Below are 71,566 nucleotides of genomic sequence, written 5' to 3' on the forward strand. Positions count from 1 at the left end.
TATTTTGACTTTTGGTTTCTTTGTCTCATTCCTTTGAACACCATGGATCAATCTTCTTTTAGACCTTACCTCCTTCCTTCTTTACAGATTGGTTAGCAGCCTGTAAAACAACGCTTCAAATCGCGCTGCGAGGCGCCCTTGATGCGCCTCCACATAGACTTTGAATGTAAACCAGACGCGCGAAACACGTTTGGTGTGAACGCACCATTAGTTTTCCAGAGACTAGTGGGAAACACAAAAACACGCAAAAAATACAAGTTTTTGTTTTGTTTTGTGGACTGTTGTAACCGTTAAACAATCTCCCCTTCAGTTCAACCTTATAAGTGTATATACATTGTTGATGTTACCATTACAAAATAACTTGCAGTTATGTAAGCATTGGCAAAGCTTAATGTGATATTTATATTGAGGTAACTAATAAAGTAACTTGTAATGTAACTTCGTTACTTTCCAAATCATGTAATCAGTAAAGTAACTAAGTTATTTTAAGTAATCAGTAATCCAATTAAAGTTATTTTTTAAAGTAACTATGCCTCAGTTTCTTTTGACTCTGTCAAAGAAACTGGGCGAACGACCAGAAGGGATATATTGTTGTCACTGTGTAACTTCATGATCACCCAGTCAGGACGGTTAGCAAAGTTATGGTAAAAATACCAAACACTACGCATGAAAGGTTGGCAGACCGATAATAAAATAAGAAATAGGAGAAGGCAGTAGTAAAATCTGACATTTGTTTTACTACCTAGAGGGAAAAGCTCAAGTTTGGTAAGGTTCAGCTTACACACAGAAATCTGACCAAACTGGCTAAACAGATCGAGAGCAAAATGCAGCGAGACTGATGGTGTGGAAATAAAAAGTAAAAGATCGTCTGCATAAAGCGATGCCTTATGTTCCATATCATTGCTCTGAATGCTGGATATCTCCTTACTGGTACTAATTGCAATGGTGAGGGGCTCTATGGCCAGATCAAGAAGCAGGGGGCTTAGAGAGCAGCCCTGATGGCTGCCAGTTTGTAATTTAAATGGTTTTGAGGTGTGAAAATTGGTACAAACTGTAGCAGACTAGGACTGCAAAAGGAGAGTCAAAGAGACAACATCAGCCTTCTAACTTTAAAATATATGGTCGACCTTTAATGAAACCTGTTTGGCCTTTTGAAAAAACTGACGGTAGAACGATTTCCAGCCTGCGACCAAGAATTTTGGCTAAAACTTTGGCGCCTGTATTCAGGAGAGAAATAGGCCTAAATGAGGTGCAATCCATTGGATCTTTCCCCTTTTTTGCAATAAGTGTGATACAAGCTTCGTAAAATGACTGAGGGAGGGATCCTTGTTTAAAGCAATTGGTAAGGGTGGCCTAAGCTGTACAGAAAGTAAGTTTGAGAATTACTTGAAAGATTCTGATGAAAGACCATCTGAACCTGCGAGGGAGACTTCGGACATCTTGTTTTCAAATAATTTGCCTTGCCCTAGAGCCCTTCAGCAGGGTTGCTAATAGTTTATCGGACTTGTCGCTGTGGACATAAAATTTAGATTTTCTCGTTTAAAAGCAAAAATTGATGACACAGTTGAGTAATCCTTGTTGAAACTTTAAGAGAACAGTGTTAGTTATAGGGCCAAACAGTCATCGGACGCTCACAGATGAAACTGTTGGGCTTTTTTTTGTCTTCTGCTTTCCAGCTCTCTGTAGCTTTACTTTGTGGCATATGCAGTGCTGCTCCTAAAGTATGGGGAGTCCCTTTCATCCAGAAGCTTTAAGACAGAAACATGAATCTCAGAACATTTATAATATAAAAATTGTACAGCAGCTTATTGACATCAAACTGAAAACTGTCAGCATCTACATGTGAGAGTTATAGGTGTCTCTATAAATAAAAACACACTTGAAAAGAAACTAAACTTGCAGTAAATAAAAGGTGTTGTACAAACTTGGAAGAGTGGATTGGAGATCTAAATGTTTTAAAAATCAAAATTTTTAAAGGACTTTCTTGGCTCTAGTGATCTTTATTTGACTTTGAATGGACAGGAAAGTGGGTTGTGAGATAAAGGGAGGGCATGCAAAAAAGGTCAACAGGTCAGGACTCACACCTGTAATAGCTGCAAAGACTAAGTTTGTTTTTACAGTTGAATCTAAAATTATTCAACCCCAAGTGCAATACAGGGTTTTGGTACAAATGAAATTTTCTTAGATGTTTAAGAAATAAATGATACTACACAAAGCTAAAAATGTAAATAAACCTAATGAAACAAAATAATTTTACCTAAATTCAACATAAAGAACTACTTCCAAAGATGAAGTCTAAAAATTATTCATCCCTCTCAACAGAATGCTTCATGAGAGCATGTGTTTACAAATCAGGGTTTTTTTTTTCTTGATCGCTCCTGATTTAACCAATGAAGGCCTTCACCAATCCTGTTTGAGGAAGAACTTAATGTTTCATTGCATGTTACAATAATGTCCTAGTCAAAGGCATTGACATTAAGAGAGGCATAAAGGTAGCAAATGCCCTGAATGTTCATAGAGTTACAGCTGGAAGAATAAAATCCAATTTAAAGTTACAGGGACAATGGCTACGCCCCCTGGTGGCAGAAACAGAAAGCCGCCACATTCCCAGGTGGTCAAAAACCATCGACTGACTGCAAAAGACCAGCAGCAAGGCTTGGTGGCATCAGCCACAGAGGTTTCAGGTCCCACAGTGAGGACAGACTGAGGACTGAAGGTCTCCATGCCTGAACTCAATCACCTACAGAACCACTGACCCAAAGGCACAAGAAAACCCAGCTGCAGTTTGCTCATAGCTACATTAGGAAGATGAAGGTTTGTTTTCCAAAACTGGAATCTGATCAGACGTCTGAAGCTCATGCTGAAAAGAACAAGCTTGAGGAAACTCAGTAAGCTTTGACATCATTGGACGTCCAAACAGAACAAAGTACCCATTTATATCTGTTACATGCTCTCTGTGGCTTTACTTTGTGGCAAATGCCTACTGATTATTTGTTTTTATTAGTGGCACATTTGACGGTTCACTGCTGGGTGGCGGGTCACAGCCAGCCCAAGCTTTAAAGCTTTAAAGGGACCCACGATTAGTTATAACCTTATTTGGGAAATATTTATCTTAGATGTAAAAACAATACGGTAATAATATTATAGGTTATTTAGTTTTTATAAATTTTAATAAAATATTTTCATAGGAATGTCGCCATGTTGTTCACGCTGCAATGCATTCTGAGTAAATGACGTGTAATGGTCCACCAACCTGGCTCCTCCAGCCAAAAGAGTGATGACTAACGTTATTAAGCCTTTTTAATTTGAAACCGATCAGAATGTAGAAATCAGAAGAGGTGATGAAGAGAAGGACCAAACAGAGGAAGAGGACTGAGTTGGCCGTAGGAGCTTCTGCTGCCTTCAGCTTTGTAAGTGAAACAATGAATGACACGTACCTCTGGTCGGACTGTGTGATCTAAGTAAGAACTTCTATAGCTCTGTGTCCAATTAGGCAACAACAGTTTAGGGTCTGAACTTTGTTCGCTGTTGGTAGTGGTTTCACAATCAGTACCGGTGTTCTAGATCCATTAGCATTTCCAGTAGTAATAGCTCCATTAGCGCTGCTCGTCATTGACGTTTCTCCCAGCGTCTGTAGCGCTGTATCCGGTTCGGCATCAGCTGTGTTGTGTGAAGTCCGGTGCGGTGGTAACAGCCACACCGGATTTTGTTACCACCGACACCAGACCTCCATGGATCCGGTCGGATCGGTGATGTCAGTACCGCAGGCAGGAAAGCTCCTGTTAGCATCTCAAGAAGTGTCCAGCTCTGCCTGTCTCTGCACAGCATTTATTTTTAGCTCGTTAAGGTAACAATCACCTGGTACAGATGAGTGTTGTGGAGAAAAGACCAGGGTCCAGATTAGGTCCTTCGTTTTGTTCCTCTCAAACTCTCGCATTGCGCTCTAACTTTCTTTCATGTCGGAAATTGTCCAGATTCGTCTGAATTTTTATTTATTTTTTTAATCACAGCCAATAGTGACACAGTGTGGCATTATCTAAAATTACACCAGTCAAACGCAATATGATATACAACTACTGGGTAAAGTTAGCCTTCCTGCGTTTGTAGACTCCAGTACAGAATGGACCAAAACGCGTCATCAACCCATCGGTGAAAAAATGGAGACCTCCATGGGTGAAAAGATGTACATTTTTGAAGTAATTATGAGTTTTGGCCTATCACAAACAGCAATTCTTTTAGATAATAGGAAAATTGCAACATATTTAGGCCAACATGTTCAACAAGTCCTGGATGCTTTTAAAACTAGGCTGATGGCACACCTGGGGTGAATGAGTGATGCTTGGCGTGTGTTCGGAGCAGCTGCAGCAGCAACTTTTGTTGAGAAAAATAACAAACACGGTGCGGGAAGGCTCTAGACAGAAGAGAACCTTCACCTCGGGACAGATCAGCCCAGAGGGGAGCGTTGGATGTTTTGGCCAGGCTGAAGTTTGGTTTTGTTGTTGTTTTGACTTTTGGCAAAAGCCAGAATCACATTTGGTGTGTTTCTAGGAAAAGAAAAAAATTACTACATATTAAAGAAAAAAAACTATTGAACTGAGCATCTGATGGACGAAGGATCGTGTGGGCTGGACCTTCTCTACAGGATGTCAGCGGGTGACGGATCTGTGAACGGACGCTCAAGGTAAGCCTCACCACTTTGTGTGTTCCGTCAGGTGCCCGTTTTGTTTTGTTTCCCTTTTCGTTTTTGTTCATGCAATCATATGTATCTATTGTTGCAGACCTACTCCCGTAACCAGTCCAACAAAAAAGAAGCTAGGGTGAGAGTAGCGGTACATAACATATCTCACAGTCCACCAAGGTTTGGTTTTAGAAGAAGTCCTGGGAGATCTTGGAGTCGTCGTCACTCACTATATTTTACTCTTCTACAAGCTTGTGGAAAATATATTTACATTTCTACCTATGTAACATTTATAAACAATATTTTTTCTACATCTTTGTTAAAACTGTCAATATGTTGTGACAGTTTGGTATGAGCCAGATAATCTATGTAAAGATCGACCCCCTTCCACTTCCTCCCTGACATATTATTGCACTCTGAAGAAACGCAGCGCCCCCAAGAAGAGGCTGACCAGCTTCGCCACACTAGATTGTGACTGACAGCGCTAAGACCCGCCTCCAGACTCTGATTGGTTGTTTCTAGTTAGCATTCAGAGCATTGGGAGAAGGCAGAGGAGCCCAATTTTTTTCACATCTTATTAGTCTGATACCATACAGTTAGGACATGATAGCAGTTTCAACAAATATGTAAAAATATTTTCTATAAAAGTTATATACTGCAGCTTTAAATAATATTTTTAGATAACAGTTCTTACTCAAGGGTGTTCTTACGTCCATCAATCCAGACCCATCCGCCTGGTGTATGATGTAACCCTAACCAGAATCCTTTCCCAGCTTCGTGGTATTTTATTTGAAGGGTGATAAATTCCTGTGAACAGATTTTATTTTAGACCGTCATAAATCTTTTTTACTTCAGGCTACCAATCAATCAAGTTTATTTGTACAACACATTTCAGCAACAGAGCAGTTCAAAGTGCTTTACATCATAGAAACACAAATCTACAAAGTAACGCCTCCTCCTCTTTTATGTTTTCTATTGTGACTTAAAAAACTTGTAATTAGTAGACGCTGATTCATCTAGCAAGCGTGATACAGTATTGCCAAGGTATTAATCTTCCAGAGACTCCCAGATTAGTTTTAAACTTAAAGAGTAGAGGTGGCATTTTGTTTTACCTGCTCCTCCAGATCATCAATTACAACCAAATCTGAACCATATAAATTGCACCACTTTCGACCTAAATCCCAGGTCATCGAACTTATTAAGTCATCCTGAATCCAGTAGCAGTGTCCATTGTATGATGGCTCCTTTACCCTGCAATCCTCACACTTTGGTCTCACTAGACAAGGGAAAAGAGCAGAATTAAGTGAAACTTTGGTAAAATAATCTCTAAAATAAAAAACATTTCTAGAAGAAATCCATCCATCCATTTTCTAACACCCTTGTCCCTACTGGGGTCGGGAAATGCTGGTGCCTCTCCAGCTAACGTTCCGGGCGAGAGGCGGGGTCACCATGGACAGGTCGCTAGTCTGTCACAGGGCAACACAGAAACAGACAGGACACACAACCATGCTCACACACACTCACACCTAGGGAGAATTTAGAGAGACCAATTAACTTGACAGTTATGTTTTTGGACTGTGGGAGGAAGCTGGAGAACCCAGAGAGAGGCAACAGTGCTACCAACTGCGCCACTGTGCAGCCCTAGAAGAAATCCATGTGGACTTATTTAATATTTCAATCATCAAAATTATTCAAGCAAAGATTTTAAAGGTAGAGTGCAGATCAATATTGAAAGGTGATTCAATTACAATATCATTCTAGTCAGAAGTAGCATACCACAGGGTTCACTAAAAAACAAAAACAATATTCTCTGAAATGAAAACTTGGCTGTTAACCTGTTGCTAATGAATCAATTTTACTGGCTCACTTTGTGGTCAGAAAAGTGACCTTCAGCACTCTACCTGTGGTAATAATGGTCAGCTGTGTCTTGAAAACTGTTAATTTAATATTTCCAAATTAAAATTAATAATCAAGAGTTTCAAAGGTAATTTAGAAATATAATTACTATTTAGAGGGCAGAATTCTTCAACAGGAAAATTGTGAAATTTCATGACATAGTCGTAGAAGGTCTTCAGGGCCTCTCTCTCTTTGCATCGAATCTCTGACTCCTTTCTCAATACGCTCAGATTTCCTTTCTCTTCATTCAGCTCCACTTTCTCTTTGTTCAGCTCCTGTTTCATTTTGTTCAGATCCGTTTTCATTGTGTTCAGATCCGCTTTCTGTTCGTTCAGCTCCTTTGTCTCTTTGCTCAGCTGCTCTGTCTTTTTGCTCAGATTCACTGTCTCTTTGTTTAGCTCCTCTTTCTTTTTGTTTAGATCCGTTTTCACTTTGTTCAGATCCACTTTCTTTTTACTAAACTCCTGTTTCTCTTTGTCCAGCCCCGCTGTCTCTTTGCTCAGATCTACTTTCTTTTTGTTCAGCTCTTCTTTCTCTTTGACCAGCTTTGTTTTCTCTTTGCTCAGATCCACTTTCTTTTTTTTCAGCTCTTCGTTCTGTTTGTTCAGCTCCAATTTCTTTTTATTCAGATTATTTTCCTCTTTGTTCAACTCCTCTGTCTTCCTGCTCAGCTCTGCTTTCGTTTTGCTCTGGTCGTCTTTCTTTTTGTTCAGTTCATCTTTCTCTTTGTTCAGCTCATTTCTCTTATTACTCAGTTCATCATTTTCTTTGCTCAGCTCCTTTTTTTCTTTGCTCAGCTTGTCTTTGTATTTGTTCAGTTCATCATTTTTTTTGCTCAGCTCCTTTTTTTCTTTGCTCACCTCATCTTTGTATTTGTTCAGTTCATCTTTCTCTTTGTCCATTTTGTCTTTCTCTTTGCTCAGCTCCCTTTTCTGTTTGCTCAACTCGTCTTTCTCTTTGTTCAGCCCTGCTTTCTCCTTGCTCAGCTCATCTGTTGTTTTGCTCAGCTCTGCTCTCTTTTTGCTCAGATCATCTTTGATTTTGTTCAGCTCCTCATTCTCTTTGTTCATTTTCTTTGTCAGCCCCTTTTTCTCTTGGCTCAGTTCTGCTTTCAATTTTGTCAGCTCATCTTTCCTTTTGTTCAGCTTCTCTTTTTCTGTGTTCAGCTCCTTTGTGTTTTTACTTAGCTGTTCTTTCTTTTTGTTCAGCTCATCCTTCTCTTTGTTCCACTCCTTTGTCTTTTTGTTCAGATCGTTTTCCTCTTTGCTCAGCTCTATTGTTAAATTCTTCAGGTCGCCCTCCTCTTTGTTCAGTTCCTTTTTATCTTTGCTCACCTTCTTTTTGTCTTTGCTTAAATCATCTTTTTCTTTGTTTAGTTTGTCTTTCTCTTTGCTCAGTTCTTTTTTGTCTTTGCTTAGTTTTTCTTTATCTTTGCTCAGCTCACCTTTGTTTTTATTCAGCTCATCTTTCTCTTTTGTCAGCTCCTTTTTCTCTTTGCTCAGTTTCTCTTTCTCTTTTCTGAGATCCTCATTCCCTTTGCTTGGCTCGTTTGTATTTTTTCTCAGCTCCTCTTTCTCTTTACTCAACTCCTTTCTATCTTTGCTCAGCTTATCTTTCTCTTTGCTCAGCTCTTCTTTCTTTTTGCTCAGCTCCTCTTTCGCTTTGCTCAGTTCCTCTTTCTTTTTACTCACATCCTCTCTCTCTTCTTTCAGCTTCTCTGTCTTATACTTCAGCTTGTTTCTTTCTCGGCTCAGCTCCTCTTTCTGTTTGTTCACCTCCTCTTTCTCTTCGCTCAGCTCGTCTCTCTCTTTGTTAAGCTCCTCTATCTTATTGCTCAGCTTCTCTCTGTCTTGAGTAAGCCTCTCTCGGGTAAGCCTCGCTCTTACTTGGCTCAAGTGTCTGTCTCGGATCACCTCCTCAATCTTTTTCTCCATAATTTTTCGTTCCTTAATCAGCTGCTTTTTTTCTGTTGCAAGGCTTGTGATATTTTCCTGCTGAGTGGTCGTCGTGAAACTCACTATAAAAACACACAAATGTGTTATAAAGTCAGGGAAACTGTCTGTATCAGAGAGCATCAAAATTTTTCAGTTTTTCTCTCAAACCCTTAGAACATATTCTTAGGATAGGTAGTCCTACTTTCTCTCAGAGACCAAACACATGAGTATCAGGCTAACTGGCCTCACTAAATTGTCCCTAGGTATGAGGGTGCATGGATATTTGCTCTGATAGTATCTGCGTTGCCCTGTGATGGACTGGCCAACTGGCGTGGCAACAAATCCTGTCGTGTGGAACTATAACGCTCTGAGAGTGAATGGGGACGTTTGCGTGTTGCGGTGGAAAATTACCTCGGGGGCGAAGCACGTCAAAATGCATCAACACAACGAATCTAATATGATATTTAAAAAACAAGCACTTGACGGAGTTTGGCTACATCGAGGCTCACTGCAGGAAAAAAGGACATCCGGAGCGGCCAGATAGCAGGTAAAGCAGCGCAGCTACCAACACTCACCCGGATTAGCATCACGGTCAGAAAGCTAAACAAATAACCCAAAAAACAATTAAAGTCTTCGAGCTGGCGGTGTAAGACACTGGTTCTGCCTACGCGCTACTGGTAGTAATATTTCACAGACATAGCACCTCTCAACCTCCACCAGACAGTGAACTCTCACACCAAACATCTGCTTAAAGCTGCAGCATGTAACTTAAAAAAAAAAAAGGATTTTAGATATGCATTAAAATATGTCTATTATGTCTAAATTAGGTGAATGTATTGCCAGATAACATGGCATCATTTATACCTAAAGCAAAAAATTAACAGCCATTCCAGGCGATCTGCAAAGATTGGCGATTGGCTGAGATCGGACTCATGGATGATTGGTATCAGAATCTGCATCAAAAAATCCGATAGGAGCATCTCTACTAAAAAGCATAGTATTGGTCTAAAAAGTGAATACTCGACAAATTAAAGTTGTTTCTCTGGATTCTAAGTTTGTTCTAATTCCTTTTCTGGGTTGAAAGTGAGTACTTCACAGTTTCTAAGTAATAAAAGGGGAATTAAATTAAAAGAGGAAAGGACACATTAGCACACATAGTAACATTCAGACAAAACAAAGGACAAAACAAAGACATGACAAGAGTGAAGGCGGTGACATCAAGGACCATGAAACCACGTTGCTCAGTCTCATAACATTGTTGGTCGAATGCCGTGTCAATCAAAAGGGGGGGCTCTAGGCTGCCCAATAAAAGCGTCATAATGGACACCAGCAGCGTAAATCTCACCCCCGGAAAATATAATGGAAAAACGGCACATGGGTGTTCCGGTGCAGATTAAGGGGTTAAACTCCTCCACTTAAGGCAGAGACTACTCAGAGGGGTGCAGTAAACAATCATGGTCTCTGACTTAGAGGAGATTACCGTCTATCCAGCTGCTTCACACTCAGCATCAAACCACTGCAGTGCAAGGTGGGAACCACAGCCCACATCATCTACGAAATGCAAAGATAAATTCCTGCAGTTCACAAGCCAGACATCCTCCTCTCCTCAACTACACCTTTAGCTCTTCCTTAAAAACTTTAGGACTTTGACAGGTTTCAAGCTGGGCAGCAATAAGTTGAACTGATTCTTGGTAACACTTCAGTGTCCCTGACTTTTTGTCAACCCTCAGAACTCCTCCTACTGCTGAACGCTTGCATCCCAATGCTTTAAACCTTTAAATACTTGTTATAAAGGAAACTTAAAATTTATTCTGTTGAAATGAAACTCACTGTAGACGATGTTTGCAGTCAGTATGACACAAAGCAACCCCAAACACAGCAACAACAGAGAAGAGAGCCGGAGTGCTGATGATTCCACTTCTTCAGCTGAAAAAAACAACAATGGAACCAATGGGTTATTGATTAATTGATCAATAAAGTTTATTTGTACAGCACATTTCAGCCACAAGGATGTTCAAAGTGCTTTACATCATGAAAGCAGAAAGTCATCATAAATACATTGTGCTGGTCAATGTTCCAGTGATTACTGGTCAATAGTTTTAAATAGGTGGGGGAGGGTTTATCCTTGTTTTAAATGAACTCAGTGTTTCTTCATGTTTGGTTCTAGTTCTGGGGATGAAGAGCAGACCAGAACCAGAAGTTCTGAGTGGTCTGCAAGGCTGATACAACAACAAGTCATTAACGTAGCTTGGATGCCAAGCCTTTCAACCTGTCTATCAACTAACAGAAATCTTGAAAGTCGATTTTCTGAGCAACATGTTTGCCATTGTAAGGACTTCAGAACTGGGGTGATGTGCACGATCTTCGTGGTTTTAGTGAGAACACCAGCAGCAGCGTTCTGGATCAGCTGCCGCTGGAAGATTGACCTTTTAGTAAGAACTGTACAAACACTGTTGCAGTAATCAATAGGACTAACCATAAATGCATGGATGAGTTTCTCTAGAACAGGGGTCTCAAACTCCAGTCCTCGAGGGCCGCAGTCCTGCAGTTTTTAGATGTGCCACAGGTACAAAACACTGGAATGAAATGGCTTCATTACCTCCTGCTTGTGTAGATCAGTTCTCCCAGCCTTGCTAATGACCTAATTATTCTATTCAGGTGGTACAGCAGAGGCACATCTAAAAGTTGCGGGACTGCGGCCCTCAAGGACTGGAGTTTGAGACCCCTGCTCTAGAACTTGCTGCGACATTAGTCCTTTAATCCTGAAAATGTCAAGTGATAGAAGACCAACTTTGTAACTGGCTTTATGTTTCTGATGCTTCAGGTCAGAGGCCATCATTACACCCAGATTTCAGGCCTGATTTCTAGTTTCTAGCTCTCCATGGGCTGCCACCTTATCGTGGTGGAGGGGTTTGAGTGTCCCAATGATCCTAGGAGCTATGCTGTCTGGGGCTTCATGCCCCTGGTAGGGTCACCCAAGGCAGACAGGTCCTAGGTGAGGGACCAGACAAAGCGCAGCCCGAAGACCCCAATGATGAGCAAAAACATTGGACTTGGCGTTCCCTCGCCCAGACGCGGGTCACCGGGGCCCCACTCTGGAGCCAGGCCTGGAGGGGGGGCACGATGGCGAGCGCCTGGTGGCCGGGCTTTTACCCATGGGGCCCGGCCGGGCTCAGCCCGAAGAGGAAACATGGGTCCCCCCTCCCATGGGCCCACCACCCGTGAGAGAGGCCAAAGGGGTCAGGTGCATTGTGTGATGGGTGGCGGCAGAGGGAGGGGACCCTGGCGGTCCGATCCTCGGTTGCAGAAGCTGGCTCTTGGGACGTGGAATGTCACCTCTCTGGTGGGGAAGGAGCCGGAGCTAGTGTGTGAGGTCGAGAGGTTCCGGCTAGAAATAGTCGGCCTCACCTCGACACATGGCTCTGGTTCTGGAACCAGCCTCCTTGAGAGGGGCTGGACATACTTCCACTCTGGAGTTGCCCAAGGCGAGAGGCGTCGGGCAGGAGTGGGCATACTTGTTGCTCCCCATCTCGGCGCCTGTACGTTGGGGTTTACTCCGGTGAACGAGAGGGTAGCCTCCCTCCGCCTACGGGTGGGGGGACGGGTCCTGACTGTAGTTTGTGCTTACGGGCCGAACGACAGTTCAGATTACCCACCCTTTTTGGAGTCCTTAGAGGGGGTACTGGAGAGTGCTCCTCCTGGGGACTCCCTTGTTCTGCTGGGGGACTTCAACGCTCACGTGGGCAATGACAGTGAGACCTGGAGGGGCGTGGTTGGGAGGAACGGCCCCCCCGATCTGAACTCGAGCGGTGTTCTGTTGTTGGACTTCTGTGCTCGTCATGGATTGTCCATAACGAACACCATGTGTAAGCATAAGGGTGTCCATATGTGCACTTGGCACCAGGACACCCTAGGCCGCAGTTCGATGATCGACTTTGTCATTGTTTCATCGGATCTGCGGCCGTATGTCTTGGACACTCGGGTGTAGAGAGGTGCGGAGCTGTCCACTGACCACCACCTGGTGGTGAGTTGGCTCCGGTGGTGGGGGAGGAAGCCGGTCAGGCCTGGCAGGCCCAAACGTGTTGTGAGGGTCTGCTGGGAACGTCTGGCGGAATCCCCTGTGAGACGGAGCTTTAACTGCCATCTCCGGCAAAACTTCGAACACGTCCCGGGGGAGGTGGGGGACATGGAGTCTGAGTGGACCGTGTTCCGTGCCTCCATTGTCGAGGCAGCCGATCGGAGCTGTGGCCGCAAGGTTGTCGGTGCCTGTCGCGGCGGCAACCCTCGAACCCGTTGGTGGACACCTTCGGTGAGGGATGCCGTCAGGCTGAAGAAGGAGTCCTACCGGGCCTTTTTGGCCTGTGGGACTCCGGAAGCAGCTGATGGGTACCGGCAGGCGAAGCGGCATGCGGCTCGGGTGGTTGCTGAGGCAAAAACTCGGGCGTGGGAGGAGTTTGGAGAGGCCATGGAGAAAGACTTCCGTACAGCTTCGAGGCGATTCTGGTCCACCATCCGGCGTCTCAGGGGGGGGAAGCAGTACGGCACCAACACTGTTTATAGTGGGGATGGTGTGCTGCTGACCTCTACTCGGGACGTTGTGGGCCGGTGGGCAGAGTACTTCGAAGACCTCCTCAATCCCACCAACATGCCTTCCATTGAAGAAGCTGAGCCTGGGGACTCTGGGTTGGGCTCTCCAATCTCTGGGGACGAGGTAGCTGAGGTGGTTAAAAAGCTCCTCGGTGGCAAGGCTCCGGGGGTGGATGAGATCCGCCCGGAGTTCCTTAAGGCTCTGGATGCTGTAGGGTTGTGTTGGCTGACGCGACTCTGCAATATTGCATGGACATCGGGGGCAGTTCCCCTGGATTGGCAGACTGGGGTGGTGGTCCCCCTGTTCAAAAAGGGGGACTGGAGGGTGTGCTCTAATTATAGAGGGGTCACACTCTTAAGCCTCCCTGGCAAGGTCTATTCAGGGGTCCTGGAGAGGAGGGTCCGTCGGATAGTCGAACCTCGGATTCAGGAAGAGCAGTGTGGTTTTCGTCCTGGTCGTGGAACACTGGACCAGCTCTACACCCTCGGCAGGGTCCTGGAGGGTGCATGGGAGTTTGCCCAACCAGTCTACATGTGTTTTGTGGACTTGGAGAAGGCGTTCTTCAGTGTCCCTCTGGGAGTCCTGTGGGGGGTTCTCCGGGAGTATGGGGTACCGGGCCCTTTGATACGGGCTGTCAGGTCCCTGTATGACCGGTGTCAGAGTCTGGTCCGCATTACCGGCAGTAAGTCGGGCTCGTTTCTGGTGAGAGTTGGACTCCGCCAGGGCTGCCCTTTGTCACCGATTCTGTTCATCACTTTCATGGACAGAATTTCTAGGCGCAGCCAAGGTGTTGAGGGGATCCGATTTGGTGGCCTTAGGATTTCATCTCTGCTTTTTGCAGACGATGTGGTCCTTTTGGCTTCATCGGGTCGTGATCTGCAGCTCTCGCTGGAGCGGTTCGCAGCCGAGTGTGAAGCGGTCGGGATGGGGATCAGTGCCTCCAAATCCGAGCTTCGAGGCGGTCTTGAGCCGGAAAAGGGTAGAGTGCCTTCTCCGGGTCAGGGGGGTGTCCTGCCCCAAGTGGAGGAGTTCAAGTATCTCGGGATCTTGTTCACGAATGGGGGAAGAAGGGAGCGGGAGATCGACAGGCGGATTGGCGCAGAGTCTGCCGTCAAGCGGGCGCTGTACCGGTCCGTCGTGGTGAAGAGAGAGCTGAGCCAAAAAGCGAAGCTCTCGATTTACCGGTCGATCTACGTTCCCACCCTCATCTATGGTCATGAGCTTTGGGTCATGACCGAAAGAACGAGATCGCGGATACAAGCGGCCGAAATGGGTTTTCTCCGTAGGGTGGCTGGGCTCTCCCTTAGAGATAGGGTGAGAAGCTCAGTCATCCGGGAGGGACTCAGAGTACAGCCGCTGCTCCTTCATATCGAGAGGAGCCAGTTGAGGTGGCTCGGGCATCTGGTCAGGATGCCTCCTGGACGCCTCCCTGGTGAGGTGTTCCGGGCACGTCCCACCGGGAGGAGGCCCCGGGGAAGACCCAGGACACGCTGGAGGGACTATGTCTCTCGGCTGGCCTGGGAACACCTCGGGATTCCCCCGGAAGAGCTAGAAGAAGTGGCCGGGGAGAAGGACGTCTGGGTCTCCCTTCTGAAGCTGCTACCCCCGCGACCCGACCTCGGATAAGCGGAAGAAGATGGATGGATGGATGGATGGATGGATGGATGGATGGATGGATGGATGGATGGATGGATGGATGGATGGATGGATGGATGGATAGCTGTAATAACTGAAGCTGTGTGCTGACTCTAGACCAGGGATGTCAAACTCCAGTCCTAGAGGACCACTGTCCGGCAGTTTTTAGATGTGCTACATGCACAAAACACTGGAATCAAATGGCTTAGTTACCTCCTTATTGTGTAGATAAGTTCTCCAGAGACCTGCTAATAACTTAATTATTTTTAATTCAAGTGTGGTGCAGCAGAGACACATCTAAAAGTTGCAAGACAGTGCCATTCGTAAAGAACCCCTAACGGGCAGCCTCTTCACCAGGAGTTTGTATTCAGAGCAGAGAAAAACAAGATTATGGTTAGATTTCCCCAGAGGAGGTCTTGGTTTGGAGACACATGCATCCTTGACATTAGTGTAAAGCAAATACAAAATCTTGTTTTCCCAGGTGGAGTAGCTGACAAACTGGTGAAAAGTAGGCAGTATAGAAGAGAGTGAGGCATGATTAAAATTACCAGATATTGCCACAAATGCATTGGAGTGTTGTGTCTGTATCTTAGTAACCAGGGTCGGATTTAGGAGGGTGTGGGCCCCTGGGCTTGAGCCAAGGTGCGGGCCCTCCTTAATCCTGGCTATACAGTTGTACATTAACACACACACATATATGTATATATATATCTACCTGATATCCTTCCCTTCGGGTGGTCGGCACTTGGCCATGACTTACTTGTGGAACCGATCCACCAACCTAATCTACCTACGAGGTCACAAAAATCCGCCACTTTCCACCACGAGAGGGCTGATGGACAGTCCCGCCCATCAGGTCATCTCCACATGCAAGTTTTACAATAGTCACCCCAATGTTGCCAACTTAGTGACTTTTTTCGCTATATTTTGCACACACACACAAAATAAAACCAGCAAGTCACGTTTTTTATAGATCGGTGATCGGCCAGAAGATTGCAATCGGAGCACAGTTGCTTTCTTTTTAAAGATGCAATCTGTCTGTAGAACGGTTGATTGCTGTAATCATGGTAGAGACCACTATTAAGCAAAATATATTTAGTAGTTATTAAAGAAATACTTGAACATCTTGAATATGTCTTCATGTTCAACAGAACATTCCTAAGGAAGAAAAACTGTTCTGCACGATCAATGTTCAATGTTCTCTAGTCATCTTCTATGTACTGTATTTATCCTTTTTCATTTCTATCTTTATACGTCTCCCTCCCTCTTTCAATTTTTACCAACTGTATCTCTCTCTTTAATTATCAGATTCATTTCCTTACCAAGCTCAGATTGTCAGGGTATTTCCCCTCTGACAGCCAAACCTGGTCAAAACTTTTATTTGGTGATGAATGTATTTAGCTGCGTATCAGAGAAGGGCAGGACACACTTGCATGTATTTTGAAGGTACTGAGATTTCTGCACTAATTATCTTGCTGGAGTTGAGTAAATTACTCAATTTGCAATCCAAGAAAGAACATTTTAATAGTTTAGATTGTCATAGCAAAACAGCAACAAATCAACACGTCACTAGCACAGTATTAGACTGCCTAATAGTCCGTACATAAGGAGTGCTCGTTCCGTTCACGGCATACGCACAAACGTCTTGGGTGCGTCGGTCGGCTTGACACAGTGTGGGGCGCAGTCCTGTGGAAGCCAGGTCAGAGGTTCTGACTGACCACATCAGGAAGTATCGTACCTGACAGAGGTCTACCCCTGGGAGCAGTCTCTGGGGTCAGCTGGTCCATGTCTGAGGAAGACCAGCGCCTGACGGAGGAGGACCAGACTGAGGCACGCACTCCGATGCAGACTGTGGCCTGGGGTACCGCCCCCTACCCCTAGACTTATTTTATGAACAAATAAATCAAAAAGGCTGAAAATGTCTTTTTGGTGTTGTATCCCCACCATGATTTTGTTGAGGTCTTCCAAACCGGGCCGTTACACAATGTTAAAAACATGATTTTGGATTATTTAGAATAATAAATTAAACATCACTAATTTTAGACCACACTACAAATTGTGTTTATTTCTCCTTTATTGCACATCTGCAATCTTGCTATTCTCCATTTTATTGTTTTTAATCATGTAAAGGACTTTGAATTGTTGCTGAAATGTTCTATACAACTAAACTTGGCTTGCAGAGAGATTTCTCAGATGAGACAAGAAATTTAAACCTTCAGGTTTGCATGTGACATAAAAACAACTCCTGATAAAACCCATGTTAAGAAACTGTAACTTTCTACAGAGGGAATAAAAATGTATGAAATGCTTTTGGGTAGTATTGTTAGTTTTTAATCCTTATAAAATATATACTTACTATTAAGAGGACGTTTGCCATTGTTGACATTGACTGTAGAAGAGTCTTCATCCCTGTTGTTCTCCATCCTTTACAGGAAAAATAAAGATTTAGATATTATAAAATGTCCAACAGCTGATTGAGCGATTTCAGCTGTAGCTCATGGAAAGCAGGCGGGTTCTTCTTCCTCTTTTTAAAAGTCGTCAGGATGTGATGCAGCATCTCTATCGCTGCTCTGTGGGTTATTTCCTTACTCAAACAGTTTTGGAAAACAAGTCTGCTTCTGTAACAAACCTTTCATGCCAAGAAGCGAGCTCTCACTCTGTCTCATAAACATTTCTGCAATTCTCTTGTCCTTGGTTATAAAATATATCTATTCATTCCATAAGGATTTACAATCTGATGCATATAATATGTTTTATAATCTTTGCTCTTGTAAAAGATATATTAATAAATCGACCACAGTTATTCATTTGGTGACCAGACCAGCTGTAAAACATTAACTTTGTCCTGACAGCATATAAAGAGAAAAAGAAATGACTAAGTGATCATTGGTATAAAGAAGAACAAATATTTCAGTGTTGGAAAATACATAAAAAGACACAACAAAGCCTAAACCTTTCAGTTAAAAATAACTGACTGTTTCTTCCCACTCTGCATGGTGTTGGTACTTGTTACGGCCCTGGGCCTTAATGGCTGGGTTGCAGGTGTCTTGTTGTCTGTCTTTGTGCTCCTCCCCTTTACAGGTGCTGCTGATTTTATTCATTTGGAGCACAGAACATTTAAACCTGGCTGTCTCCACCTTCTGGGTCGCCTTTGGCGTCCACTCTGCCTTGATGCTTGCGGTGTTTTGTTGCCAGGCCTCAGCTCCCCTCCTTTTGCACATTTGAGTTTGTCTTTGTTTTTGCACTTCAACAACTCCATATGCACTCATACACCACATCCAAGCATTTGCATTACACCACTGATACTGACATCCTTAATCCATTGTTTGTGGTAATAAATATTCCTTTTTATGCACTTTAACCACTGCATGGTCTCCCGTTTTTGTTATGACCTTGAGCCAGTCGTAACAGTATTGTTCACTGATTTTTCTAAAAGCATTTATTTTCTCCTTTAAAAAAGAAGAACTACTGTATGTCTGCTGTGCAGACCAGCAGGCCGGTGTGTGTTAGAGTCACAGCAGCAAAACAGAAAAAGACAAATAACTTTGCACAGTTTTTTCTCCAAACAGTGAGTTGAGCAGATAATTTTAGCCAAGTGATGATTGAGTTGAACAACAGGATAATAATTTTGTTATCTATCTTCAGAGGTGAGTAGTACTAGTTACATTTACTTCAACAATTTGTAAAAGTACTTACAGTATATGAAAAGGGGAAAGCACTATATTACTGCACTGTACTAATTACATTCACTTGAGCAATATTAGGAACTTTTGGCAATCTTGAGTAGATTGATTTTGCATTAATAGAAAAAGACTTCAGAGACTGGAAACATTTGTTTCTTAGATTTCTGTAATGTATGAGCTAATGTTTATGCAAATGTGAGCATAATTACAAAGCATGTTATACATGTCACTGTTTACATCATTATTGTTTATTTTGTGTTAATGAAAATGGTTATTTTATTTGAAAGGTTACATAAATGTTTATGTGTATTTACTAATTTAAAACCTTGTTTTCTCTGCAGCATTCCTCTGTTGTAAAGTTATGAAGCAGCACATGGAGTAGGACGTCTGGAGGTGGGTTCAATACCCTCCACCGCCACCAGGTGTCGCCCTGCTACAGGCCCAGCGGGGTCTGTGAAAACCCGATCACTGCGGAGCAGAGCGGAGCGAGGCCGGGTAGAGTACAGCGGGACTGCCGAAGTAGAGCCAGGGGGAAAAGACGCACAAGTTGTTGACCTGCTCTGCTCATCTTCACTGTTACAGTTCGTAACTTTCGTTGTTACTGTTCACAGCAGCAGCTCTGCTATCTCAGCGTCCTCAACCAGACATTATTCTCCTCTCTGGAGTGCGTAATTACGCATTCAGGAGGCTGAGTCTAGTTCTGCTACGTCCGAGCGGATGCTTCACGTTGTGGTCTGGACGGAACCAGTGAGGCATAGACTACATCCTGCTTTGCCTTTAACCCCACAGAAATAGCCTTAAATGACAAACCCTATTGGAAACAGCAATGGGCCTCACTGGTTCCTAAATAGATGGAGAATAAATCAATCTGGGAGCTGATTGTCCGCTCTGACCGTTATTTATACAGACCGGAAGGGCGTCCATTCAGCAGGTGGACGGGGACTGAAGTTTTTCAGTGCTGCACTGGGCACAAGGGGTAAATCCACTAGCAACAGCCTTAATTTGGGGTTAATACATAAGCAACGGATTTTACTGTTGAATATTGATATAATAGTGTAACTGTTGTCAGTCATTTCTATGGCAACGGGTCTGCGTAGCGAAGCAAACACAGGGACCGAGAACAATGAACGAGTGGTTTGGAGCAAGTTCTTCAACGGTTTTTCTGCGTTATTTTCCCTTGAAGCGGCGAACTGCAATAAATTAATAATACCTACATCTCCAGGTTTCATTTTGTTAACGGAATTGTTTTGCCTCTGAAACGGCAGGTAAACGGTTGTCTTTTTGCTCTCCAGCGATGTGCGCATGCCCGAAATTAAACAATAACATGCAACGAGTTTATAGTAACGGTAGTTAGTATTTAAGCTAGCGGCATTAAATAGTCACTTCTAATACACAAAAATATCTTAAAATAGAATCTTTGTCAATAAAACACCGTCTTGAACTTACAAACACGTTAAGACACATATCTTACTTGTGCAGTTAACCCACCTGTGAAAACAGAAATCAGTCTTCAGTAATTTCTTTGCTGCAATGATGACTTCTTCTTCTTCTTCATCTTCTTCTTCTTTGATGGTTATTGGCGGTTGGCAAACCACGAAATTGGTGCATTACCGCCACCGACTGGTATGAAATGTGGAACAGAATGACACCAAAAGAATATATTTCTGTTGATTTCATTTAACAAAATATTATCTGATGAATTTTACTTTTCAAGTTATTAATAAACGAATAAATCAACTCTAGATTTTCTTTAATTCTATTTAAAAATCAAATGAACTTATCTTTTTTCATCATAATTATGACAGCGTAATATATTCTATTGTCTCATCATCCCCACTGTGTTTCCCTGAAACAAAGAGTGCTGTGTAGCCCAGTATACCCAAATCTGAGGCGACAAGTAATTGTCTCTTCTCCTCGTCCTCCATTTACTTCTCATTTCTCTAGTTTTGTATTGGATTTTATAGAAGCAACATTCATTCCTTTCTTTCTCCCATTGCTTTTGCATTTTCTACTTCATTTTCTGTTTTATTACCATTTGTATTCCTGTTTTACTAAAACAGCGCCCCGCCTCCAGGCGCCATGTGCTGTGCTGCGTTACTACGCCACCGAAAGTGAGTTGTTGTTTTTCCCAAACAAAAGAAGAAGAGAGAGCTGAGCAACTTTTTTATAGCCTGATTGTGATTTTTCTGAGATTTTAAGAAAATGTGCAGTGGGAGGAATGCTGGGATTGTGATGATGAGGACAGGTGATCGCTGCCTTACAGCGGGAGGAAAGCAGGTGGCGTTGCAGGTGAGCTAACAATGATTTTTGCTTTCCAACTACTATAAAAGTTGCAATACAGTGACATATATAGATGCGCTAATTTTAACTAAGGTGTTGCACTTAACTTATGGAGTCAGAATGGTCACATGTTGGTGCCGCACATTCATACTATATTCCAATGTGTTTTCAGATGTTGGTAAACTGCCGCCGCAAACCATCGTGGTTCTTCCTGCAGCCTCTGAGTTGTAGGATGTCTCATCAGTGTCCGTCTTCCTGACTGGCAGTTGGTGTTTAGCTTCAGGATGTCCAGAGACCTTCACCTTTCTGGAGCAGGGATCACATGAGCTCAATGTGCTGATGAAACTTTTTTTAAAAGGTTTTATTGGCTCTAGTGCCCTTTATTTGATAGTTAGAACTCAGCCCGTTGAATGTGACAGGTAGTCAATGAGAAAAAAAAAACTAAGAAAACCCCAGAAAAATTATAAACTTTTCGCACAGAGTACTTCTGGTTTAGAAGCGCATTCTAACTTTTGGTTGAAATGGCACGTTTAATTTCAGTCTGCAGTAATAACACAACAGAGAAAAATACAGAAAATGTTATGTTGTGTTAATCTATTTGTAGTCTAAATAGAAGGGCAAATAGAGAAAAATATAGGTGCAGAAGTTCATTAAACTGTGACAAGCGAAGTGCACAAATATTGCGCACGCGACTCCAGGAGCGGCGGAGGTGAGGCCAGAAAATTTGCAATTAACTCACCATGCAGTCTCAATAAATGGAGCTGGAAGACGTTACCCTTCCACGATCAGTTGGGAAAAAAATAAGTGTAACTGGCATCTGGTTTTCTAAAAGCGAATATGCGGGACTTGCACTCTTCTAGATCAATCTGCTCAGATTTTTCAATTATTCAGCTTTCTGAAACAAGGCCCAGTACATGCACATATTATACAACATCAACTTAAAAACGTATAATTAAGTAGTTACGGTTAATTAAATGACAGAGCAGAAAATAAATTAAACCTAGTGTAGTGTTTGTTGAACGGGGAAAAAATACAACTCACCTCCATATCGTAGTGCAACAAATATAACCTTTGTTTGCGCTTTGATCTCCAGTTCCTAATCCAAAGCGTTAACTTTTTATTGGGTCTGTTTTTGGTTAAAATAAACTACAGTTACTGCTTCAACGTCATTGCCCATGTTTGCTTACTCTAAATTCAGGTTTGATATCGTGGAATTTTACAGGATTTCATCTCTGGAGTTGGAATGTTTGTGAGTGAAACCACACACTCTACGATCAAACACGTTATACCTGCGATTTTTAATCAGCGAGTGTGTCATCTCTCAGGTTTAGAAAATCGGCCGACAATTCCAAAATCGTGCAGTATTAACTGGGCTTTAAAGGCATCCCATACTACAATGCTGGAGGTTTCTTGGGAGAAATTAGTAGCAAAAAAGACATGCATCTCATCCTAAATAAACTTTAGGAAAGTGAGGAAGGGACAGGGACAGAGTGAGTGGGGCGCAGTCTGAAATAACTTTGCTTTGATAGCCACAGGATCGGATCTGCAGCAGGCATTTAGTATCAGTGATAAAATAATCAATTCTTCAATAACACATGAGAAATAAGAGTACTCCCTCTGGTCCAGATTTAAAGTACAGCACACATCACACAGTCCGCATTCAGATAAAATGGTTTGGATGACCGATGCAGACTTGCTTATGACATTCATTTTAATAATGAGCGATCCAAACCTGGGTCAAGCCAACAAATCGCCCACTAAACCAGCGAGTATTTATCAAGATCAAGTAAAGAAGAAAATAGTTGTTTAAAAAATTCTCATCACCTGTATAAGGAGCATAAACATTCACCAGGGCGACCAGAATGTTGTAGCCGATAGACCTGCCAGGTTTATCAGCTGCCACATTATCAGCCTGAAATGGAATATTCTGCTTTAACCTGACAAGGTTAATGAAAACATTGTTCCTTCCAGCATGCCAGGAGATTAAAGATGTGATTTAATACACATCTTTAATGTGTATTAAATCACATTAAAGATGTGATTTAATACACATCTGTATTAAATCATTTAATGTGGGAGAAAACATTCAGATATTGTGCTTTCATTCATGACATTTGTCAAAAAATGGTGACACAGTTGAGTGTTCCTCATTGAAGCTTTAAGAGAACAGTGTCAGTTATAGGGCCAAACAGTCATCGGATGCTCACAGATGAATCTGTTCTCCACTGCATTGTTTTCTGCTCTCCAGCTCTCTTTGGCTTTTTTTTCTGGCATATGCAGTGCTGCTCCGGAAGTAGGAGGAGTCCCTTTTATCCAGAAACTTTAAGAAAGAAACATGGACCTCAGAACATTTGTAAAATAAAATTTGTATAGCAACTTATTGACATCAAACTGATAACTGTCAGCATGTGTCGTTGTCTCTATATAAATAAAGACACACTTGAAAAGAAACTAGACTTGTAGTAAATAAAAGGTGTTTTACAAACTTGGAAGATTGGATTTTAAAGCTCTAAATCAGGGGTCTCAAACTCCAGTCCTCGAGGGCCGCAGACCTACAGTTTCTAGATGTGCCACAGGCACAAAACACTGGAATAAAATGGCTTCATTAACTCCTGCTTGTGTAGATCAGTTCTCCGAGCCTTGCTAATGACCTAATTATTCTATTCAGGTGGTGCAGCAGAGGCACATCTAAAAGTTGCAGGACTGCGGCCCTCAAGGACTGGAGTTTGAGACCCCTGCTCTAAATGCTTTACCAAAAATCTAATCTTTTAAAGGATTATCTTCTATCTAGTCGTCTTTATTTGACAAGAAACTGGGTTGTGAGAAAGATGGAAGACATGCAGCAAAAGTCAACAGGTTGGGACTCAAACCTGTTATAGCTGCGTAGACTGAGGCGTCTATACATGGTCAAGCGCTTCACTCCAGCGCCACCGCCGCACCCTAAATGTCCTTGTTTCTACAGTTGAATCTAAAATTATTCAACCCCAACAGCAATTCAGGATTTTGGTAAAACTGAAATTTTCTTAGATGTTTTCAAGAAATAAATAAAAAACTTAAATCAACCTAATGAAACAAAAATATTTTATCCAAATTCAACATAAAGAACTACTTCCAGGGGCGTGCTGTGGTGGCGCAGGGGGTTAGCACGCCCCACGTTTGGAGGCCTTAGTCCTCGACGCAGACGTCGCGGGTTCGACTCCCGGTCCCGACGACCCTTACCACATGTCTTCCACCCTCCTTCCTGTCTGCCTACTGTACAAAAAATACGAGCCACTAGCGCCGCAAAAACTCTTCGGAGAAAAACAAAACAAAAAAAAGAACTACTTCCAAAGATGAAGTCTAAAAATTATTCATCCCTCTGAACAGAATGCTTCATGACAGCATGTGTTTGCAAATCAGGGGTTTTTTCTTGATCATCCCTGATTTAACCAATGAAGGCCTTCACCAATCCGGTGTGAGGAAGAACTTAATGTTTCATTGCATGTTACAATAATGGCCTAGTCAAAGGCATTGACAGAAGGTTCAGAGAAGCCCATTAATTTACTCAAACCAGGAAGGAGATACAAAAAGATAGCAAATGCCCTGAATGTTCATAGGTTTACAGCTGGAAGAATAAAACCAACTTTAAAGTTAAAGGGACAATGGCTACACCAGGAGGAGGGTCTTAACGTTGTCACTCAACCTCATTTAGATTCTGCTAAATGTGCTAATGGCAGAGAAACAACTTACTGTTACAGGAAAACTGTATCCGCTGCCATCAGTGGCTATGCTAACTAGCCTGAGCATTCACAGCAGGATCTGCTGATAGGGAAAAGCAGCAGCAGAGAGCAGCCACACTAGATTGTGACTGACAGCGCTAAGACCCGCCTCCAGGCTGTGATTGGTTGCTTCTAGTTAGCATTCAGAGCATTGGGAGAAGGCAGAGGAGCCCAATTTTTCACATCTTATCAGTCTGATACCATACAGTTAAGAGGACATGATAGCACTTTCAACAAATATGAACAAATATTTTCTATAAAAGTTACATACTGCAGCTTTAAATATGCATATCTTAGATAATAGTTCTTACTCAAGGGTGTTCTTACGTCCATCAACCCAGAACCATCCGGGTAGCGTATGATGTAACCCTATCCAGTATCCTTGGTTTTTAGAACTGTAGGGTTTGGCGTGCTTGGTGATAAATTTCTGTGAACAGATTTTATTTCAGACTGTCATAAATCTCATTAACTTCAAGATGTCAATCAATCAAGTTTATTTGAATAACACATTTCAGCAACAAGGCAGTTCAAAGTGTTATATCATAAAAATACAAAGTCATAGAACACAGTTAACAACTGAAGCGTTACATTTTGTTAAGTGCCATCGTTACAAAATGGTAATCAAAATGTTTGTTTCATTTTAATGTTTAAAAGCAACTCTAAACAGGTGGGTCTTTAGATTTAAAGGAACTCAGTGTTTCAGCCAGATTTGTGTTGCATAGAAGCTGAACGCTGCTTCCCATGTTTGGTTCTGGTTCTGGGGATGCAGAGCAGAACCAGAACCAGAACCTCAGGGTTCTGCAGGGTTGATACAACAGCAGCAGATCTTTCATGTGGTGCTAAACCGTTCAGTGATTTATAAACTAACATCAGTATTTTAAAGTCTATTCTCTGGGCTACAGGGATCCAGTGGAAGAACTGCAGAACTGGGTGATGTGCTCCATCTTCCTGGTTTTAGTCAGAACGCCAGCAGCAGCGTTCTGGATCAGCAGCAGCTGGAGGATTGACTTTTTTAGTCAAACTTGTAAAAACTGTTGCAGTAATCAGTGCGACTAACGATAAACGCATGAATGAGTTTCTCTGATGCAGAGACATTAGTCCTCTGATCCTAAAGGTGACAGAAGGTCGACTTTGTAACTGTCTTTATGTGGCTCTGAAGGTTCAGGTCTGAGTCCATCACTACTCCCAGGTTTTAGTCTGATCACTGATTTCCAGATGTAATAGCTGACGCTGTCCGTTGACTCTACATCAGTGTTTCCCAACTCTGGTCCTCAAGGCAGACTGCCCTGCATATTTTAGATGTCTCCCTGCCTTTATACTCCTGATTCAGGTGACTGCAGTTCAGCAAATGCCTGTTAATCAGCCATCAATTGAAATGAGCTGGGCTGAAGAAGGGAAACACCTAAAACATGCAGGGCAGTGTGCCTTGAGGAGCAGGTGTGGGAAACACTGCTCTAGATCGTTCCTCTTTAGATAATTTCAGTTTTGTTTCTGTTCAGCTGGAGAAAGTTTTGGCACATCCACACATTTATCTGTTCTAAGCATCTAATCAGTGATTGGATGGGTTCAGAGTCACCTGGTCACATCGTAATGTGTACAGTGATGTCAGTAACGCGTTACAAACGTCGGACCACTTTTTTTCACTAATGAGTAATCTAACGCGTTGCTATTTCAAATCCAGTAGTCAGACAACAGTTACTTATCGAAATCACTTTGCATTACTCTGCGTTACTATTTTCTTTTGTAATTTTATTTCCTCTACGCGTCTTGGGGAGTAACAGCCGTTTCTATGCGACAGTATCAGCAGAGACAAACAAACAAACAATACAGGGAACAGGGAGATGCGCATTTTGTTCCTGGAAAAACAGGAACTATTTTGAGTTTCGCTCGCCAAGTCCGATTATTATAAGCAGCTTTGGGCTTGTTTTCTTGTAAAGTCACTTGCAGATTTAATGAGTTGCGGGTTGCAGTTTTTGGGCTTGCAAATGAGCAGACATAAACCCTAGAATTTGTCTGACATCCAGTTAGTTTTAGTCAGAATCTCCCTCTCCATCATTTCCCGGATGATCCGTCCCGCTGTGTCTTTGTTAATGTCAAGTTGATATATTACCTGTCAATTATCTCGAACATGGAGACTAATCTGAACAGCGCAATAAACGTGAAAACAGCCACGAATGAACGAGTCTGTAAAATTGTGCAACTAAACGCCACTATAATTATTAATATTAAGATAAGTGTCACAAATCTATGCAGGGGGACATCTGAGTTGTGGAGCAGCAGGAGGAGCACTGACAGCAGGAGGAGCTCTGACAGCAGGAGGAGCACTGACAGCAAACACAGGGCCGTAACGCACAACCTGGACGCTGGGGCAGGGGGGTGCCTAAAATTCTATTTATAGTTTTCCAGACAATACTGGAACACACAAAACATGCACAATTTACTAAAGTTTCTGTTGTAACCATTATATCTCCCCTTCAGTTCAACCTTATAAGTGGAGTCACATTGTTGATGGTATCATTATAAAATAACTTGCAATTAAGAATTGGCAAAGATCAATGTAATTTTCACAGCTGAAAGTAACTAAAAAGTTACCTTTAATGTAACTTAGTTACTTTCCAAATCAAGTAATCAGTAATCTAACTAAGTTACTTTTTCAAAGTATCATCATTTTTGTCTCCGAAGAGTTTTTGCGGCGCTAGTGGCTCGTATATTTTGCGACAGTAGGCAGACAGGAAAGAGGAAGACATGCGGCAAAGGTCGCCGGGACCGGGAGTCGAACCTGCGACTTCCGCGTTGAGGACTAAGGCCTCCAAACGTGGAGCGTGCTAACACCCCCCCACCACAGCAGTTGTGTGTGTAGTTATGGTAGCTGATCTTATTTCCTGATATAACCTGAGCTAGTGGGAGCATAGACATGTTGAACAAGAGGAGTCCTAGGATTGAACCTTGATTCATTCCTAGAGATACTAGGAATGAATCACGCATGTGCTTCAATGAAACAAGAATGCAGACATTATTCAACAGTCACAATTGGTGCATACAAGACATAAAAGCTCATTAAAGCCAATAAAGATGTTTTCCACATATATTGGGGTTTTGCATAGAGTTAGTATCAGACTTTGTGTATGGCTTTTTACCTTAATTCCCAGGTATTTAAAATAATTAAAATGACCTAAAAATATTTTTTTTGCAATTAAAGAAATCCTTATGTATTAGGGGCAACACCTCCTCCTCTTTGGCTTTCTATTCTCACTTAAAAATGTTAATTAGGAAGTGTTGATTCAATTTATATGGGCAATTCAGTATTGTCAAGCTATTAATCTTCCAGAAACTTTCAGATTAGTTTTAAATTTCAAGAGTAGAGGTGACGTTATGTTTTACCTGCTCTTCCAGATCATCAATTACAGCCAAATATCCACTATCATACTGACACAAATCTCGAGACACGTTCCAGAAGTTCGAATTTTGATCTGTATCAGAAAACCAGTAGCAGTGTCCCCTGAAGGAAATCCAGCCTTTCCTGCAATCCAGACATTTTGGTCTCACTAGACAAAGGGAAAGAGAAGAATAAAGTGAAACTTTGGTAAAATAATCTCAAAAAGAAAAAAATACATTTCTAGAAGAAATCCATGTGGACTTACTTAATATTTCAATCATCAAAATTACTCAAGCAAAGATTTTAAAGGTAGAGTGCAGATCAATATTGGAAGGTGATTCAATTACAATATCATTCTAGTCAGAAGTAGCATACCACAGGGTTCACTAAAAAACAAAAACAATATTCTCTGAAATGAAAACTTGGCTGTTAACCTGTTGCTAATGAATCAATTTTACTGGCTCACTTTGTGGTCAGAAAAGTGACCTTCAGCACTCTACCTGTGGTAATAATGGTCAGCTGTGTCTTGAAAACTGTTCATTGAATATTTCAAAATTAAAATTAATAATCAAGAGTTTCAAAGGTAATCTAGAAATATAATTACTATGTAGAGGGCAGAATTTTTCAACTGTAAAGGACGAAAATGTCATAACAAAATTGTAGAAGATTTTCAGGGCATCTTTGTCTTTGCATCGATCCTCCATCTCCTGTTTCTGTACTCTCAGCTTCTCTTTCTCTTTGTTCAGCTTCTCTTTCTCTTTGCTCAGCATATTTTTCATTTTGTTCAGCTCCTCTTTCTCCTTGTGCAGATCCTTTGACTTTTTGCTCAGCTCCTCTGTCTTTTTGCTCAGCTCTGCTTTCTTTGTGCTCAGCTCTGCTTTCTGTCTGTTCAGCTCCTCTTTCTCTTTGTTCAAGTCCACTTTCTTTTTGTTCAGCTCCTCTTTCTCTTTGTTCAACTTTCCTTTATTTTTGTTCAGCTCATCTTTCTCTTTGTTCAGATTCAATTTCAATTTGTTCAGCTCCTCTTTCTCCTTGTTCAGCTCTAATTTATTTTTGTTCAGGTCTTTGTCCATATTCACTTTCAATTTGTTCAGCTCCTCTGTTTTCTTGGTCAGCTCTGCTGTCTTTTTGCTCAGGTCATCTTTCTCTTTGTTCAGCTCCTTTGCCATTTTGTTCAGCTCCTCTTTCTCTTTGCTCAGCTCCCCTTTCTTTTGGCTCTGCTCCACTTTCATTTTGTTTAGGTCGCCTTCCTCTTTGTTCAGTCCATCTTTCTCGTTGCTCAGCTTCTTTTTGTCTTTGCTCAGCTCGTCTTTCTCTTTGTCCAGTTTGTCTTTCTCGTTGCTCAGCTTCTTTTTGTCTTTGCTCAGCTCGTCTTTCTCTTTGTCCAGTTTTGCTTTCTCTTTGCTCAGCTCATCTTTCTCTTTGCTCAGCCCTGCTTTCTCTTTGTTCAGCTCCATTATTTTTTTGCTGAGCTCCTCTATCTTTTTGATCAACTCTTCTTTCTTTTTGCTCAACTTATCTTCTTCTTTTTTCAGCTCATCTTCCTCTTTGTTTAGCTGCTCTTTCTTTTTGATCAGCTCCTCTGTCTTTTTGCTCAGCTCATCTTTCTCTTTGTTCAGCTTATTTATTTCTTTGTTCAGCTCCTTTGTTTTCTCGCTGAGCCCCTCTTTCTTTTTGATCAGCTCCGCTTTCATTTTGTTCAGGTCTCCTTTCTGTTTGTTCAGTCTGTCTTTCTCTTTGCTCAGCTCTTCTTTGTCTTTGCTCAGCTTGTATTTTTCTTTGTTCAGTTCGTCTTTCTCTTTTCTTATTTCCTCTTTCTCTTTGCTCAGCTCGTCATTCTTTTTCTTCAGTTTGTCTTTCTCAGTGTTCAGCTCCTTCTTCTCTTTGCTCAGCTTGTCTTTCTCTTTAATAAGTCCTGCTCTCTCATCTTTTTCTTTCAGCTCCTCTTTCCTTTTGCTCAGCTCCTCTTTCTCATTGCTCAGCTCTTTTTTCTCTTTGCTTAGCTCTTCTTCCTCTTCTTTTAGCTTCTCTTTCTCTTTGCTCTGTTTCACTTGCTCTTTATTCAGCTCATCTCTCTCTTTCTTCAGCCCCTGTGTGTTACTAATCAGCTCCTCTCTGTCTTGGTTCACCTCCTCCTTCTTTTTGTTCACCTCCTCTTTCTCTTTGCTCAGCTCGTCTCTCTCTTTCTTCAGCTCCTCTGTCTGTCGGTTCAGCTCCTCTATCTTATTGCTCAGCTCCTCGCTGACTTGAGTAAGCCTCTCTCGGGTAAGCCTCTCTCTTAACAGGCTCAGGAGTCTGTCTCGGATCACCTGCTCAATTTGGTTTTTCATCATCTTTCGTTCCTCAATAAGTCGCTTTTTGTCTGTTGCAAGGATTTTGATATTTTCCATCTGATTGGCCGTCATCATACTCACTATAAACACACAAATTAATCAGAAAGTCAGTGAATCTATCTGTATCAGAGAGCATCAAAATGTTCAGTTTCTCTCTTAAACCCTTTTAGGATATCAGACCATATTCTTAGGATAGAACCAAAGGACATTTAACTGATTTTAATATTTCATTAACTCATTTATTTTTGGGGGCTGCGTGCTGGTAGCACAGTTGCCTTGCAGCAATAAGGTTTATTGATTGAGTCAGTGGGGTCCATATTTGTTGACTTTGCATATCCTCCCTGTTCATGTGTAGATTCTCTGCGGTACTCCGGCTTCTGAGAGGAAGCTGGGAGCCGACAGTCATGAGCCTGACAGCCTCATGACTGTCAGGCTCATTTGTCTCATTAAATTACCCTTAGGTATTCAGCCTTCATTAAATATGAGCCTGTTCATGAAAATAGCCATTTAATTTAGGACAAGTAATTAATAGACAATAAGTAACTAAAAAGAGAATAAATACATCTTAAAAGATCCATGACTGGTTGTAAAATTTGACTTCATTTAATAAATATTTATTTTAGATGTAAAAATACAGTAATTTTCCTGTAGGCTGTTTAGTTTCAATAAATTTTAGTGACCTCCATGGGTGAAAAATATAACAAGACATACATTTTTTAACAAATATGAGTTTTGACGCATGTTAAATGTGGGGTCATGTGATGTGCTCTGCAGGATAGATGCATGGTTGCTGGCCTCCTAATGCTAATCATGTGAAATATATCCTAACCAAGAACCTGGCAGTGGAGACTGTGTCTAAGTGTGCAGTGACACTGGAGATGTCTTCATCGCCATTCCTTTTGCATGCTCAAGAAAGAAGTCCAAAGGAAAAAGAAACAACCCAATGCTAAAGCTAAGCTAAGTAACCATGAGAATAGGGCAGCACTGGCAAACCGAGACCGGGAGTGGGACTTGTTGAGAATAAATAATTCTGGGTTTTTCTCTAATATATATATATATATATATATATATATATATATATATATATATATATATATATATATATATATACACTGCTCAAAAAAATAAAGGGAACACTTAAACAACACAATATAACTTCAAGTAAATCAAACTTCTGTGAAATCAAACTGTCCACTTAGGAAGCAACACTGATTGACAATCAATTTCACCTGCTGTTGTGCAAATGGAATAGACAACAGGTGGAAGTTATTGGCAATTAGCAAGACACACTCAATAAAGGAGTGGTTCTGCAGTTGGGACCACAGACCACTTCTCAGTACCTATGCTGTCTGGCTGATGTTTTGGTCAGCTTTGAATGTTGGTGGTGCTTTCACACTCGTGGTAGCATGAGACGGACTCCACAACCCACACAAGTGGCTCAGGTAGTGCAGCTCATCCAGGATGGCACATCAATGCGAGCTGTGGCAAGAAGGTTTGCTGTGTCTGTCAGCGTAGTGTCCAGAGGCTGGAGGCGCTACCAGGAGACAGGCCAGTACACCAGGAGACGTGGAGGAGGCCGTAGGAGGGCAACAACCCAGCAGCAGGACCGCTACCTCCGCCTTTGTGCAAGAAGGAACAGGAGGAGCACTGCCAGAGCCCTGCAAAATGACCTCCAGCAGGCCACAAATGTGCATGTGTCTGCACAAACGGTTAGAAACCGACTCCATGAGGATGGTATGAGGGCCCGACGTCCACAGATGGGGGTTGTGCTCACAGCCCAACACCGTGCAGGACGCTTGGCATTTGCCAGAGAACACCAGGATTGGCAAATTCGCCACTGGCGCCTTGTGCTCTTCACAGATGAAAGCAGGTTCACACTGAGCACATGTGACAGACGTGACAGAGTCTGGAGACGCCATGGAGAGCGGTCTGCTGCCTGCAACATCCTTCAGCATGACCGGTTTGGCAGTGGGTCAGTAATGGTGTGGGGTGGCATTTCTTTGGAGAGCCCTCCATGTGCTCACCAGAGGTAGCCTGACTGCCATTAGGTACCGAGATGAGATCCTCAGACCCCTTGTGAGACCATATGCTGGTGCGGTTGGCCCTGGGTTCCTCCTAATGCAGGACAATGCTAGACCTCATGTGGCTGGAGTGTGTCAGCAGTTCCTGCAAGATGAAGGCATTGAAGCTATGGACTGGCCAGCCCGTTCCCCAGACCTGAATCCAATTGAGCACATCTGGGACATCATGTCTCGCTCCATCCACCAACGTCACGTTGCACCTCAGACTGTCCAGGAGTTGGCAGATGCTTTAGTCCAGGTCTGGGAGGAGATCCCTCAGGAGACCATCCGCCACCTCATCAGGAGCATGCCCAGGCGTTGTAGGGAGGTCATACAGGCACGTGGAGGCCACACACAATACTGAGCCTCATTTTGACTTGTTTTAAGGACATTACATTAAAGTTGGATCAGCGTGTAGTGTTATTTCACTTTAATTTTGTGTGTGGCTCCAAATCCAGGCCTCCATTGGTTAATAAATTTGATTTCCATTGATGATTTTTGTGTGATTTTGTTGTCAGCACATTCAACTTTGTACAGAACAAAGTATTCAATGAGAATATTTCTTTCATTCAGATCTAGGATGTGTTATTTGAGTGTTCCCTTTATTTTTTTGAGCAGTGTATACACACACACAGATCACATGTGCGCAAACTAAGGCTAAAGGAAATGACATGTTAGGAGATACCCTCAAAGCTAAGGATGAAGGAAATGACACACTGGGGAACGCGTAGCTTAGACAGAGACTAACAAAGGGAAATATGTTGTTTGATGCCAATTTGCTCTGCTAGCCCATAAGGATAGCATGAACAATGGACCAACTGTATTTTAATATTAATAAATGGAATTCATGAATTCAACTCATTGACTCTTCCTCAACCTCACACATCAAGAACCTAGCTGGAGAAAGGATAATTCTCCAAACAAGATGGAGGCACTGCTGGGATGTATGAAGGTTAGTCAAACTCTTGGTCGACCCACAGAAACAAAAGGTAAATAGAAATTTTTATTTGTGTAATTGAACTTAACTAAATTGAGAGGACTGGTGTCTGAGGTGTTCTGTAAGGATACAGCGTAGTTTTATGGTGAAATAATGGATTTAATGGAATAAAAGGAAAAAGGTGCATCTGGGCTCTGCAGCCCTGTATCCGGCGAACCTGACATGGGGCCGGCAGATGTGTTCTTCCAGGGCAGAGTTGGACACTCAAAGTCATAGGGCAGCTTTAGACATCCCTCTAGTTTTATAGTTTATGGGAAGCACCAACACTGATTATTTGGGATGTGGACCCAATGAGGAGACTGATCTCTTCAGTGGAAAGGAAATGCTGGCATGCTGACCCCGAAAATCTATCTCCTATGTGCGCATAACTTCTTTCAGTGTGTGCAGTTATTTTTTCATTACTAAACATGAGTTTGCTGACCTCATGTATCTGAATCTTTTTTAACATACGCAGAAGCCATTTCTACTTTCTGCGTCTCTGCTTGCTTTTGGTGTTGAGGTGACCTCTGTGCTTGCTGCATGTTGTGCTGCTGTAAGGTTTGAATGCTTGTTGTCTGTATGTCCATGGATGTACATGGAGAGAAAGGAATACATTTGCGTGCAGCTGTGAACTTTGTGAGTTTTTGTTTATAAATTTTGTGATTAGTGTATGCGCTTGAAAATGAGGAGAAGTATGTGATTCGGAAAACACATTTTTGGTTATTTTCTAAATAAAATCAATACAAATTGGGAAACTCCACATTTATAGTTAACCAATATCTTTATGCCAAACATTAGTGTGACAAACAAAAAATTACTTAAACAGGTAAAATGAGAATCTTTAAAAATGCTGTGAATGAATGAATGTTTTTGGGTCATGTTCTTAAAAAAATGTAATTCAGATGGACTATTTGAACATTAAAGATCAACTGATGTGAAAAAATATCTTAAATCACAGAGAATAAAGTTGTATTCTTTCTTTTATGAGGTGGTTGATTGTTCAATAAACACCCCCAACCAGTTTTGGTCAGACTGAAGCAGGGGTTACATCCTGTAGCTTCTTGGAAAAGAAATGTGAGATTACTGTCTATCCAGCTCCTTCACACTCAGCATCAAACCACTCCAGTGCCTGGTGGGAGCAACCAGGCACTGGAGTGCCCCTCTATGAGCAAATATAAATAGCTCGTAGATGAGCAATTTATCTTTGCTCATCTATGAAAAGCAAAGATAAATTCCTGCAGTTCACAAGCCAGACATCCTCCTCTCCTCAACTACACCTTTAGCTCTTCCATAAAAACTTTAGGACTTTGACAGGTTTCAAGCTGGGCAGCAATAAGTTGAACTGATTCTTGGTAACACTTCAGTGTCCCTGACTTTTTGTCAACCCTCAGAACTCCTCCTACTGCTGAACGCTTGCATCCCAATGCTTTAAACCTTTAAATACTTGTTATAAATGAAGCTACTTAAAATTCATTCTGTTGAAATGAAACTCACTGTAGACAAATTTTGCAGTCAGTATGGCACAAAGCAACCCAAAACACACCAACAACAGAGAAGAGAGCCGGAGTGCTGATGATTTCATTTCTTCTTCAGCTGAAAAGACAAAACAACGGAATCAATAAGTTATTGATTAATCAATCAATGAAATTTATTTGTATAGAACATTTCAGCAACAAGGATGTTCAAAGTGCTTTAAATGATGAAAGCAGAAAGCCATCATAAATACATTGTGCTGTCAGCAATTGTGAAAGCAGAAACAGATTTTACATTTTGTCAAGTTTCATCATTAAAATCATCAAAACACATCGAATATGTTGGTCAATGTTCCAGTGATTACTGGTCACTAGAAGTTTTAAATAGGTGGGGGTTTATCCTTGTTTTAAAGGAACTCAGTGTTTCTGTTGTGTTGAAGTTTTCTGGAAGTTTGTTCCAGATTTGTGGTGCACAGAAGCTGAAAGCTGTTTCTTCATGTTTGGTTCTAATTCTGGGGATGCAGAGCAGACCAAAACCAGTCACTCTTAATATGGCTCTTTTAAATGTTCGCTCTCTCTTAAACAAATCTTTTATTTTAAATTATCTGATTTTAGATGCTAAACTTATCAGAAACGTGGTTGGACACAGAGGCACCAGCTGTGCTCACTGAGGCCCATTTTAAATTTTCTTTTTGTGATCAAAGTGGCAGGAAAGATGGTGGAACTGCTTCAATATTTAATAATTCACTGGGTGAGCAGTACCCTTCGTTTGAGAACCATGCCTTTGTTTTTAGCAACTTGCAAATACTTTGCGTTACTGTCCTCAGACCCCATGGAGTTTCTGTCTTTTATTCATACTAAATATAATAAGATTATTGTGACTGGTAATTTTAATCTACATGTTGATAGTCCATCTGACTCTTTGTCTAAACAGTTTCTAAAAACATTAAACTGTATGGATTTTATTCAGCATGTCAACCAACCCCCTCACAACAGGTGCCAACCCTTGAACTCGTCAGGACCTTTGGTCTGGCCTCTGGTGTGTCCTCTGTTGTTGACCTGGCTGTGTCTGACCATCACTGTGTTTTTTACTGTCACTGATTTGATTCAGCGAGAGACTACGAACTGTTACGAGGTGCCATCTTACCTCTGAAGTGATTGATCATTTTATTAAGGGTATTATAAAAAAATTTCTCTGTTATTTCAGCTGCTTCTTGTGATTCTATGGTCAGCCAATATTTCAACAAACTGAAATCTAACCTGGACCATGTACCTCTGTTAGTTTCAAAAAACGTTTTTAATAAACAACTATGCCCATGGAAAAATTAAGATATAAAGAAACTCAAAAGAAATTGCAGGAAAGCAAAAAGGAAATGGAGGAGAAACAAACTGACAATTGACTACCAAACTACTACTAAAATTGTTAAGGGTGGCTGGGTTTGTTCTGCAGTCTGTGGTGAACTGTAGGCAGGAGCAGGCTTAGGAACTTTTACACTTTTTAATCGGAGGGGGTGTGTGGTTGTAGGCGCTAAATACATGTTACAGGGTTTCCCACAGTGCATTATAAGCCTGGTGGGCCACCAGGCTTTCTTGTGCCCCCACCAGGCTTTCTTTTGCCCCCACCAGGCTTCCTTTTGCCCCCACCAGGCTTGGCATAGTTTTAGTTTAGTTTTTTAAATTATTGTTTTTCTTTTTTTTTTTTTACAGACTTTATAGTTGTTTAAGTATTTATCTTCCAGTCTTCCAATAATGAATAACTGCCAAGTGACATTTTCAAATTTACTGTCAACTTTAAACATTTTTTAACTCAAAAACACGACGGGTCGCTGGATGAATGACTGCACCCCAACCACCTGGTTTTCTAGGGAAAACCCTGATGTTATATTCCCTGTTTGGTCACCAGATAATGCTGTAGGCTCTTGTTGAACCTGGAAGGTGTTGAACCTGGAAGGGCAAACAAACAAGTTTTTGACCATTATGCAGGAGTCTGTCTGAATACTGTTGAAATATATTTTGAAGGTACTGAGATTTCTGCACTAATTATCTTGCTGGAGTTGAGTAAATTACTCAATTTGCAATCCAAGAAAGAACATTTTAATAGTTTAGATTGTCATAGCAAAGCAGCAACAAATCAACACGTCACTAGCACAGTATTAGACTGCCTAATAGACCGTACATAAGGAGTGCTCGTTCCGTTCACGGCATACGCACAAACGTCTTGGGTGCGTCGGTCGGCATGACACGGTGTGGGGCGCAGTCCTGTGGAAGCCAGGTCAGAGGTTCTGACTGACCACATCAGGAAGTATCGTACCTGACAGAGGTCTACCCCTGGGAGCAGTCTCTGGGGTCAGCTGGTCCATGTCTGAGGAAGACCAGCGCCTGACGGAGGAGGACCAGACTGAGGCACGCACTCCGATGCAGCCTGTGGCCTGGGGTACCGCCCCCTACCCCTAGACTTATTTTATGAACAAATGAATCAAAAAGGCTGAAAATGTCTTTTTGGTGTTGTATCCCCACCATGATTTTGTTGAGGTCTTCCAAACCGGGCCGTTACACAATGTTAAAAACATGATTTTGGATTATTTAGAATAATAAATTAAACATCACTAATTTTAGACCACACTACAAATTGTGTTTATTTCTCCTTTATTGCACATCTGCAATCTTGCTATTCTCCATTTTATTGTTTTTATCATGTAAAGGACTTTGAATTGTTGCTGAAATGTTCTATACAACTAAACTTGGCTTGCAGAGAGATTTCTCAGATGAGACAAGAAATTTAAACCTTCAGGTTTGCATGTGACATAAAAACAACTCCTGATAAAACCCATGTTAAGAAACTGTAACTTTCTACAGAGGGAATAAAAATGTATGAAATGCTTTTGGGTAGTATTGTTAGTTTTTAATCCTTATAAAATATATACTTACTATTAAGAGGATGTTTGCCATTGTTGACATTGACTGTAGAAGAGTCTTCATCCCTGTTGTTCTCCATCCTTTACAGGAAAAATAAAGATTTAGATATTATAAAATGTCCAACAGCTGATTGAGCGATTTCAGCTGTAGCTCATGGAAAGCAGGCGGGTTCTTCTTCCTCTTTTTAAAAGTCGTCAGGATGTGATGCAGCATCTCTATCGCTGCTCTGTGGGTTATTTCCTTACTCAAACAGTTTTGGGAAACAAGTCTGCTTCTGTAACAAACCTTTCATGCCAAGAAGCGAGCTCTCACTCTGTCTCATAAACATTTCTTCAATTCTCTTGTCCTTGGTTATAAAATATATCTATTCATTCCATAAGGATTTACAATCTGATGCATATAATATGTTTTATAATCTTTGCTCCTGTAAAAGATATATTAATAAATCGACCACAGTTATTCATTTGGTGACCAGACCAGCTGTAAAACATTAACTTTGTCCTGACAGCATATAAGGAGAAAAGAAATGACTAAGTGATCATTGGTATAAAGAAGAACAAATATTTCAGTGTTGGAAAATATATAAAAAGACACGACAAAGCCTAAACCTGTCAGTTAAAAATAACTGACTGGGGTGTGCTGTGGTGGCGTAGTGGTTAGCGCGACCCGTATTTGGAGGCCTTGAGTCCTCGACGCGGCCGTCGCGGGTTCGACTCCTGGACCCGACGACATTTGCCGCATGTCTTCCCCCCTCTCCTTCCCCGTTTCCTGTCAGCCTACTATCATATAAGGGACACTATAGCCCACAAAAGACCCCTGGAGGGGAAAAAAGAAAAAAACTGACTGTTTCTTCCCACTCTGCATGGTGTTGGTACTGTTCACTGATTTTTCTAAAAGCATTTATTTTCTCCTTTAAAAAAGAAGAACTACTGTATGTCTGCTGTGCAGACCAGCAGGCCGGTGTGTGTTAGAGTCACGGCAGCAAAACAGAAAAAGACAAATAACTTTGCACAGTTTTTTCTCCAAACAGTGAGTTGAGCAGATAATTTTAGCCAAGTGATGATTGAGTTGAACAACAGGATAATAATTTTGTTATCTATCTTCAGAGGTGAGTAGTACTAGTTACATTTACTTCAACAATTTGTAAAAGTACTTACAGTATATGAAAAGGGGAAAGCACTATATTACTGCACTGTACTAATTACATTCACTTGAGCAATATTAGGAACTTTTGGCAATCTTGAGTAGATTGATTTTGCATTAATAGAAAAAGACTTCAGAGACTGGAAACATTTGTTTCTTAGATTTCTGTAATGTATGAGCTAATGTTTATGCAAATGTGAGCATAATTACAAAGCATGTTATACATGTCACTGTTTACATCATTATTGTTTATTTTGTGTTAATGAAAATGGTTATTTTATTTGAAAGGTTACATAAATGTTTATGTGTATTTACTAATTTAAAACCTTGTTTTCTCTGCAGCATTCCTCTGTTGTAAAGTTATGAAGCAGCACATGGAGTAGGACGTCTGGAGGTGGGTTCAATACCCTCCACCGCCACCAGGTGTCGCCCTGCTACAGGCCCAGCGGGGTCTGTGAAAACCCGATCACTGCGGAGCAGAGCGGAGCGAGGCCGGGTAGAGTACAGCGGGACTGCCGAAGTAGAGCCAGGGGGAAAAGACGCACAAGTTGTTGACCTGCTCTGCTCATCTTCACTGTTACAGTTCGTAACTTTCGTTGTTACTGTTCACAGCAGCAGCTCTGCTATCTCAGCGTCCTCAACCAGACATTATTCTCCTCTCTGGAGTGCGTAATTACGCATTCAGGAGGCTGAGTCTAGTTCTGCTACGTCCGAGCGGATGCTTCACGTTGTGGTCTGGACGGAACCAGTGAGGCATAGACTACATCCTGCTTTGCCTTTAACCCCACAGAAATAGCCTTAAATGACAAACCCTATTGGAAACAGCAATGGGCCTCACTGGTTCCTAAATAGATGGAGAATAAATCAATCTGGGAGCTGATTGTCCGCTCTGACCGTTATTTATACAGACCGGAAGGGCGTCCATTCAGCAGGTGGACGGGGACTGAAGTTTTTCAGTGCTGCACTGGGCACAAGGGGTAAACCCACTAGCAACAGCCTTAATTTGGGGTTAATACATAAGCAACGGATTTTACTGTTGAATATTGATATAATAGTGTAACTGTTGTCAGTCATTTCTATGGCAACGGGTCTGCGTAGCGAAGCAAACACAGGGACCGAGAACAATGAACGAGTGGTTTGGAGCAGTTCTTCAACGGTTTTTCTGCGTTATTTTCCCTTGAAGCGGCGAACTGCAATAAATTAATAATACCTACATCTCCAGGTTTCATTTTGTTAACGGAATTGTTTTGCCTCTGAAACGGCAGGTAAACGGTTGTCTTTTTGCTCTCCAGCGATGTGCGCATGCCCGAAATTTCTGGACGTAAACAATAACATACAACGAGTTTATAGTAACGGTAGTTAGCATTTAGGCTAACAGGCAGTAAAAAGTCACTTCTAATACACAAAATATCTTAAAATATAATCGATGTGAATAAAACACCGTCTTGAACTTACAAACACTTCTAAAAATGAGACATATCTCTTACTTGTTCACTTAACCCACCTGTGAAAACAGATATCAGTCTTCCGTAATTTCTTTGCTGCGATGCTGACTTCTTCTTCTTCTTCTTCTTCTCTTTGACGGGGTTTTTAGAACTGTGGGCTTTTAATAATATATTGTGCATCATTTCTGATCAGGGAGAACTAAAATATAACAAAGTGTTAATGTAAATATTTATTTGTTTTAGTATCTTTGACCTGATTTATGTAATGTTTTTATTGTTGAATTATTGTACAATAAATGTATTGTTAAAAATCAAAAAAAAAATAAAAAATCTTCTTCTTCTTCTTCTTCTTCGTGTGAGAGGAGGGTGTTTGAGGAAGAGCGGAAGAAGAGCGAGTGAGCGAGTGATTGAATCTTTTCTATCTTTGTTTTTTTCTTACTGTTTTTTTTCACTGGGTGTTTGTGTTACTTGTTTATTTGTAATTTCGTGTTAGCTTCGTCACGTTTTAAGGGGTTTTTGTGGGTTCGGGTGTGGCCGTCAGGCCGGCGTCTTAGGACGCCATGGTAGTTGTTGGTGGTGGGTCTTTCTCCACGCTGACACGGAAGAACGGCATCAAGGTGGGTGCTGGTTCTCCGTGCAGCGTGGAGGAAGTTTGTTTAGCTGTGGGTGAGGTGATTGGGCACGGGAATATTAGGTCGGCGGCACGAATGAATGGAGCGGTGGTGTTGTTTGTTGAAAAGGTTGAGCAGGCTCAACAGTTGGTGGAGGCGGGCGTTTCCGTGAATGGGTTGTTTCTGCAAGTGTCGCCATTAACACTGCCAGCGACTAAAGTGACGCTGTCAAATGTGCCACCGTTCATCAGCGACGATTTCTTGGTTAAAGAGCTGTCGAGGCACGGTAAGGTGGTGTCACCATTAAGAAAAGTTCCTACGGGGTGCAAGTCACCTCTTTTAAAACACGTCGTCTCTCATAGAAGACAATTATTTATGATTTTAAATCGTAAAGACGAGGAGCTAAATCTAAGATTTCATGTTAAGGTAGATGAGTTTGATTATATGTTGTTTGCCACATCGTCTAACATGAAGTGCTTTGGTTGCGGTAAGGAGGGCCATATCGTAAAGATGTGTCCCGACAGGGCCGGGCCGGCCCCGCCGGCCTCGGCGAAGCAGCAACCCGCTGCTGCTAAGCAGGTGGGGGACCCACCTAGTGAGGCTGAAGCGGCGGAGGAACCCGCGGTGGCGAATGCGGAAGAGCCCGCTGCCGCTGCGGAGGAATCCGCTGCCAATGCGGAAGAGCCCGCTGAGGAAGAGCCTGCAGATGGTTTGGTTGAGGAGGTGTCGGTAGCGGACAGTGTGACGAGTGTGTGTGTGAGAAAGGATGGGGGCACGGTGGTGTGTGGTGAAGGGGTGAGTGGTGGTAATGGTGAAAGTGTGGATGGAGAGAATGTCGGTGTGCAGGTAGGACAGGAGGAGGAGGTGAAGGACAGAGAGGAGCATTTAGTGTGTGGGGATCAGGGAGGGATAGGTGAGGTGGAGGTAGGAGGACAGAATGAACGGAGGAACAGTGTAGAGTCGGTTTTGGGAACTGGATTGGAGGGAGAGACAGAGGAGGTGATGGAAGTGGAGGCTTCTGCCCCGGTGAAGAGGCGAAGCAAAAGGAGGAATGTGGTGGCTGCTGTACAGGCCAGCAGGCAGGTCAGCAAGCTGGCTGGAGAGAGGAGGGAGGTGTCGGACAGCAGCGACGCTGAGAGCTGGTTCTCTGACGCCAGCGAGGCGTCAATGACTCAAACAAGTAGTAAAGAACCAAGATACCCTGTCGAGTCTTACAGAACGTTTTTAAAACAAACTAAAGGGCTGAAAGGAGTAAAGATAGAAAGTTATTTTCCAGATCTGAGAATCTTTTACTCCTCTGCGAGACATCATATTAGGAACAACGAGGTATCGGGTTTTGAAAAGACGGAAATATTTAGATTAAAGAAAGCAATGTCAAAAGCGAGAAAACTTTTTTGAGTAAAAATGATGCACAGTGATTTTTTAGTATTTTTATTATTTTTTTTTTTATAGTCTTTTTGTGTGTTGGTTTTAGCTTCTTACCCAATATGGATTCTTTTAAAATCGCAACTTTGAATCTTAACGGGGCGAGGGAGGCTGAGAAGCGGGCTTTGATTTACCAAACGCTGAACCAAAAGAAAATCGATGTTATTTATTTACAGGAAACTCATAGCGATCATTTAATTGAGACGGACTGGGGCAGAGAGTGGAGGGGGGAGGTCATTTTAAGCCACGGCACCTCCCAGAGTGCAGGGGTGGGCTTCCTGTTCTCTAAGGCTTTCACCCCGAACTCCACAGAAGTAGAGCATGTCGTTCAAGGGAGGTGTCTTTTAGTTAAAGTAAAGTTTGATATTTTTAGTCTGGTTTTTATTAATATTTATGCTCCGACCACCAATGCAGAGAAAAAGCGTTTTTTTGAACAAATTGGGGAAAGGTTGGGTGATTGTGGGTCTGAGGATTATGTTTTTATAGGCGGGGATTTTAATTGTACGGAAAACGAGTTTTTAGATCGTAATCATGCAGAGCCGCATCCAGCGGCCCAACATGCTCTGCGGCAGCTGGTCTCGTCTCACGGCCTGGTGGACGTATGGAGGAGGATGCATGCAGGCTCCAGGCAGTACACATGGTCCCACATTAAGGAAAACCGAATCTCTTTAGCTCGACTTGATCGTTTTTATTGTTTTAAACACCATTTTAATGTGTTTAAAACATGCCAGATTTTACCGGTGGCTTTTACCGATCACTCTTTGCTTTTAGGTAGTGTTTTTATTAGAAACATTTTACCTAGGAGCGCTTACTGGCATTTTAACGCAGCTTTAACTTATGATCAGGGTTTTAAGGAGATTTTAGGTTATTTTTGGACTGGTTTTAGACAGAGAAAGGCTGATTTTACTTGTCTGAGACAGTGGTGGGACCATGGCAAAGTTCAAATAAAACTGCTGAGTCAGCAGCACACTCTCAATGTTACCCGTGACATTACCGGATCTATCAGAGATCTGGAGATGAACATTGTGGAATTAGAACGACTTAGTGAATCCACAGGAAATCGAGAGTATATTGAAGCTCTCAGATCAAAAAGGCTAGTTTTAGCAAACCTGCTGGAGAATAAAGTCCAAGGCGCTTTGGTCAGGTCCCGGGTCCAGAACATCACGGAGATGGATGCTCCCTCTAGCTTCTTTTTCAGCTTGGAGAGGAAGCACGGGCAGAGGAAGCAGATCCACTCTCTGCTGTCGGACACGGGGCAGCCACTGAGTGAACCAGTGCAGATCAGGAGGAGGGCTGTGGAGTTTTACCGTTCTCTGTTCCACAGCGAATATGAGGAGAACGAGGAACGTTTAGAGGAGTTCTGCTGTGAACTGCCTCAGGTCTCCGAAGAGACCAACACTGACCTGGAGCGCCCCCTGGGGATCCAGGAACTCCACACAGCCCTCCTCAGCATGCAGGGCCAGAAGTCCTCGGGCATTGACGGGCTCACGGTTGAGTTTTACAAGGCCTACTGGGATCTTCTGGCCCAAGATTTGCTCGACGTCTACAACGAGTGTCTGCACACTGGTTCACTCCCCTTGTCCTGCCGAAGGGCGGTCATCACCCTGCTGCCCAAGAAGGGGAACTTGCAGGAGATAAAGAACTGGCGCCCTGTGTCCCTCCTCTGCACCGACTATAAGATCCTCTCCAAGGCCCTGGCCACGAGGCTGGGGAAGGCTATGGAGCAGGTCATCCACCGGGATCAGACCTATTGCGTCCCCAGCAGGTCCATGGTAGATAACATCTACCTAATTCGGGATGTTTTGGAGGTCTCCGGTTCATTAGGTTTGCAAATTGGCTTGATTTCACTAGATCAAGAAAAGGCATTCGACCGCGTCGAACACGGCTTCCTCTGGGAAACCATGAGGAGGTTCGGGTTCGGCGAGGGTCTTATCGCCAAGATCCAGGCTCTGTACAGTGGCATTGAGAGTGTGCTGAAGATCAACGGTAGCCTGTGTGCTCCTTTTAGGGTGTGTAGAGGCGTTCGACAGGGCTGCGCGCTCTCGGGGATGCTCTACGCACTCTCCCTGGAACCCCTCCTCCGGAAAATACGCTCAAGTGTTTATGGTCTGGTTTTACCTGGTTTTAAAGACAATATGGTTTTATCTGCCTACGCTGACGATGTTGTTGTTTTTGTAAAAGATCAGCAAGATGTCACTGTTTTAACCAAGATCACTGAAAAGTTTTTTACTCTGTCTGCTGCGAGGGTGAACTGGGGAAAGAGTGCAGCACTGGCCGTCGGCGAGTGGTCTGCAGGGCTCCCAGTTCTCCCTCAGGGTCTTTTATGGAAAAAGGACGGTTTTAAATATCTTGGTGTGTTTTTAGGCAGTAAACATATTGTGAACAAGAACTGGGACGACATTGAGCAAAAAATAAAAAATAAACTGTCAAAATGGAAGTGGCTTCACCCACAAATGTCCTACCGGGGCAGAGTGTTGGTATTAAACAACCTTGTCGCTTCACAGATGTGGCACAAGCTCGCTGTTTTAGACCCACCGTCTGGCTTACTGGTAAAAATTCAGTCAGAGATGGTTGATTTTTTTTGGAATGGTCGACACTGGGTGCCACAGTCCGTTTTATTTTTACCGAGAGAGGAGGGGGGCCAGGGCCTTGTCCACCTGGCCAGTAGAACAGCTACCGTGCGTTTACAGTTCCTGCAAAAGTTTCTCACAAGATCTCCTGTATGGAAAGATGTGGCCAGCTGCATCCTCAGACGTGTGAATTCTATGGGGTTGGATGCTGCTCTGTTTTTAACTGATTTTAGTCTTTTAAAGTTAAAAGGGTTGCCTCAGTTTTATCAGAGTGTTTTTAAATCGTGTGCTTTTTTTAAAGTGCACAGATCAAAAACGTGTAATTCTCTGCATTGGCTTTTAGAGGAACCGTTGGTCTGTGGAGCAAAAATGGATGTCCGGGATAGCACCGTGCCGGGCCTTGCTGAGGTGCTGTCCAGGTCCGGGACGGTGACCGTGCGGCGGCTGGTGGAGGTGGCTGGACCGGACTTCAATAACATCCAGGAAGTCGGCCAGCTGCTTGGGGTTCGGTCCGCCAGACTGACACAGCGCTTCCTGGAGCTGATAAAGGGGCGGATGACGGCCGAGGAGAGGAGGCTGTTGCAGCTGTATGCCATGAAGGAGTGCCTGCCTGACTCAAAAGACATGTTCCCGGATGTGTCCCTGGTCCCAGATGTTGAGGAGGACAGTGGTCCCTTGCTGCATTTTACGGACTCGGGGGCAGACTTAAATAACAGCAGCGCAAAAGTGCTGTACAAATACTGTGTAAAGATCCTACACAAGAGAACTCTCTGCAAAAGACCCGTCAGCGTGTGGAGCGACAGACTCGGAGGACAAAAACCTCAATGGAGGACTTTATACAAGCCTCCAATCAAAAAACGGACTGGTGATCTGCAGTGGCGGATTTTGCACGGCGCTATCGCCACAAACTCGTTTTTATCGGTCATCAGTCCTGGGGTTTTAAACGAGTGTCCATTTTGCAGTTTGTCTGAGAGTGTGTTTCATGTTTTTACAGATTGTGTACGGTTAACTAGTTTTTTTAATTTTTTAATGAGCGTTTTTAGCCTTTTTGGCATGGTTTTTACCAATTCCCTTTTTATTAATGGTGTACATCACAGCCGATCCACAAGTTTTAAATCTCGTCTTTTAAATTATTTAATAGCCGAAGCCAAAATGGCTATTTATATAACTCGACGAGACAAAATGCAGGCTGGACCTCAACTCGACGCGGTGGCTCTGTGGAAGGTCAATATTAAGGCCAGGTTGAGATTAGAGTTTTGTTTCTACAGAGCCACCAGGAATCTGAGGGGTTTTTTAGAACTGTGGGGTTTTCATAATGTACTGTGCACCATTTCCGATCAGGGAGACCTAAAATATAATAAGCTGCTATTGTAACTATTTATTGGGTGTTTTAGTGTCCTTTGACCTGATCATGTAATGTTTTTATTGTTAAAATATTGTGCAATAAATGTTTTGTTAAAAATCAAAAAAAAAAAAAAAAATCTTCTTCTTCTTCTTCTTCTTCTTCTTCTTCTTCTTCTTCTTCGATGCTTATTGGCGGTTGGCAAACCACGAAATTGGTGCATTACCGCCACCGACTGGTATGAAATGTGGAACAGAATATCACTAAAAGAATATATTTCTGTTCATTCAATTTAGCGAAACATTATCTGATAACTTTTACTATTCGAGTTATTACTAAATAAGTCAATCAAACCTAGTTTAAGTTTAATTGTTTTTAAATTTTGAATCAATTGTTATTTTTCTAAGTGATGGAACATGTTCTATTGTCTCATCATCCCCACTGTTTCACTGAAACAAAGAGTGCTGTGTAGCCCAGTATCCCCAAATCTAAGGCGACAAGTAATTGTCTCTTCTCCTCGTCCTCCATTTACTTCTCATTTCTCTAGTTTTCTTTTGGATTTTATATAATATTCCTTCCTTTCTCCCATTGCATTTGCATTTTCTCCTCCATTTTAAGTTTTATTAAAAAAAATACTCTGTTTTTATAAAATGGAAATCTAAACCCACAGCTGAGTTTTTATCTGCCTCCCTTGAAGCTTCATCTGCCATTTTGTTCCCTTTGACACCATGATGATCTGGTGCCCATAAAATATCATTAGACATATCATATTCTGTAAACTGTTTCTTGAATTTCTTTTAAGACATTTGGTCTGTTTTCTGAATTGTTGTAGCTATTGCAATCTGACTAATGAACTGGAATCTGAACGATTTACTGATTCTAAATATTATTTCTTCAATTCACTGGCTGATAATATTTTGAGCATTTCTCATGTGTATCTGAAAGTTCATTAATCATTTTTCCTAACTTTGATTAAACTCTGGTAAATGAAAGCAACTCCAACACGAAGTTATAATTGATCATTTATTTATTTTGGTCTAAAAAGAAAAAAATCTCCAGAAGAAGCAGACGTTTTATTGGCATAATTGGTTAAAGTTAACAGAAGTAGTTAAACGCAGTAAAACGTGCGGAAGTCAGAAAATAATAAAGAAAAACAGAAATTTAATAAGTGAGAATACATTCTCACTGATTAAGAAAAACTGAGATATTTCGCTCTCTTAAATGAACGGTTACAAAATCCTTGACTGACATTCAGTTCCACAATCACCAGTTGGTGGCGTTAATGCACTAATTTCGTTGCCTGCCAACCGCTAATAACCGCCAAAGAAGAAGAAGAAGACGAAGTCAGCGTCGCAGCAAAACCATTACTGAAGACTCCGATTTCTGTTTTCACAGGTGGGTTAGATAGGTATCATTTTTAGAAGTGTTTTAAGTACAGGACATTGTTTTATTGATATCGATTCTATTTTGAGATATTTTTGTGCATTGGAAGTGACAGTTAACTGCCGTTAGCTTAAATGCTAACTACAACCAAGTGTTGCAAGAATGAAATGCAGGCTTTTCTGTGCATCGGACTGCAATATTCAGCGGCAAGTCGATGGAGCCATTAGGAATGAGTTGTGTCAGCCTTGGTCTTTTTGTGAGGTCTCTTTTAATGTCTTTGTTATAACTCCGTCAAGCCGAAGTGCAATAAACAACAACCAGAATGACGTTAATTGGGGCCTGCCCATAGCAATGCTTCGCAAGTCAGTACTGCTCTCCTTATGCATTGCATGGCAGGCCCCTATTGTTCTACACCTAATAGAACGCCTCTTTATTCTTTATTTTTCTTCCGTGACCGTTAATGCGGCTCGTACCGCTGGTGCCCAGCCACAAATGAGGTATCAAAACGTGCGGAAAATTCACGCCATTGGAGCTTTTACCTTTTTTGGGATTCGGGGTTACCATGGCGATATAATTAGCAAAAAACGAACACCCCCCCCCCCCCCCCCCCCCCCACCATTATAAGTCAATGAAGCGAGGACAGAAAAATCCCAAAAATACCCTATTTTTGAGGATTTTCTGTGTAGTCACGAATTCACGTAGAAATGCCATTCAAATTTCATTTTGTAGATACGTCCGTGATCTCTTCTAAAGTGAAGACGGCTCGTCGATACCAAGTACGGTTTGTCCACAGTTTGTCTCTAAGCGACCCAAAGTTTTTGATTTTTCAAAAAATTAGAGTGTAACTGACACCAACTGCCGCTCCGCTAGAGTGAGAAATGGAGTGCCATTTTGACCCCAAATCATTTTTTAACTCGCCCTCACGCCCACAAATATCGCACGATTGGTATCAAACTCGGTCCTGACATTGATACGCATGCCTGCTCCGGTAAAATGTTTTCGAAATTTATCTAGACCGTACGGTTTTCTGTCACGGTGCTTCAGAGCAAAGTCATGCGACAGGATTTTCTGTCGCTCTCTCAGGCTCTCTCCCATGTATTTCCATATATTTCTCAAAGAATTCAGGCCTCGGCACACAATTTCTTTCTCTCCTCGCTGTTAATGCTGTGAGTGAGGTAGAGATATGAATCGCGGGACTATCGGAGACGACACATAGCCCTCTCATACGCTTCAAACGGTTTTCGAATATGTATTACGGTTCCCGAACTGGAAGGAGTTGTTCCGAATGCTTTTTTTGGGTCAAACTGGCTGGCTCAAACAGAGAATTGTCTGCCCCTGCATGTCTCACTCACAGCTGACAGTTGGCAGAGAGAATTATTTACCATAGCAACGGAACTCAGGAGGCTATTGGCTGCTGGTTAGGACTACAAATACGCATCACTGTAGTTCTAACTATAGTGGAAGACTCAGTTGAAACAGATCAGGACTGAACTGGCCTTTAGAACTACTTGCTGCTATGGGCTGTATATAACTGATTTAACTCAGTTACTGTTACACATGGGATTAGTTTGGAACTTTAAAATGAAGCATACTGAAAATTTCAAAATAAAAGCCTTGAATATTTTTACATCATGTAATTGCTCTTTTGAGCATTATATAACTGATTTAATCCAATGACTGTTATACATGGGATTAGTTTGGCCCTTTGAAATGAAGCTTAACAAAAATTTCAAAATAAAAGCCTCAATATCCCCCTCAGGTTAATGCACCGCCATAGGCGATGTAATAATATTAGCATGCATTACATTTTTCTCTCAGGTTAGGGAACTGCCTTGCGCAGTAAGGCATTTCATTAGCATTAGCATTTTAGCTTAAATAAGCTATTAGCTATTTATTTTACTTATTAGCCATGTTTAGTATACTGAATGGAATAAGTGAATTATAGAAAACATCCTAGTGATGTCCCACATGCTACTGACAGCAATCACGCTAACATTAGCATTTTTGCTAATTTTAGCTGATACACTTACTTTATCATACTGAATGGTGCAAGTACATGTTAGTCAACATTCTTGTCATTGTCCTCATATGATTGCAGCTTTCTTTAGCATTGATGCTAATTTCTAGCATCAGAACGCTGGGTCTAAACCGACGGGCACACTTTGGCAGGCCCCGGTTAAATTTCTTCAGGAATTTTCTAGTTAACATTTATTGTTACACAAAGAGGGTTTCCCGTTAACTTTATCCATTCGTTGTCAATCCAATAATGTTCAACCTGAATTTAAACACCACTTCAGGCGGACAAACCCGCATAAACCACTACAATGTTCACTGCAAACTTAAGATGCACTTGATTCACTGCAAAATGATCACATGCAATCCAAACTCAAGCTCATACCAAACAGGATCAAGTTTCAGATATTTAAGATTATCAGCGACATGGGATATAAATATTCAGGGAAGTGACCCAAAAACAAACGGAGGACAAAACAAACAAAATAAATGAAAAGTTGTGAGCCCGCCCTCACAAACACTAAGGTGAGACAAACAATCCAAAACTTTGTGGACTAACAAAAAAGACAATCAAACTCTAAAGGACAGCAGGAAGCAGTGATAAAACTGTAAAAACAAAAATACAAAAATTACTAAATGCTTATTAAATCACTTTAATCAAATCAATCTAAAACACATTAAAACACTGCATACCTGCATCGCATAAACCAGCACTCTAAAGCAGCATCAGAGCCAGGGATTTAAAATGGCTCAACAGCCTGATAAAGAAGGCTGGTTCTGTTCTGAGGACGACTATGGAACCTCTGGAGATGATTATGCAAAGAAAAATGTTCATAAAACAATAAAATTATGGAGAACCCTGACAATACACAACCTCTTCGTGGGAAGAGGCTATTTTTCCCAAGACAGTCTCATGAAGAGTATCTTCAGTCAGAGACGTCTTCAGATGTGCTGTAATACAGACTGCTACAAGAGATCTTTCCATCACTACAATAACTCTTTGAAGAATCTGAATTAATATGAGTTATAACATTCAATTTCCCTTTAGGATCAATAAAGTATTTTTGAATTTGGATGTCTTTTGCAAAACCTTCCAGCACTGCCCTATTTGTCCTTTTATAGCAATGATAACTTAGTCATTTTTTTTTTCTTTCTTTTTCTATGCTGGTAGGACAAAGGTAATGTTTTACAACTGGTCTGATCACCAAATGAGTTGATTTATTAAATATTCTTGTACAAGTGCAGATACTGTAAAACATATTCATCAGCTCTTGTGGTATGAATAGATGTATATGAATTAGATTATATTTTATAACGAAGGAAAGGAGAATTGCAGAAATGTTTATGAGACAGAGTGAGAGCTCGCTTCTTGGCATGAAAGGTTTGTTACAGAAGCAGACTTGTTTTCCAAAACTGTTTGAGTAAGGAAATAACCCACAGAGCAGCGATAGAGATGCTGCATCACACCCTGACGATTTTTAAAAAGAGGAAGAAGAACCCGCCTGCTTTCCATGAGCTACAGCTGAAATCGCTCAATCAGCTGTTGGACATTTTATAATATCTAAATCTTTATTTTTCCTGTAAAGGATGGAGAACAACAGGGATGAAGACTCTTCTACAGTCAATGTCAACAATACCAAACATCCTCTTAATAGTAAGTATATATTTTATAAGGATTAAAAACTAACAATACTACCCAAAAGCATTTCATACATTTTATTCCCTCTGTAGAAAGTTACAGTTTCTTAACACGGGCTGTAACAGGAGTTGTTTTTATGTCACATGTAAACCTGAAGCCTTAATCTTTTTGTATCATCTGAGAAATCTCTGCAAGCCAATTTTAGTTGTATAGTACATTTCAGCAATGGACTAAATGAATAATGTTTAATTTATTGTTGTAAATAATTCCAAGTAAACTCAAAACAAAAATGTTTTTAACCTTGATTGTGAAGAACTCGTTGTTAAATAATTTTTCTAGTTTTCTGGAAATTTATTCCATATTAGTGAAGAATAAAAACTCGAAGCTACCTCTCCATGTGTGGTTCTGATTCCGGAGATGCAGAGTAGACTTTAACCTAAATCAATCAATCAATCAAATTATATTTGTATAACACATTTCAGCAGCAAGGCATTTCAAAGTGCTTTACATCATTACAAACACAGAAACACAGTGCAACGTAGAATCAATAATCAAAACACAGCTGTTACGACTGGCTCAAGGTCATAACAGTAACGGGAGACCATGCAGGGATTAAAGTGCATAAAAAGGAATGTTTATTAACACAAACAACAATGGATTGAGGATGTCAGTATCAGTGGTGTAATGCAAATGCTTGGATGTGGTGTATGAGTGCATATGGAATTGTTGAAGTGCAAAAACAAAGACAAACTCAAATGTGCAATAGGAGGGGAGCTGAGGCCTGGCAACAAAACACCGCAAGCATCAAGGCAGAGTGGACGCTGAAGGCGACCCAGAAGGTGGAGACAGCCCGGTTTAAATGCTCTGTGCTCCAAATGAATAAAATCAGCAGCACCTGTAAAGGGGAGGAGCACAAAGACAGACAACAAGACACCTGCAACCCAGCCATTAAGGCCCAGGGCCGTAACAACAGCATTAAGTCAAGTTCCATCAATAAATTTGTAATTGATTACGTTTCAAATACAATCCTAAACAGGTGGGTTTTTAGTTGAGATTTAAAGGAAGTCAGTGTTTCAGCTGTTTTACAGTTTTCTGGAAGTTTGTTCCAAATTTGTGGTGCATAGATGCTGAAGGCTGCTTCTCCTCGTTTGGTTCTGGTTCTGGGGATGCAGAGCAGAACCTGAGAGGTCTGGAAGGTTGATACAACAACAGCAGATCTTTAATGTATTGTGGTGCTAAGCCGTTCAGTGATTTATAAACTAACAACAGTATTTTAAAGTCTATTCTTTGAGCTACAGGGAGCCAGTGGAGGGACTTTAAAACTGGTGTTATGTGCTCTATCTTCCTGGTTTTAGTGAGAACGCGAGCAGCAGCATTCTGGATCAGCTGCAGCTGTTTGATTGATTTGTTGGACAGACCTGTGAAGACGCTGTTGCAATAATCAATACGACTGAAGATGAAGGCATGGATGAGTTTCTCTAGATCTGGCTGAGACATTAGTCCTTTAATCCTGGAAATGTTCTTCAGGTGATAGAAGGCCGACTTTGTAACTGTCTTTATGTGGCTCTGGAGGTTCAGGTCAGAGTCCATCACTACTCCCAGGTTTCGGGCTGATCGCTGGTTTTTAGTTGTAATAACTGAAGCTGTGCATTGACTCTAGATCTTTCCTCTTTAGGTCCAAAAATAATAAAGACCAGGGGCCACATGTATAAAGTGTGCATACACACTAAAATGTGCGGCACCATATTTTATTCACTAGTCAGTATGTATAAAATTAAAAGTGTCATGAAAGTTTGTGTAAATATACACAAGCTTAAATATTTAAATACTGTTTTACTGATTGCACATGTTTCTGTTGTCGCAGAATACTGCATTGTACTTGCAAGTATTCTGCATGATTTTGCCTACATTAGGTGATTTTATGGTTCTATTTTGAAAGATCACATAGCATTTATGCCTCAAACGAAATATTAACAGCCAATCCACGTGATCGGTATCGGAATTGGCAGAAAAAAATGTGATTGGAGCACCCCTAGTATATTATGATAAATGGCATGAAAGGCTTTTTAACTTTATGCATGCCGCACTTTTCAAACACTTGTGGACATGAGGTCCCGGGATATCGGCATGGAAAGAGGATAACTTTTGTTCTTCAATGCCTCAAGACTGTATTGATTGTGAAGCCTGTATGTCAAAAGCCGTACGAGGATTTCGCTCAGATTCATTATGTGTAAAAAAGACAAAATGGTGGTTTTGATTCAAAATGGTGGTTTTGATTCAAAATGGCCGACTTCCTGTGGGATTTGGGCCATGGTTCCAGGAGACTTTTAGGTTCGCCATTACAAGATACACACGTGTTCTGAATTATGTAAATCTTGGTAAAAGTATGGCTTTTACCATTGTGGCAGATTTTTTTGGGTGCTTTGGAGAAATTAGACAATACCCACCAAATATTATGATGGATTTCTGTTGGAGGTTGGACTAAGACTAATCATGGTGAGTTTGGTGCAGCTATCCTGAAATATGTTCAAGTTAGAGCCAAACTTATGTCAACGGCATGACCTCTGTCTTTGTCACACCAACTTGTAACCAACTTGTTATTTGTCAAATGACACAAGATCATATTTTTTAGGTCAAGGGCATTCGAGGGGTGCCAAAGAAAAAAAAGTGATTTCCTGCAGTACAGTGTGAACCACAGTATAACCAATAGTCACGCTTTTGGAGGTGCGTATTGAGTGTGCCATGAGAATGATATATCTTTGGGAACAAAGAATTATGCTCGATGTTCATTTACATCTCACTCATGCTGCCCGGCGTGTGGCTCTGTGTCTGCGTTGATGAAGTTCATGTATGTGGTCCCGGTTAGCCGGTGCATTAATGACCCAGTGGTTTGGGCCTGTGGTTCAGGCCATGGAGGAAATATAGTCATGCAGCAAGCTGGTTTTACTTTTTTTTTAAATTTTATTGTTGTATTGTTTCACTGCAATAACATCAAACTCCTCCATATCAAATGCTTTGTCTACTTATAGTCGGCAGAGTTGAGTCGCGCGGCCATAAAGGTTGGGCAACCAAAACAGTCTCTGTGGCGCTTATTAATTTAAAATCTTTTAATTTATCTATGCTGAAGCCATTAAGTCAAATGTAACCCCATTGATATTCTCAATAAGCAGATGTTAAATTTCTGTCTGTGGTCTGTGTTAAAATGTCAGCACTTATGGGGCTCCTAAATGCCTGGAGGGACTTAAGCACCTGCTGACTTTATTTGGATTTAACAGAAGTGCAAATACTTTATATTTATTTTAATTGTATTTTTTTGATTTGTTGTGTCTGAGACTCTATAGTTGTTGGTCTAAATAGCATTTCCCCTAACATATATAATTATCCAGTAATAATTTTACATTTCCTCTCAACTTATCTTTTAATACAAAAACACGGTGAACCGCCTCGGCGCCCCGACGACCGGGCTTAGCAAGTTTCCTGAGGGAAATCCCAGCAACCTGCATCACTCATGCCAAGTTTGATGCCAGTTGACCTTTTTTTGTGAAAGTTATAGGGTTTCGTTTGTTTTGGCGAGTAGACCATGTTCGGTTAAAGTTCAGTTTGGTTAAAGTTTGAAAAGACTTTTGTTAATTTATGAATAACTGAACTTAATGATGGAACTTGACAAAATGTAAAATCTGTTACTGGTTTCACAATTGGTCACAGCATGATGTGTTTATGACGGCTTCACGATGTAAACCACTTTTAACTTCCTCCTTGCTGAAATGTGCTGTACAAATAAACTTGATTGATTGATCAATAATGATATTGATTCCATTTTTTTCTTTCAGCTGAGGAAGTGGAAGCAACAACAGTCCAGCACTCTTTTCTGTTGTTGGTGTGTTTGGGGGTGTTAAGTGTCGTGCTGGCTGCAAAAGTCGTCTACAGTAAGTTTCATTTCAACAGAATACATTTTAAGTAGCTTCCTTTATGTCAAGTTTTTACAGGTTTAGAGACGATTTAGAGCAAACTTTCAGACTGAGGACCACTTTACACATTTAACAAACACTCATGGACCACCAAACTTGAAAATGACCCACATTTCAAGTTGACAACACAACTTGAAATGAAAATATTAGTGTCTTATTGTCATAACAATAATAGACTTATTGTTATTTTCTCTGTTCATTCTAATGAGAAGAGTGGTGTTGTTTTGTAAATGTGACTGGTCACAGCAAAACAATGAACCAGTCTACCTGTTGTGACTTGTTTATAGAGTCTGAAAGTGTGGATTCTAAGCTTTGCAATAATCTCAAACACATAGTCAAAGAAGTTGTGTGTATTAATAGCGTTTTAGAGATATTTGTAATTTAGAATCACAATAAAAGAAAAATGAACTTGAATTGCTTTGGCAGAAACAAAAATCTTTATCTGCACCATTAAGTCTAAAAATGTTCCACTAATTTCTATCAATTGTATTTATATACTGGTTTAATCTTTTTTTTCTTTTTTTTACCCCTCCAGGGGGTCTTTTGTGGGCTCTAGTGTCCCTTATATGAAAGTAGGCTGACAGGAAACGGGGAAGCAGAGGGGGAAGACATGCGGCAAATATCGTCGGGTCCAGGAGTCGAACCTGCGACGGCCGCGTCGAGGACTGAAGGCCTCCAAATATGGGTCGCGCTAACCACTACGCCACAACGGCACGCCCTGGTTTAATCATTTTTAATTAAACAAACAAACAGCTGACGTGTGAGCACAGCATTATGAGCAAACAAAGTGGTAAAAAACTAAGACTAATTGAGACTGGAGTCTTACCATTCAGCAAACAGAAAAGAGGAGGTTAACAAATAATTTAGCTCTGTATAATGTTTGCACATGTTCTCTCTAACCTACTGATTGTTTAATTTGAAAACCTGTTGGAAATAAATAAAGTGAATCTAATCAAAGAGCCATTCAAATGAATCGTATCACTCATGATCAGTACTCTCTCAGCAGGTATGATGGCACACCAGGTGAATGGCATGATGAGTGAAGATGGTGAGCGCCAATAAAAACAGGAAGCAAACTAATAACAAGACAGAACCTAAACAGGACATAACAATAAACTTAATCAAAGAGAACTAAACGGAAATGCACGAAGAACAAAATGCATTTAGGTTTGGAAAAAATAAAAAAACATTCTAATTTCTGTCCTGGATTGATAGATTGTTGGGTGTTTTTGTGGTGGTATAAAATTTAGTATTTAAATAAATCCTGTTCTGAATAAACTAAGAAACTAAACTAAATACAGAGGAATAAATCTATATGACAAGGCCTTTCGAGTAAAAATTAATACAGAGGACTATATGGCAAGAACAAACAGACACTGTTTTCAGATAAAAGGTAATGTTGAAGTGCCATGGGTTTGTTGAGACCATATTTGGTACTAAGAAGACATATATTTTACCAAACATAACAGTAAGGAACACATCACTTATTTATGTTTTTTTATTAGATTTTATTTTATATAATTATTTCTTCAATATTGTTTTTCATGTCAGTGTTAATGCCATGATGCTGTTTAGTGACTCCATGACACTTTCAATTTGACTCATTAAGATTTGATTAAGATCCAGCTTTGCTCTTAATCAGAGCAAGATGCCACAGAGCTGGTTAATCTACTATTATAGATTAATAGCGTTACTGTAAAACCATTATCTATAAATCTTTAGACAGGTCTATTAAAAAATACCATCCATGTTTCTGTCCCATATTTGTGTGGCATTAAAAGGATCTGGAACTTTTGTTTTTCTACTGAAAGCTCTGGTTTGCACAGTAAATGCCATGTGGGTGAAATTTTATAGATGATACTCTGATATCCCATTCTCCTGAAGGCAGCACAGAGCTGCACCACCAGATATAAACACTGAAGATAAGAAGAGCTACGACTGATATCGTTTCTGTTCTATCCGTGTTTTAATGTTGCAGAGCACAGTGTTTTCACAAATAGTTCAAAGTTTAAAGTGGTATTGTTGTACATCTTTTATCTGGCCATTTTGTGCAAAGTTTAGCAATTAACATCAGAAAAAGATTTTTTTTCCCACTCTGACTGCTGATAGGCCTACCGATTTTAAATTGAATGTCCATTGCATTCTTCTTACATACCTTTAAAAATTATTTCTATTCACATGGCTTTTTTGTTCGTTGGAAACAAATAATTCAGTAATCTGTTTCTCTTTTAAGGCTAAATAAAGAAACAACAATACAAATCAAGACAGCAACAATAATGATAGTAATATTAATCATAAAATAATATTCAGTGCAAGTAGCCTACATCACTGCGCTACAGCAACCTCTCTCTCCAGAACCAGCTGTCTGACAAGCATATTTTTCTTTTTATATGGGGCATGTTATATAAGAAACCCTGTAATATGTGCAGAACCTGGCAGAAATTCTGTCATAGAGCTTTTTAAAACCCATGTGTCCTGCCCAGGGAACACCGTGACCCAACTTTAGCACTTGTCCCCTTAGAGCTTGAGGCCCCACCAGTTTCTCAGATCCCGTTTTCCCACACTGAAGATGAAGTAACCCATCTGTAAGGATATAACCTTACCCATCAAGATGATTAACGATTTCTCCATCTGTGATTGAAATTGCTTGATCAAAAACACCCATCAGTGAGTCATCATGCTGTTGTAGCCTCTTGAAGTGACCCTGTGAATCCACAATGTCCCCATCAAAATCTGGCAGTCCTTGTGATGTTTGTCTAACTGTGCCTGCCATTTTATAAAGCCGTCTTTGTTGTTTGCTTTTTCTCACTTTATCTAAGCTCTCAGCAGGAATATCCTAGATAAAGAAGGGCTTAAAGACAAGTTGTTCCACATACTAGGAGCAGTAACAGCTAAAGCCCGGTCTCAACACATATGGACTCAAGGGTTTCAATCAATGGACCTTATTGCTGCAAGGCAACAGTGCCATCACAATGCAACCCCCAACAATAAACAAGTTAATCAAATATTACAGTTTACTGTCCTTTAGTTCTACCCTAAGAATACTGTCTGATATCCTTGAAAAGGACTGAGAAACTGAAAATGTTAATGCTTCTCTGATAAAGATAGTTTGAATGACTGACTAATTTGTGTGTTTTTATAGTGAGTATGATGACAACCAAGCAGCATGAAAATATCAGCAGCCTTACAACTGAAAAACATCAACTGGTAGAGCTACAAAAGGTTATGGAGAACCAGATCGAGGACCTGGACCGAGAGAGAAACGTGTTCTGGATAAAAGAAGAATTTTACGAAATCAGAAGGAAACTTAACCTACACAGACAGAAGCTGGCCAGAGACTTAGCACAGATTAGCCAAGACAGAGAGAAGCTGAACCAAGAAAGACAGGAGCTGACCCAAGACTTACAGGACCTGACTGAAGACAGAGAGAAGCTGAACCAAGACAGAGAGAAGCTGACCCGAGAGGGAGAAAAGCTGAGCCGAGACAGAGAAAAGCTGAGACAAGACACAGAGGAGCTGAGCCTAGAAGGGGAGGAGCTGAGTCGAAATAGAAAGGAGCTTAGCAAAGCAGAAGAGGAACTGAACAAAGAGAAAGAGGACCTGGCCCAAAATACAGAAAATCTGAACAAAGAGAAAGGTGTTCTGAACAAAGAGAAAGGTGTTCTGAACAGAGAGAGAGAGAAAGTGAGGCGTGATACAGAGAAAGTGAGGAAAGAAAGGGAGAAGCTGAAACGAGAGCAAGAGGACCATACGAAAATATGGGACCTGGTAAAAGATAAAAAGAAATTGGAAAAGAAGAGAGAGGAGCTGAGGGAAAGCAGAAAGGAGATGAACAACCAGACAAAGGAGCTAAGGAAAGAAAAGGAGGAGTATTACAAAGAGATACAACTACTAAGGAAAAGGAAAGAGGAGCTGAGGAAAAAGATGGAGGAGCTGAGGAAAAAGATGGGGGAGATGAGGAAAATGAAAGAGGAGCTGAGCAAACAGAAAAAGGAGCTGATAAAAGAGAACGAGGAGCTGAGGAAAAATGAAGATTGGCTGTCCAAAATGAAAGATGAGCTGATAAAAGAGAAAGAGAGGCTGAGCAAAAAGAAAGCGGAGCTGAGCAAAAAGAAAGAGGAGCTGGGCAAAGAGAAAGCGGAGCTGATCAAAAAGAAAGAGGGGCTGAGCAAAGAGAAAGAAGAGCTGGACAACATGAAAGCAGAGATTATCAAAAAGAAAGAACAGATGAACAAAAAGAAAATGAAACTGGACACAGAGAAAGAGGAGCTGAACAACCTGACAAAAGAGCTGAACAAAGAGCAAGAGAAGGTGAACACAGAGCGTGAGAAGCTGAGAGCATTGATAAATCAGGAAGTGGAACGATGCATAGAGAGAGACGCCCTGGGAACCTTCAAGACTGATCTCTGGAAGTATAGAGTCTTTCCAACTGATGAATTCTGTCCTGCATATAGTAATTATATTTCTACATGATCTCTGAAACTCTTTATTTTAATTTTTGAAATATTCTGTTATAAATTGTTTTTCAAGACACAGCTGACTATTATTATCACAAGTAGAGTGCTGAAGGTCACTTTTCACAAAGTGAGCCAGTAAAATTGACTCATTAGCAACAGGTTAACAGCCAAGTTTTGATTTCAGAGAATATTTCTGACTAAAATGATATCGTAATTTAATTACCTTCCAATATTTATCTGCACTCTACCTTTAAAAGCTTTGAGTAATTTTGACAACTGAAATATTAAACGACATAGATATATATATATATATATAAAAATTCACTTTATTCTGCTCTTTCCCCTTGTCTAGTGAAACCATCATGTCTGGATTGCAGGAATGGATGGATTTTCTTCAAGGGACACTGCTACTTTATTTCTCGTGGAGGTAAAGAACATTGGAAGACTTGGGATGAAAGTCGAGATTTCTGTCAGGATCGTGGTGCAGACTTACTTACAGTTGATAATATGGAAGAGCAGGTAAAATATAATGTCACCTCTACTCTTGATGTTTAAAGCTAATCTGCAAGTTTATGGAAGATTGAAATGTTGACAATTGGAATCACACGTACTAGATGAATCAATATCACCTCATTTTTTAAGACACAATAGAAAACATAAAAGAGGAAGAGACATTGCCTCAATACATAAGAACTTCTTAAATAAAAAAAAGAAAAGAAATACTTTTAGGTCATTTTAACTCTTTTGAATGTCTGGCAATTGAGGTAAAAGGCCATAAATGAACTCAGATACTAACTCAATCCAAAACCCCAACGTGGGTAACTTCCTTGACTTTAATGAGCTTTTATCTCTTACATTCACCAATTATGACTGTTTAATAATTGTGGGAGATTTTAACATCCATGTTGACAAGCCCAAAGACAGAGAGGCAAAAACCTGACATATTCTTGATCATTTTGCTCTAATTCAGCATGTTAAACAATCAACACACAATCTAGGACACACACTGGACGTGATTATCAGTAAGGGTGTGAATATTTCCAGTGTCTCTGTAACTGATGTCATCCTGTCTGATCATTTTGCTGTTATGTTTTAAAATTCTTTCTCCATTGACTCACTTAGTAAAACAGCCACTATCACAAAACGTTCTTTCACAGACAGCAGAAACATTTAATCAGTTATAGTTCATCTCACCTTTATGTTGTAACCATGAAGATGAGTTTGCAGATAACTTTCATTCTAAAATTTAAGACATTATTTATTGCAATGCTCCCATTAAAGTGAAGTTTGTGTGTGGCAGGACCAAGTCTTCATGGAGATATGTGCAGTTAGATCTACAAGAAAACTTTGTCGTAGGGCCGAACCTAAATCGCGTAACACTGAACTTCATGATTATAATAAAACCGACAAAGAAAGACTGCAAAGCTATCACTTCACACTAAAACATGCAAGGAAAACATTCTTTGCAGAAATCATAAACAAAAACATTAACAATGCTCTGTCATGCTGGTATTTAATCTTCTGACCCACAAGCACAGACACTCTCAGGAGACAGGTAAAACTTAAAGATTTATTACTATAATGAATAATTACTCTCTGGCTTGTCCGGAAGAACCTGAAAGGCAGGAATCAGAAACTGCGTTGAGATATGAGAGATGAGATTGGGTTCGATTTAAGAAATGTGAAATGATCTTACTTTGAGTATTAAAGGTGGCGACGCCAGAGAGAAGGGAGAGGAAGGTCTTTGTCCTGGTGTGTTGATGATGGCAGAAGTTTATTGGGCTGGACAGGAGAGACAGCAAATGCTAGGAGGTGGGATTTGTGGGAGGACAGAGAGGTAAAGCACTCAGGAGGAGGAGGATGAAGGTGAGTAAAGGCTGCCAGATGTGGAGATGATGTCCAGAATTCATGCCAGAGACGAAGTCTTGAAGAAGGTAATTTCAAAAGCTTAGATGGGGAGACAAAAGAGCACAGCAATCCTGGAAACGGAGAACATTCAGCTTGAACAGGTTCAAAAGAACAAGGAGAATTTGTGTGACTCTGAGGGCTTGGTATTCCACGGAGGATAATTCTGAGGCTTTGGAAGTCAGGCAGACAGCTCTTCTTGTACAGCAGTTGATGAAGTGCAGGTGTGCCAGAGCACATCTGCAGGTGCTCACCTCCACACCTCCTGGTGCCATCTAGTGGGTAAATAATGAACACTAGGACATAAACCACCCTCCTGACATATTCGGCGTTATTTGGCAATACAGTTGACAGGCTCACAAACTCTCCTGTGACTGTAGCACCTGAACTACAGTCAAACATGGTCTGCAATAAATTTGCCAACTTCTTAATTTTCTCTTTTTGGCAGAGGAAATTTTCCAAAAATGGAGGGTTAATCCGCACATCCCCACTAAATTCAGTACTAATGCTATGCCCAAAAAATAAATGCAGAAAAAAAACTTACTCAATTTCCACGTCTTAACTATAAAAGCTTAGAAGAAATTATAAATAAATTCAGCTCCTTTTCCAAATCTGGAACAAACTTCTGGAAAGTTGTTAAACAGCCGAAACACTGAGTTCCTTTAAATCTAAAGACCCACCTGTTTAGAGTTGCTTTTAAACATTAAAATGAAACAAACATTTTGATTACCATTTTGTAACGATGGCACTTAACAAAATGTAACGCTTCAGTTGTTAACTGTGTTCTATGACTTTGTATTTTTATGATATAACACTTTGAACTGCCTTGTTGCTGAAATGTGTTATTCAAATAAACTTGATTGATTGACATCTTGAAGTTAATGAGATTTATGACAGTCTGAAATAAAACCTGTTCACAGAAATTTATCACCAAGCACGCCCATTTTTTCTGGCATCTGAACAACGGATACTGGATAGGGTTACATCATATAGATGGCAGATGGCTCTGGATTACTGGACGGGAGAACACCCTTGAGTAAGAACTATTATCTAAGATATGCATATTTAAAGCTGCAGTATGTAACTTTTATAGAAAATATTTGTTCATATTTGTTGAAACTGCTATGATGTCCTCTTAACTGTATGGTATCAGACTGATAAGATGTGAAAAATTGGGCTCCTCTGCCTTCTCCCAATGCTCTGAATGCTAACTAGAAGCAACCAATCACAGCCTGGAGGCGGGTCTTAGCGCTGTCAGTCACAATCTAGTGTGGCTGCTCTCTGCTGCTGCTTTTCCCTATCAGCAGATCCTGCTGTGAATGCTCAGGCTAGTTAGCATAGCCACTGATGGCAGCGGATACAGTTTTCCTGTAACAGTAAGTTGTTTCTCTGCCATTAGCACATTTAGCAGAATCTAAATGAGGTTGAGTGACAACGTTAAGACCCTCCTCCTGGTGTAGCCATTGTCCCTTTAACTTTAAAGTTGGTTTTATTCTTCCAGCTGTAAACCTATGAACATTCAGGGCATTTGCTATCTTTTTGTATCTCCTTCCTGGTTTGAGTAAATTAATGGGCTTCTCTGAACCTTCTGACAATGCCTTTGACTAGGCCATTATTGTAACATGCAATGAAACATTAAGTTCTTCCTCACACTGGATTGGTGAAGGCCTTCATTGGTTAAATCAGGGATGATCAAGAAAAAAACCCCTCATTTGTAAACACATGCTGTCATGAAGCATTCTGTTCAGAGGGATGAATAATTTTTAGACTTCATCTTTGGAAGTAGTTCTTTATGTTGAATTTGGATAAAATATTTTTTTTCATTAGATTTATTTAAATGTTTTACTTCTTGAAGTGACATTTATTTCTTGAAATCATCTAAGTAAATTTCAGTTTTATCAAATTCCTAAATTGCTGTTGGTTGAATAATTTATGTGTTATTCATATAGACAACAACACATGCTGACAGATATCAGTTTGATGTCAATAAGCTGCTGTACAATTTTTATTTTACAAATGTTCTGAGGTCCATGTTTCTGTCTTAAAGCTGCTGGATAAAAGGGATTCCCCCTACTACAGGAGCAGTACTGCATATGCCAGACAGACAGCCCGAACGTAGCTGGAGAATGACTGTTGACAAAAGTCCCAAGAACAGATACATTTGTAAGCATAAAGTGGTTAACTTTGTCTATAACAGACTGGTATCTTAAGTTTCAATGAGGAATACTCAACTATTTCTTCAGTTTTTGGTAAATCTCATAAATAAAAACACAATCTCATCTGTTGGACTGTTGAAGCAATTTTTAAGATTCTTAAATTTTTTTATTTAGGCATTTATATAGGATACAAAATACAGTTGATGTTGTAAGTATTAGATTAATAAACAGAAGGGAGGAAATAATTATAAATAGAATTAAAGCTGCAAGCAGCCTCGGGCGGCCCTCGCAGCAAGCGCCGCTCCGGCCTATTGGCCACCGCGGGGGTTCCAGCCACCGCAGAAGCTCTGGCACGATTTCCGGAGCCGCAGCCAACTCCCCACCGCAGGAGCTCTGCCGCAGTTTCCAGTACCGCCGCCCGCTAGCTGCCGCAGAAGCTGTCGCGCATTTTCCACGCCCGTCCACCGGGCGATACGCGTGAATGCGTTCGGCGGCGCTCCCCGACGACTGTCAAAAAATCTGGTGCAGATCGGTCGATGCGTCGAGGAGATACGGCCGATGTATTAACTTAGGGGGCGCAGTGGAGCCAAATTACATCTCAATCCCGTTGGGCTCTTTAGAGGTGAACAAAGGTCATACATATCCAGTTTGGAGCCAATCGGATGATCCATGCTTGAATTAGAGTCAAACGTATGAATATGGCGAGGGACTGATATTCGCCATTTGGCCACGCCCACACGGTTCAGCCAGCAGCGAGCAATGACAGAGCTCATCATCCGAATCATCTTGATTAGGTCAAGAGAGCCATAAACGGAGCTTTCCAAGGAAAAAAACGGCACTTCCGGTTCCGAGGGGGCGGGGCTTAGATGACGTCATAATGTGATGACGTAGGATTGACGGGCAAGCCTCCAGGATCACTCAGGCCAAGTTTGATGCAGCTCGGTCAAAATATGTGGAATGTAGAGGCAAACGTATACGAACGGCGTTGCCGCTATAGAAAACTCTTGGCAATTTAAAGCAAGCGAGATCAACTTCCTATCTGTCATCCAACACAGAATCACCTTGATTAGGTCAAGAGAGCCTAATCAAGGTTCTCTTGATTAGAGAACCTTGAATCTCTAATGAATCCACAACACACCAACATGTCTTCTGTCTACGGAATGAACTCTGTCATTCCGTAGGGCAATGCTGCACTCTGGTGTCGAATTACTGAAATTACTGAAATAGTTTCATTATTTCAGTAATTCGACACCAGAGGGCAGCATTGCCCTACGGAATGACTAAATATCCCCTTTGTAATTGACTGTGTCATATGTCAATCACAGGGGATCTTTGAGCCTTGCTAACCCCCCTTCAACATGCTCCAAAACTCACCAATTTCATAACTTTAAATCAAACATGCCTTATGATCAGACTGACCAAGTTTGAAGTCAATCAATCGAAATCCCTAGGAGGAGTTTGATCAAATACGAAGGCTGTAAACGTCAAAATCGAGGTCAAATGAACTTCAATCTAAAATGGCCGACTTCCTGTTGGGTTTAGAGCATGGCTCCAAGAGACTTTTTTGTACGTCCTGACAAGATACACATGTGTACCAAGTTTCGTAATTCTAAGCTAAAGCATGGCTTGGGGCTGATTTTTTGAAATATTCTAGGGGGCGATATAGAGAAATTAGGCCACGCCCACCAAATTTTGTTATGAATTCCTGTTGGCGGGTCAATAAGGATCCATCCTAGTGAGTTTGGAGCAGCTCACCCCGAAACTGTGGAATTCAGAGCCAAACGAAATTCGACGGCGTTCGCAACGCCGCCACGCCCACCTGCTTCATCGCAGCCGGTCGGGGTTGGAATCCACAACACACCAACATGTCTTCTGTCTCTGGACACAGTTTCATGTTGATTAGGTCAAAGGGCTAAGATAGCGACCGTTCACAGTAAAACATGACACTTCCTGTTCTCAGGGGGCGTGGCCTACGTAAAAAAATAATTTCACCACAGGGTATTTTAGGACACCCGATGACGATCAATCCCAGAAAGTTTGGTCCCTCTATGTGTTTTTGTATAGGAAATATAAGAGTTTCGTGTTTCATGGCGAGTAGGTGAACTTTGACCCCTGGTAACCCCCCTTCAGCAAGCTCATACAGTCACCAATTTGATAACTTTAAATCAGACATGCCTTATGATCAGACTGACCGAGTTTGAAGCCGATCAATCGAAATCCCTAGGAGGAGTTCGATCAAATGCAAAGGCTGTAAACGTCAAACTCGAGGTCCAAAATGGACCTTCAATACAAAATGGCCGACTTCCTGTTGGGTTTCGACCATGGCTCTAATAGACTTTTTTGTACATCCTGACAAGATACACATATGTACCAAGTTTCGTAATTCTAGGTTAAAGCATGGCCTGGGGCTGTTCATTTAAAATACTCTAGGGGTCGCTATAGAGAAATTAGGCCACGCCCACCAAATTTTGTTATGAATTCCTGTCGGTGGGTGGATAAGGATCCATCCTAGTGAGTTTGGAGCAGCTGGGCCCGAAATTGTGGAATTCAGAGCCAAACGAAATTCGACGGCGTTCGCAACGCCGCCACGCCCACCTGCTTCATCGCAGCCGGTCGGGGTTGGAATACTCAACACACCAACATGTCTTCTGTCTCTGGACACAGTTTCATGTTGATTAGGTCAAAGGGCTAAGATAGCGACCGTTCACAGTAAAACATGACACTTCCTGTTCTCAGGGGGCGTGGCCTACTTAAAAAAATAATTTCACCACAGGGTATTTTAGGACACCCGATAACGATCAATCAATGAAAGTTTGGTCCCTCTCTGTGTTTTTGTATAGGAAATATAAGAGTTTCGTGTTTCATGGCGAGTAGGTGAAATTTGACCCCTGCTAACCCCCCTTCAACATGCTCCAAAACTCACCAATTTGATAACTTTAAATCAGACATGCCTTATGATCAGACTGACCAAGTTTGAAGCGGATCAATCAAAATCCCTAGGAGGAGTTCGATCAAATACGAAGGCTGTAAACGTCAAAATCGAGGAAAAAAATGGACTTTCAATAAAAAATGGCCGACTTCCTGTGATAGTTGGCTTATAACATTAAATGTAAGTTCTGAGTCTTTTTGTGAGCTCTACAAGTGTACCAAATTTCATGTCTGTACGATGAAGTACGTTCATACCATTGTGTCAACAGAAAATTGCTAGTTGCCGCCGTTGAGCAATTTTTTTTGCGATTTTTGCGAAAACCTTAAAATTCAAAATTTTTAATTTTTCTAGTTGCGACCGCCAAGTTTGGTGAGTTTTTGAATATGATAAAGCCCCCAAAAAGGCTCCTCTTTGGGGGGGCAGAATAATAATAATAATAATTAAAGCTGCAAGCAGCCTCGGGCGGCCCTCGCAGCAAGCGCCGCTCCGGCCTATTGGCCACCGCGGGGGTTCCGGCCACCGCAGAAGCTCTCGCACGATTTCCAGAGCCGCAGCCAACTCCCCACCGCAGAAGCTCCGCCGCAGTTTCCAGCACCGCCGCCCGCTAGCCACCGCAGAAGCTGTCGCGCATTTTCCACACCCGTCCACCAGGCGACACGCGTGAATGCGTTCGGCAGCGCTCCCCGACGACTGTCGAAAAATCTGGTGCAGATCGGTCGATGCGTCGAGGAGATACGGCCCATGTATTAACTTAGGGGGCGCAGTGGAGTCAAATTACATTTCAACCTAGTTGGGCTCTTTAGAGGTGAACAAAGGTCATGCATATCCAGTTTGGCGCCAATCGGATGATCCATGCGTGAATAAGAGCCAAACGTATGCATATGGCGAGGGACTGATATTCGCCATTTGGCCACGCCCACACGGTTCAGCCAGCAGCGAGCATTGACAGAGTTTATCATCCGAATCATCTTGATTAGGTCAAGAGAGCCATAAACAGAGCTTTGAAAGGAAAAAAACGGCACTTCCTGTTTTGAGGGGGCGGGGCTTAGATGACGTCATAATATGATGACGTACGATCGTCCGGCATCCCACCAGGAACACTCATGCCAAATTTGGTGCAGCTCGGTCAAAATATGTGGAATGTAGAGGCAAACGTATACGAACGGCGTTGCCGCCATTGAAAACTCTTGGCGCTTTAAAGCAAGCGAGACCAACTTCCTATCTGTCATCCAACACAGAATCACCTTGATTAGGTCAAGAGAGCCATAAACAGAGCTTTCCAAGGAAAAAAACGGCACTTCCGGTTCCGAGGGGGCGGGGCTTAGATGACGTCATAATGTGATGACGTAGGATTGACGGGCAAGCCTCCAGGATCACTCAAGCCAAGTTTGGTGCAACTCGGTCGAAACATGTGGAATCTAGAAGCAAACGTATGGCATCGGCGTTACAGGTCACTTCGCCACGCCGCCACGCCCAGCTGCTATCTCAAAGTCGGTCGGGGTTGGAATCCTCAACACACCAACATGTCTTCTGTGTCTGGACACAGTTTCATGTTGATTAGGTCAAAGGGCTAAGATAGCGACCGTTCACAGTAAAACATGACACTTCCTGTTCTCAGGGGGCGTGGCCTAAGTGATGTCATCATTTGACCATTGGATATTATTGGACACTCGATTATGATCAATCACTGAACGTTTGGTGTCTCTGTGAATTTTTGTGTTAGAATTACAAATTATTTAATTTTTTCCTCCATTACAACATTGAACTTTCATTCCGTAGGGCAATGCTGCCCTCTGGTGTCGAATTACTGAAATAATGAAACTATTTCAGTGGGCAGCAGAGGGCAGCATTGCCCTACAAACAACGAACATGGACTGTTTATTATGTAATTACACAGAAGATCTCTCTAATTCATTCTAAGGGGGCGGGGCTTAGATGACGTCATAATATGATGACATAGCATTGTCAGGTATCACACCAGGATGAGTCAGGCCAAGTTTGGTGCAGCTCGGTCGAAACATGTGGAATCTAGAAGCAAACGTATGGCATCGGCGTTACAGTTCACTTCGCCACGCCGCCACACCCAGCTGCTTCATCGCAGCCGGTCAGGGCTTGAATCCACAACACACCAACATGTCTTCTGTCTCTGGACACAGTTTCATGTTGATTAGGTCAAAGGGCTAAGATAGCGACCGTTCACAGTAAAACATGACACTTCCTGTTCTCAGGGGGCGTGGCCTACTTAAAAAAATAATTTCACCACAGGGTATTTTAGGACACCCGATGACAATCAATCAATGAAAGTTTGGTCCCTCTCTGTGTTTTTGTATAGGAAATATAAGAGTTTCGTGTTTCATGGCGAGTAGGTGAACTTTGACCCCTGCTAACCCCCCTTCAACAAGCTCATGCAGTCACCAATTTGATAACTTTAAATCAAACATGCCTTATGATCAGACTGACCGAGTTTGAAGCCGATCAATCGAAATCCCTAGGAGGAGTTCGATCAAATGCAAAGGCTGTAAACGTCAAAGTCGAGGTCCAAAATGGACGTTCAATACAAAATGGCCGACTTCCTGTTGGGTTTCGACCATAGCTCTAATAGACTTTTTTGTACGTCCTGACAAGATACACATATGTACCAAGTTTCGTAATTCTAGGTTAAAGCATGGCTTGGGGCTGTTCATTTAAAATACTCTAGGGGTCGCTATAGATAAATTAGGCCACGCCCACCAAATATTGTTATGAATTCCTGTCGGTGGGTGGATAAGGATCCATCCTAGTGAGTTTGGAGCAGCTGGGCCCGAAATTGTGGAATTCAGAGCCAAACGTATGGCAACGGCGTTACAGGTCACTTCGCCACGCCGCCACGCCCACCTGCTATGTCAAAGCCGGTCGGGGTTGGAATGCTCAACACACCAACATGTCTTCTGTCTCTGGACACAGTTTCATGTTGATGAGGTCAAAGGGCTAAGATAGCGACCGTTCACAGTAAAACATGACACTTCCTGTTCTCAGGGGGCGTGGCCTAAGTGATGTCATCATTTCACCACAGGGTATTGTAGGGCACCCGATGACGATCAATCACTGAAAGTTTGGTCCCTCTATGTGTTTTTGTATAGGAAATATAAGAGTTTCGTGTTTCATGGCGAGTAGGTGAACTTTGACCCCTGCTAACCCCCCTTCAACATGCTCCAAAACTCACCAATTTGATAACTTTAAATCAAACATGCCTTATGATCAGACTGACCAAGTTTGAAGTCGATCAATCGAAATCCCTAGGAGGAGTTCGATCAAATACGAAGGCTGTAAACGTCAAAATCGAGGTAAAAAATGGACGTTCAATACAAAATGGCCGACTTCCTGTGATAGTTGGCTTATAACATTAAATGTAAGTTCTGAGTCTTTTGGTGAGCTCTACAAGTGTACCAAATTTCATGTCTCTACGATGAAGTACGTTCATACCATTGTGTCAACAGAAAATTGCTAGTTGCTGCCGTTCAGCAATTTTTTTTGCGATTTTTGCGACAACCTTAAAATTCAAAATTTTGAATTTTTCTAGTCGCGACCGCCAAGTTTGGTGAGTTTTTGAATATGATAAAGCCCCCAAAAAGGCGCCTCTTTGGGGGGGCAGAATCGTAATAATAATTAAAGCTGCAAGCAGCCTCGGGCGGCCCTCGCAGCAAGCGCCGCTCCGGCCTATTGGCCACCGCGGGGGTTCCGGCCACCGCAGAAGCTCTCGCACGTTTTCCAGAGCCGCAGCCCGCTCCCCACCGCAGAAGCTCTGCCGCAGTTTCCAGCACCGCCGCCCGTTAGCCGCCGCAGGAGCTGTCGCGCATTTCCCCCGCCCGTCCACCGGGCGACAGGTGTGAATGCGTTCGGCGGCGCTCCCCGACGACTGTCAAAAAATCTGGTGCAGATCGGTCGATGCCTCGAGGAGATACAGCCCATGTATTAACTTAGGGGGCGCAGTGGAGTCAAATTACATTTCAACATAGTCGGGCTCTTTAGAGGTGAACAAAGGTCATACATATCCAGTTTGGCGCCAATCGGATGATCCATGCGTGAATAAGAGCCAAACGTATGCATATGGCGAGGGACTGATATTCGCCATTTGGCCACGCCCACACGGTTCAGCCAGCAGCGAGCATTGACAGAGTTTATCATCCGAATCATCTTGATTAGGTCAAGAGAGCCATAAACGGAGCTTTCCAAGTAAAAAAACGGCACTTCCTGTTCTGAGGGGGCGGGGCTTAGATGACGTCATAATATGATGACATAGGGTCGTCAAGGATCCCACCAGGGTCACTCGTGCAAAGTTTGGTGCAGAAGCTATCGACCGTTCACAGTAAAATACAAGACTTCCTGTTGTCAGAGGGCGTGGCCTACGTGATGTCATCATTTGACCATTGGATATTATTCTACACCCGAGGATGATCAATAACTCAAACTTTGGTGTCTCTGTGAGTTTTTGTGTTAGAATTACAAATTATTTAATTTTTTCCTCTTTAATTCAACATTGAACTGTCATTCCGTAGGGCAATGCTGCCCTCTGGTGTCGAATTACTGAAATAATGAAACTATTTCAGTGGGCAGCAGAGGGCAGCATTGCCCTACAAACAACGAACATGGACTGTTTATTATGTAATTACACAGAAGATCTCTCTAATTCATTCTGAGGGGGCGGGGCTTAGATGACGTCATAATATGATGACATAGCATTGTCAGGCATCACACCAGGAAGAGTCAGGCCAAGTTTGATGCAGCTCGGTCAAAATATGTGGAATCTAGAAGCAAACGTATAGCATCGGCGTTACAGGTCACTTCGCCACGCCGCCGCACCCAGCTGCTTCATCGCAGCCGGTCAGGGCTTGAATCCACAACACACCAACATGTCTTCTGTTTCTGGACACAGTTTAATATTGATTAGGTCAAAGGGCTAAGATAGCGACCGTTCACAGTAAAACATGACACTTCCTGTTCTCAGGGGGCGTGGCC

At 41.8% G+C, this 71,566-nt stretch overlaps 4 protein-coding genes across 4 annotated transcripts in view; 1 reads left to right on the plus strand and 3 right to left on the minus strand.

Moving 5' to 3' along the window:
- The window catches only part of LOC116717946 (golgin subfamily A member 6-like protein 7), a 10,091-nt gene extending 2,227 nt beyond the window's left edge, over positions 1-7,864 (minus strand). The window contains exons 1-3 of the mRNA XM_032559628.1: positions 6,684-7,864; positions 5,791-5,954; positions 5,373-5,485 (exon numbers count right to left, since the gene is read on the minus strand). Coding sequence (XP_032415519.1) covers positions 5,373-5,485; positions 5,791-5,954; positions 6,684-7,644 — 1,238 coding nt within the window. The 5' untranslated portion in view covers positions 7,645-7,864. The remainder of the gene's footprint in view (positions 1-5,372; positions 5,486-5,790; positions 5,955-6,683) is intronic.
- A 98-nt stretch (positions 7,865-7,962) lies between these two features.
- LOC116717947 (golgin subfamily A member 6-like protein 7) lies at positions 7,963-17,233 on the minus strand (the record flags this gene model as incomplete). Its single annotated transcript, XM_032559630.1, has 3 exons — positions 17,088-17,233; positions 10,339-10,434; positions 7,963-8,591 (listed from the first exon to the last, which is right to left on the minus strand). Coding segments are annotated over exons 1-3 (792 nt in total), but the record flags the coding sequence as incomplete, so codon positions are not given.
- A 3,900-nt stretch (positions 17,234-21,133) lies between these two features.
- On the minus strand, positions 21,134-40,299 carry LOC116717945 (trichohyalin-like). Its single transcript, XM_032559627.1, has 7 exons — positions 40,233-40,299; positions 37,598-37,665; positions 34,692-34,790; positions 28,433-30,241; positions 27,834-27,997; positions 24,764-24,879; positions 21,134-23,014 (listed from the first exon to the last, which is right to left on the minus strand). Exons 2-7 carry the CDS (start codon positions 37,662-37,664, stop codon positions 22,867-22,869), a joined length of 2,403 nt encoding a protein of 800 aa, XP_032415518.1. The 5' UTR covers position 37,665; positions 40,233-40,299; the 3' UTR covers positions 21,134-22,866.
- Positions 40,300-47,450: 7,151 nt separating this feature from the next.
- Positions 47,451-60,025, plus strand: LOC116717304 (golgin subfamily A member 6-like protein 1). Its single transcript, XM_032558573.1, has 5 exons — positions 47,451-47,516; positions 51,104-51,171; positions 54,987-55,082; positions 58,267-59,435; positions 59,934-60,025. Exons 2-5 carry the CDS (start codon positions 51,105-51,107, stop codon positions 59,934-59,936), a joined length of 1,335 nt encoding a protein of 444 aa, XP_032414464.1. The 5' UTR covers positions 47,451-47,516; position 51,104; the 3' UTR covers positions 59,937-60,025.
- Positions 60,026-71,566: the final 11,541 nt, after the last annotated feature.

The sequence above is a fragment of the Xiphophorus hellerii genome, chromosome 3 (assembly GCF_003331165.1).
Source record: "Xiphophorus hellerii strain 12219 chromosome 3, Xiphophorus_hellerii-4.1, whole genome shotgun sequence".
Taxonomy (NCBI): domain Eukaryota; kingdom Metazoa; phylum Chordata; class Actinopteri; order Cyprinodontiformes; family Poeciliidae; genus Xiphophorus; species Xiphophorus hellerii.

Excerpts from the sequence above, each read along its gene's own strand:
- LOC116717304 (XM_032558573.1), top strand. The coding sequence starts at position 51,105 with ATGGAGAACAACAGGGATGAAGACTCTTCTACAGTCAATGTCAACAAT. Across the intron at positions 51,172-54,986 it reads TACCAAACATCCTCTTAATA|CTGAGGAAGTGGAAGCAACA; the intron begins GTAAGTATATAT and ends TTTTTCTTTCAG. Across the intron at positions 55,083-58,266 it reads GGCTGCAAAAGTCGTCTACA|TGAGTATGATGACAACCAAG; the intron begins GTAAGTTTCATT and ends GTGTTTTTATAG.
- LOC116717945 (XM_032559627.1), bottom strand. The coding sequence starts at position 37,664 with ATGGAGAACAACAGGGATGAAGACTCTTCTACAGTCAATGTCAACAAT. Across the intron at positions 30,242-34,691 it reads GACTGCAAAATTTGTCTACA|TGAGTATGATGACGGCCAAT; the intron begins GTGAGTTTCATT and ends GTGTGTTTATAG. Across the intron at positions 27,998-28,432 it reads AAAATTCTGCCCTCTACATA|TGAGACCAAAATGTCTGGAT; the intron begins GTAATTATATTT and ends CCCTTTGTCTAG.